The sequence below is a fragment of the Nelusetta ayraudi genome, unplaced genomic scaffold (genome assembly GCF_046127955.1).
Source record: "Nelusetta ayraudi isolate G7.1 ecotype Tasmania unplaced genomic scaffold, CSIRO-AGI_Nayr_v1 ptg000084l, whole genome shotgun sequence".
Lineage (NCBI taxonomy): Eukaryota > Metazoa > Chordata > Actinopteri > Tetraodontiformes > Monacanthidae > Nelusetta > Nelusetta ayraudi.
Window position 1 is genome coordinate 2,193,038 of NW_027466134.1, and position 72,089 is coordinate 2,265,126.

At 43.8% G+C, this 72,089-nt stretch overlaps 2 protein-coding genes across 2 annotated transcripts in view; one reads left to right on the top strand and one right to left on the bottom strand.

The window, feature by feature from the left end:
- mccc1 (methylcrotonyl-CoA carboxylase subunit) overlaps positions 1 to 8,361 on the top strand; it is a 10,593-nt gene extending 2,232 nt beyond the window's left edge. Inside the window, exons 6-19 of the mRNA XM_076045349.1 lie at positions 92 to 239; positions 335 to 456; positions 606 to 717; positions 1,156 to 1,237; positions 1,327 to 1,454; positions 1,731 to 1,914; positions 2,523 to 2,632; positions 2,898 to 3,114; positions 3,231 to 3,317; positions 4,247 to 4,296; positions 4,430 to 4,567; positions 4,672 to 4,779; positions 5,409 to 5,480; positions 6,231 to 8,361. Coding sequence (XP_075901464.1) covers positions 92 to 239; positions 335 to 456; positions 606 to 717; positions 1,156 to 1,237; positions 1,327 to 1,454; positions 1,731 to 1,914; positions 2,523 to 2,632; positions 2,898 to 3,114; positions 3,231 to 3,317; positions 4,247 to 4,296; positions 4,430 to 4,567; positions 4,672 to 4,779; positions 5,409 to 5,480; positions 6,231 to 6,377 — 1,705 coding nt within the window. The 3' untranslated portion in view covers positions 6,378 to 8,361. The remainder of the gene's footprint in view (positions 1 to 91; positions 240 to 334; positions 457 to 605; positions 718 to 1,155; positions 1,238 to 1,326; positions 1,455 to 1,730; positions 1,915 to 2,522; positions 2,633 to 2,897; positions 3,115 to 3,230; positions 3,318 to 4,246; positions 4,297 to 4,429; positions 4,568 to 4,671; positions 4,780 to 5,408; positions 5,481 to 6,230) is intronic.
- Positions 8,362 to 12,914: 4,553 nt separating this feature from the next.
- On the bottom strand, positions 12,915 to 48,836 carry atp11b (ATPase phospholipid transporting 11B). The gene is made up of 31 exons (XM_076045576.1): positions 48,457 to 48,836; positions 44,275 to 44,391; positions 42,831 to 42,920; positions 41,630 to 41,710; positions 41,019 to 41,126; positions 40,334 to 40,462; positions 39,721 to 39,824; positions 39,494 to 39,541; positions 39,060 to 39,124; positions 38,279 to 38,360; positions 38,055 to 38,205; positions 36,688 to 36,885; positions 35,782 to 35,940; positions 35,309 to 35,493; positions 33,782 to 33,850; positions 33,579 to 33,652; positions 33,379 to 33,482; positions 32,513 to 32,694; positions 31,507 to 31,710; positions 31,170 to 31,323; positions 30,529 to 30,631; positions 30,212 to 30,357; positions 29,934 to 29,993; positions 29,576 to 29,703; positions 29,150 to 29,288; positions 26,369 to 26,434; positions 25,952 to 26,055; positions 24,608 to 24,773; positions 17,348 to 17,523; positions 13,397 to 13,575; positions 12,915 to 13,313 (listed from the first exon to the last, which is right to left on the bottom strand). The coding sequence occupies exons 1-30, from the start codon at positions 48,481 to 48,483 to the stop codon at positions 13,494 to 13,496; spliced, it is 3,501 nt and encodes a 1,166-aa protein (XP_075901691.1). The 5' UTR covers positions 48,484 to 48,836; the 3' UTR covers positions 12,915 to 13,313; positions 13,397 to 13,493.
- Positions 48,837 to 72,089: the final 23,253 nt, after the last annotated feature.

A 72,089-nucleotide genomic window follows, 5' to 3' on the forward strand; every position in this document is an offset into this window, starting at 1 on the left:
CTGATCATCGTCCACTGAACGCAACGCAAAACCTGAAACGGAAGGAGACCCCTCGGGGAGCGCACTTGACTTTGCTTCGTGTCTCCGTCAGCACATCCAAACACATCATGTCGGCCGCCGGGGTGCCAATCATTGGGGGTTACCATGGCGAGGACCAATCAAATGAGAGGCTGCAGGCTGAGGCTGCTCAGATAGGATACCCCGTGATGATCAAGGCCGTCCGTGGCGGAGGAGGGAAGGTCAGACGACAAAGACTGAATGAAATGTCTGTCGTGTTTGAGTAACCAAAAGAAGCTCAGTTAAACTCTGTTTCTTATTTTGTTCCCTCCCTCAGGGAATGCGTATCGCGCTCACCGAGGCCGACTTCTTGGAGCAGCTGGAGTCGGCAAGAAGAGAAGCCAGAAAGTCCTTCAACGACGACGTCATGCTGGTGGAGAAGTTTGTAGAAGACCCCAGGTGACCCCCCCCAGCCCCCCGTCCCGTCCCCCCGTTCCCCCACCACCACCACCTCTCTGTCTTATCGTCCGTCTAGTCGGCTGACTCCGAGCCGCAGTGTGGGGTTTTCCTCCTCCGCCTCACTCCTCCGTCTGTCTCTCTGATTGCAGACACGTGGAGGTTCAAGTGTTCGGGGACATGCACGGCAACGCTGTCTACCTATTTGAGAGGGACTGCAGCGTCCAGAGGAGACATCAGAAGATCATAGAGGAGGCACCCGGGGTCAGTGAGGAGAGCTGGAGGCCGGGGGGGGAGGATTGTTGTTGTTGATGGCATGAAAAAAACAATTTCAGTGTGTCCAATTTTCAGAATTCTTTCCTTTCATCTCCAAGTCGCCCTTCCTCAGTTTATTTATTTTTCCGTCCCAGCACGCTGTGCTTTTTTTTTTTTTACACTCCGAATGCTGCAAAGAAAAAAAAAATCTAACTCGTCCATCCTGGTTTTATGTTTGCATTGCTGCTGAATTCAAAAGTAGAGTCGGATGTGTTTGTTTGTCAGCCATGTTTAGTGTATGTGTAAAAGAATTGATTCATCTCTAACATAGGCAAATATTGGTTCCATCATATCAAAAAATTGGACACACCCTATGAATTCAGTGTCTTTTTTTTCGTTCTCATGACTGTTGACATCAATGGTTTCACTCCTCCGTCTGCTTCCCAGCCTGACATCAGCCCGGAGGTTCGGAGGAAACTGGGAGAAGCAGCCGTCCGAGCCGCCAAGGCCGTCGACTATGTCGGCGCAGGTGAGGAAGACGGTCGGCCGCCTACGCCTCCGCCTCTCCGAGGAAGGAGATCAAATGCTGTGCTTTGACGCGTCGTCGGCTCTTTGCAGGCACTGTGGAGTTCATCATGGACGCGCAGCACAATTTCTACTTCATGGAGATGAACACGCGGCTGCAGGTGGAACATCCCGTCTCGGAGATGATCACTGGAACAGACCTGGTGGAGTGGCAGCTCAGGGTGAGGAAGAGGAGAAGGAGGAGCGTTACAGTGTTTAACATTATGTTATATTATTGACAAACTGTCAATGTAATGTGAATATCTTGATTTTTCCTTCTTAGTCTATAATTATTATTATTATTATATTATTTTATTTCTTTATTTCTTTTTAATTGATATAATTTCCCCTCATTTTGCACTGAATTGTTGCTGTAATTGTGCCAATTTACCCAATGTGAAATTAATTGAGACTTCTATTCTATGACCGACCACTGATTACTGGTCTTTGTCCACTAGGTGGCAGCAGGGGAGCGCTTGCCTCTCCTCCAGGATGACATCATTTTGAAGGGCCACTCGTTCGAGGCCCGGATCTACGCTGAGGACCCCAACAACGACTTCCTCCCAGGGGCGGGGCCTCTGCTGCACCTGTCCACGCCCCCTGCAGACCAGCACACGCGGATAGAGACCGGAGTGAGGGAGGGTAGGGAGCCGCTCCAGGTCACATGGCACAACACTCACTCAGTGCAACTCAAGCACTTCAATGGGGCACTTGGAAAACTTCTCTCTGAATGAGATTTAAAAAAACAAATGGCCAATAGTTGAAGCAGAGAAACATTTCCAAAATTTTGTACAATTACAAGTACAATCGCGATTTGCAGGTGTTTCCATTGAATAGTGTGAAGCGCATAAGCCGTCATTCTTCAAAAAATCTTGTACCTCACTTTGAGGAGGATGGAGGTACTAAACATTTGGCTTTTTGGAGCAGCCGTTTGAAGTGAACTGGTCACGTGACCACATACATCACGTCCAGTGACGTGAAAATACGAAAAAAGTGTTTCCAGGACACTTTTGCGATTATACCTTCATGTGGATACGTCTGGAAAAACCTCCTCATGAGAGCAAAACTATTATTAATTTCATTAAAATTTTGAAACGGCCACATGAACAAAGAGTCATGGCGGAGTCGGAGTCAGAACTGCCCCTGAAGTAAGTGTGTGTGTGTGTGTGTGTGTGTGTGTGTGTGTGTGTGTGTGTGTGTGTGTGTGTGTGTGTGTGTGTGTGTGTGTGTGTGTGTGTGTGCGCGCGCAGGAGATGAGGTGTCTGCACATTACGACCCAATGATCGCTAAGCTGGTGGTTTGGGGTGAAGACCGATCTGCTGCCCTGAAGAAGCTGCGCTACTGCTTGCAACAGTACAACGTAAGCCCCCCCCCTCCCCCGCCTCGCTCACCTCATTTTGCGAGAACAACTCCTGCACGTTGCCTACGATGCTCTGAAAAGAGACGTTGCTGTTTGACGTAGAAGCAGACTTGAATTTAAAAAAAGATACTGGTCATTTTTTTTCTGTTTTGTTGTTATTTTTCTTTGATGTATAAAGTCTCGGCCTGGTCTCGGTCTCGATTCTCTCTCTCGTCTTAATAATCTCAGCTGCTCTTTCCCCACCTCGTTCCCCCACCACCCTCAGATCGTGGGACTGAACACCAACATCGACTTCTTGCTGAGTCTCTCGGGCCACCCGCAGTTCGAGGCCGGGAACGTGAGCACCAGCTTCATCCCTCAGCACTACGCCGACCTCTTCCCCGCCGCCAGGGCTCCGTCCGGGGAGACGGTCTGTCAGGCGGCGCTGGCTCTGGTGCTGCAGGAGCGCAGGGACACGCAGCAGTTCACCCAGGTCTCCAGCGGTGAGCGAAAACATCCCCTCGCTGCGCTAATGGCAACGTCTGACCGCAGCAGACTTGCGGAGGACTGATGATGCTCTGTCGTCTTCTCTCCCCCGCCCCCCCCGCCTCCCCCACAGACCCGTTTTCTCCATTTGGCTCCAGTAGCGGCTGGAGGAGCAACATTCACTTTAACAGAAACATAAGTCTCCAGCTCGGAGATAAAAGTAAGTGAGCCGTCGGTGTCGTCAGCCTGCATTAAGCCTCCGATGAGGAGTTCAGAGGGGCAGAGGTAGACAACAAGCAAACACAAAAGCACAGGATTAGATCAGCCCGGCTGCAAAGATTGGCTTCTAACTGCATCAGTGAGTGGAGAGACTCTAAACCGCAGCCATGATTAGGTCAAATTGATTTGCATTGATTCCAAAGCAAAAGGAAAAAGTTCTCATCAAACATTAAAAAAAAGCACAAGTCGACATTTTTTTTTTCTAATTCTGCAACCGAGGAGTTTATTTAAAGCAAGAAAGGCAATTTCATAATTTCAGGCTCTTATTGTGTTTTTTTTTTTTTTTTTTACACGTTTCAGTTTAATTATTTACCTACATGCTGCATGAGCAGAGTACAAAAACTACAAGAATTGTACTTTTTTTTTTTTTTTTCTCTTTAACAATTTGTTTGTGTGCCTCTGACGCAGAAACACAAACAAATTCTCCAGCAAATGTTTAACAATAAACTTCTAGCTTTCACCTTTTGATGCGAGTGAGTAGATGCTGTTTCTCGGCGGCAACCTCGTGGGAAGATGTTGAAGAAGAGCTGATGGCATTTATTTGATTTTCTGCGTCCGGAAACCGCAGTGATGTCATAATATCATCCGTATCAGCTTGAAGGAATTGGGCAATGTTGTAATGAGTCGCGTCACCTCGGATCTGATAGGTTTTTGACGGCTGTTTGAATAATGAAGTCAGGAGCCGCTCTCTTAATGGAACCCCCTTTCATTATTCAACCGTCCTATTAAAAAAACCGTCGCTGCGAGGCCTGAAATGAATCCTGCTTGCCGGCGCCGCTCCCCAGCGTCTCCCCTCGTTCTCGCCAGAGCTCTCCTCTCTGCGCCCGGTGGCACAGCTCACCTCACGGCCGTGTGTGCTTTCATTGGCAGAAGCCGACGTGGTCGTCGTTTACAACAAGGATGGGAGCTACACGATGCGGGTGAGCGTCTGAAGCCCCTGCAAGCAAAACTACCAACATCGAACAATCGCTTAATGTTTTATTTGATTTGGGGGGAAAATTTGCACGTTTATCATTAACAATTTTTTTTTTTTTTTTGGTTGTTGTTTTCCAGATTGGTGAAGAGGCGTACCATGTGACTGGGCAGGTGGAGACGGAAGGCGGAGCCTCCTTCCTGCACTGCTCCGTCAACGGCGTGAAGTCTCGTCCCAAGCTGGTCATCCTGGACGACACGGTGCACCTCTTCTCCAAGGTCGGGCCTCTGCCTCAGCCAGGATGGCGGAGAGTATTCGGATCGGCGCCTCCTGACTGGCTCCCTGCTGGGTCTCCTCACCCCCGCCTCTGCTCTCTGTGCAGGAGGGCAGCGCACAGGTGTCTGTTCCGGTGCCCAAGTACCTGGCCGGCGTGAGCGGCTCCGGGGCCCAAGGAGGAGCCGTGGCCCCGATGACCGGAACCATCGAGAAGGTGGGTTGGACTTTTATAAAGAGATGGACTCTTCACAGAAGGTCAGGGGTCTCCATTTGACCTCCTCATAACTGTGAACGCTCTCGTTCAACATTGTTGTGCATTAAATCATCAAGTGCATCGTGATTAACCGCACAAATATCAAATGGAAGCGTCTTATACATGAGTTGACCACCTAATGCATGTTTTGCATTTGACGGTCCTCTTTGTCGTGCTGTTCAACATTTGGACCTCATGAGACCAAGACAGCACCGTGCAAAAAAGGTCACAGTTATTGACCATTTAGCTGAGTGGGTTTTTGGTTGCCCATCATTGTTTCAATATTGTGTTATAATATCAGCGTTTCAGTTAATGAACCTGTGCAGTGGCTTTCTTTAAAGTACTGCGGTCCAGTCCTGCTCACAGAGATTCATTATTGTTTACAACCATCGCAGTAATGAGGAGATTGGTGCTCATTGCCTGCCAGTGAGCCAATATAGCATCAGACTGGCTGAGGAGTTACTGTGGTCAAGGGAGGAAACCAGTCGCTGTCTCACTCTGAGAGCTTTTTTTTTGTGTGCGTTTATTCTGTGCGAGTATCAAGACGAGCGACGGTCCAAATGTCAGCCTGCCCTCATCATGTTTTTCAGGTGCTGGTGAAGGCCGGAGACAAAGTGGCGGTGGGAGACCCACTGGTGGTCATGATCGCCATGAAGATGGAGGTGAGACACTGCTTGATGTCCGACACGCACTTTTTTTTCCACCTCGTCTTGTCTCACTCGCGCACTCGCCTCCGACCGGCAAGAGATGGATGGAGATTCTGAAATATGGAGCCGAAACCTGCATTCTTTGGTTTGGCCAGCAGGGGCCGCCAAAGTTGGTTGCAAAAAGACTAAACATGACTGGCTGTTAATATGGAAAAGGAGCCCTGAACTCCTACCTTTACGAACTGCTTCTGACGTTGCTGTGGGTTTGAATTGTGAGTGAAAATATTTGCAAATAGGCTCTCATTGACATTTTTCAAATTTGACCTAAATTTGAGAAAAAATGGCTTAGTATTAGCTTAGTTTAGTATCCAACTGTAGTCGGCTTACCGGCAGGTGGGTGGGTGTTGGAGTGCACGTTGCACTCATGCTCCGATCACTCCTCACCTGTTGTACCACCCGTAAAAATGTGAAGCGTTCACAAAATAGGTTAGAATAATATGTTAGAATTTTCACAAAATTACAAAACAGTTTCACGTTATAACGTGAAAATGATCACGAAATGTCCCGAGTTTAACGTAACGTGAAAATGATCACGTAACAATGTGAAACTTAAAACGTAAAAAAAGTCGAACTTTCATGGAAAAACGTCATCGTTTTATGTTATACAGCGTGAAAACGATCACGTTATAATGTGATAATTTTCGTCTTAACGAGACATATCGCTTCTCTCTCTCTCTCTCTCTCTTGCTCTCTCAATGGCTGCAGCACACCATCCGAGCGCCAAAGGCGGGCGTGATCAAGAGGGTGTTCTTCAGCGAGGGCTCCCAGGCCAACCGCCACGCTCCCCTGGTGGAGCTGGAGGAGGAGGAGGGGGAGGGGCAGGAGCAGGAGGAGGGGAGCAGCAGCCAGTGAGCTACAGACTCACTGACACACAACCACAGACAGACAAACAGGTAGGAGAGAGAGAGAGCGAGAGAGTGAGGGCACTAGTTACTGTCACATCCAGAGGGGGGAGGGGCCAGGCCAGTCCAGTCCAGTCCAGTCCATCGGAACGAGGTCCCATTCCAACTATTTATCCTCCTCGCCTTGAAGTTTGCCACCTGATTTGTCGGTCGGGAGGAGCCCCAGCCTGCCATGAGTTAGAGCACCTCACCCCCCAGGACCCACAATGCACTGGGGCAGGTCTGGAACGGGCACAGGGAGCGGCGGTGGTGGTCATAGTAGCTAGAATTTCAATAATTCTCTTATTTGAGATCTGTAATACACAACAATCAATGAGGAAGCAGTTAAAATGTCATATTTATTTTGGGATTCAGTGAATAAAAAAAACTAATGTTGTTTGTATTGCCTGTGATAAAGAGCATTTTCAAGCCGCACAATACAACGCTGCCATTATTTATTGATATTTAGCAGCCTGATATAATTAATCATCCAAACCGATGAAGAGTTGATAGTTGTTGAGACTACTGAGCTGCACACCCTGGGTCACTCAGAGCTCCGTCGATTATTGAAGCAGCTCTGTCTGTATCACTGATCAGAGGTCAGTTATCTACATGAGTTTTCTGGCTGATCGCAGTCTTTTTTGCCCCCCCCCCCTCCCCCTCCCCCCCACCTAAATAAGAACACGCACAAAAAAAGACGGTTTAGTATGATTTTATTTTTTCTCCATTCTCAGACCTATTGGGATTTTGCGCTCTTTCCTATGAATAATCCACGTTGGGAATTCCGATGTGACGTCGCGGTGATGCTTTGGAATGAACAGGAATTGGTAGGAATGAACAGGAAGAGATCGGAATTATAATCTGTCGAAACGACCGTCACAAGCGTTAAAGCCAGTTTGCATTTGAACTGTCAGTCGGTTTTTGTTGTATATATATATATATAAAAAAAAAAAATCATTGTCATCATTCCTGTTAATTCCCGTCCACCCCTGTTGAATTCAATCCTGGCAACAAAGTCTTGGAATGGAATGACACTGCTGGAGCGTGACTTTGCTGAAAGTCATCGATAAAGTGAATTCTTTACAAAATTGTTCACTTCCAATCGGAGCAACTCAGTGCTTCAAACTGACCAGCGGCCAGCGTTCTGCTGGTACCCCTGAGCTGAGTGTTTCTGCTCCTGGCGGCTCTGCAGTCCCACTCCACACTCTTTTCTTTTCTTTTTTTTTTTCTTTCCCAGAAGTCTTTGTGTCAGTGCCTGTTCAGTGGGGAGGGTTTTTTTTTTTTTTTTTTTTTTTTCATCCAAGCTGCCAGGTTTTCCTCAGGCCCCACCGCCCCTCCTCCACCACCCTCCCCCACAGCCAACCCCCAACAGCCCTCATCAACCCTCTACCAGCTCTGAAGCTGCTCCATCGCTTCCCAAACCTGAGACAATAAGTGAAGAGAAGTGGATGAAATGTCATTTTGGTGGGAAGTAAGAAAGTGTCAGAAATGTGCCGGAGGTCGTGGTTGGCTCACTCTTCATCGCTCGTCATCACTCTTCATCACCCCCCCGCCCCCTTCCCCGCCATCTAAAAGCTGTTTGTAGAGATTAGCGTTGCACTAACAAGACTTGGCTTTATGACAGTGTGGCTATTAGAAATAAATAAATAAATAAATCAAACACTCCAGATTTATTGAACGATTACCAACTTTTGAGACGGGATTTGTGTCCGTGTCGGAAGTGACCGGGATGATGGGATGTCGGTCACGCCGGGCTTTTCCTTAGACAGATGTTTGTTCCTGTGTAAATCCATCCCCCCACCCCCTACCCCTACTGGCTGCTGTGTGACGAGGCCTTGTAGACTGAGAGACTCTTGTGTTGATTTTCTAGCTGTGTGACAGATTTTTATGTTTTGTCGTTTTTCTAAAATTCGATTTGTTTTGATCAAATACTGTAATAAAATAATTTGAAAGGATCTCACTTGACGTTTGCTCTCGTCTGTGGAGGTGGACCTCAAAAAAATCTTCTAATCTCATGCAGGAACATTTAATGGTCAAAGCAAAGAGTAGCCTCGGGTCATATTTCTGCTCTTTTAAGAGCGGTTTTGTGCTAAACTTTGCTTTTTGTGCAGCATTTGATTACAATGAATGAACGCACTTCTTTTCAGGTGATCGTCAGTCTCCTTATGTTCCATTGTAAACACACCCAGTGAGACCTTTTTTATGTTAAAAAAAAAAGAAAGAAAATTGACCATATTAAACAGAATAGATGCACTACATTAAGCCCACATTAGGAAACTATATATGTAAATATTTAATTTTCCTTCATTTCTGACTCTACACTATTTTATTTCTTTTTCCTTCTCTATTGCACTACACGTTGCTGTAATGATGTTCATAACCCCTACATGCTGGATCCAAAGCTTCTCTTCCCTTCAACTAAACCCATTTTAGAGATTTATGCCATTTTTATTTCTTTTTTTTTTTTTTTTTTAGAAATGGTATAAATCTCTAAATGAAGAAAAATCGAGAAACACTTTTCTTAAAAATGTATTTATTTCCGTAAATAGAACTGCATCTTCATAAACATCGGCTATGAGACAGACTTACAGACAGGAGGGGAGAGGACAGACAGACAGACAGACAGCAAGACAGGCGATCAGGCAACACAGGAGCCGCGACGGCGGCTCGTTAACCGGCTGATGCAGAATCACTGAGTGATGATGGCAGAATTAAAAACAACAAACAAACAAACAAAACAAAACAAAACAAAAACCCACAACAAAGCAAAAACAAAGATCTCGTGTCGCAACACACCCAGCCTCTCACCAGCTGACGGCTGACATTTCCACTTGGCTCCGCCCAGCAGCTGATGTGGTTAGTAGAACCGGAAGCTTTGATTGGATTCGGGTCCGCAAACCGCCTCCGGGCAGACAGCGCTGATGTCACCTGTCAGCTGGACCTTGCTTGCTTGCTTGCTTGCTTGCTTACTTACTTGTTTTCATCTGAGCTCAGTTTCATCTCCCTGTGCAGCAGTTCTCCTCAAGTTGAGAGTTTAGTGGTGAAGAATGCTGAACCGTGGTGAGTCTACATGGTGTTCAGAAGTTAATTCAAGTTTCAGTGTTTATTGTGGGAGTTGCTGCGGTCTTATAGCCAATCAATCAATCAATCAATCAATCTCGAATAGATTGTTCCTTAAGGCGATGAGCTGCTTCCTTGTGTCATCAGTGCTGTTGGCGGTTCGCACGCTGGTCTTGTGTTGCAAAAAAAAAAAAAAAAAAAAAAAAATCAACGTATGAACAGAACCACGATTGCAACAAACTTCATTTGATTCGTTGGACAGAAATCTCATTCTGCATAGTTTTTTTTCCCTCCCCTGTCCAAACAGTCGTTCATTCAACACGACACCAAACAGTCCACATCTTCACGCTGCTTTTGTACAACACCGAAGTTGCATCACAGGAAACAGTTTGACGTGTTTGTTTCACATTTTATTCGCAGTTTCTTCCAAGAATGCGGGCGTTTTTCCTCACCGGACCGATTTATTTATTTATTTTGATAACGACAGACCTTGCGTGCTCTAACGATTTCCCTTCAACGTCGATCCGACACTAAAGCCTAAAATTGTAATCCCGCGATTGAGCACAAGGGGGCGTCAGAAACGCACCGGTGGAAAACGCTAAACCGCATGATTGATTTGAATTTGAAGACGCCGAGTGCTCGAACAGCGAGCTCGGTTCTGATTCCAAAATGGATTTATTTCTTTATGAGTTGGGCACGTCTGCCCCCTGCCTTGTCACACCGCCAAGGCAGGGGGCGCTCACCTGCTAAACACACAACCGCTTCCAGGTGGTCGTTGGTTTCAACAACCACCTGGAAGCGGCTCTCACGAAGTGATTCGTTAGTACGTGAACGCTTTCCAGGAACAGCTGCTCGGTGGTTGGAGAGGCTGTCGACAGTTTTATCCGAGTGGCTCTGAAGACTTAGGAACCATCAGGGCGACTGTGGCTCAGGAGGTAGAGCGGGCTGTCCAATGACCCCAAAGATTGGTGGTTCAAATCCTGCTCCCACCCCAGTTTTAACAACGTGAATGATCGGTCAGATAAATAAGTATTTATTTCATGAAATTATGCAGACATTTGAAATTCTACCCATTTACCTCAGCACGTGAATATTTGTGAAATTTCCTTCAGGATCGATAAAGTTGCATCTGACTAATGATTCCATCGGTCGGTAAAAAACACGACGCATGAGATGGCTTTTACAGTTCAACACGATCCAAACCAAACTCCGGATGGAACCTCATTGAAATCGTGCACCGGGGGATGAAAGGTGCAACCCTCCAGTCCTCACGGTGTGAAATGTGGCAGCGCGATAAGAATCGAAAATGTGTTAAAAAAAAAAAAAAAAAAAAAAAAAAAACAAGTGAAATGAAGGCTCAGTGTACTGGTAGGAAACTCGTCTGGATGTCTCTTCATTCACTTTGCCTTTGACTTTGAATGCATGCAGCGGCACATTTCTGCAGAACTCAGGTCTCGGCCTGGCCTCGGTAATAATTATTGGGAGAGCAGAGACGCTCCGCTCCGTCCGGCTGCTCTCGGCTCCTGAACTTTTCGCGGCCCCTCGTTTCTAATGTTCCCGTCCGCTCCCTGCGGAGCCGCGCGGGACATTACGCAACCCTTTTCCACGCGCCGAACAGCGTTCCCTGAAGCCATCGCGCTGACATTTTACGGATTGAAACTGGCGACGTGCCCTTTGAGAAAACTGCATCGACGTGGAATTTCACTAATCCAGGTGCAGAGTAAGTGTTTTATTTTTTATTTTAAAATTTTTTGGTCTATCAGTAAAGTGACGTTAACCGTTGAGGACGAGGAAGTCAGCCGGCCTCTGATTGGCCAAAAAGAAAGATCATGAGAAAATGTTTTGATTTGAGAAGAATCGTGTGTTTTTTTTTTCCCTAGTCGTTTAGCTGGCGGGTTTGCAGGTTCTGCCGCCGACGCCAAACAGTACAGGAAGTTGATGCATCAGGGCCGTCACACACGCGCACACACACACACACACATTGATATGTCAGAAATGTTTAACACAAACAAAACACACAAGTACTGCAATAATAAATAGACAACTCTATTGGAAGCCGTACAAACAGAAAAGATTAAACAATAAGTCCAAGAATATATAAATATATATATATATATTTTAATATATATATATATATGTGTAAAAAAAAAAAAAGTACCGTAGAGAAAATAGAATATTTTAACCGAGGAAAAAATAATTGCCGCTCCGATTTTTTTGATACACAATGATGGAGTGACTTCTGTTTCTGAACCAGTCGTCAAGTTTAAAACGGTTGTCTCGACACGTTTCCACGCAGACAGGGCGGGACTGATACAGTGGTGTGTTGGGCTGGAAGAACGTGACCTCTGACCTCCGACGGCCAAAGAGGTCGGCAGCGATGCATGCACACAACACGCATGCACACGCACACACAGGTCACCAGCGACAGCGAGAAAAAAAACAACAAAAAACCGGGAGGATGACACAGGGATGAGTGGAGCGATGGCTGCCAGCAGGAAATCAGAAAGTGATTTTTTTTTGTTGTTGATGATTTCCAATCTGATGTGCGACTTGTGCAAACAATCTGCGCTCCTCTTCCTCCGGAGTGCAGTGGAGGTATCGCTCTTGATATCTTCACGGACATTCTGTGGTCCAGGTCGACGCTCAACCGAAAGCATCTCGCCGAAAAGAAAAAACAAAGAAAAAACGAACCCCCCCCCCCCACTTCCCCCCAAAAAGAAACAATTCTCTCGCCAACAAAAACAAAAGAAGAAGATGAAAATGCTACAGATGTTTGCAGGCTACTTAGCCGCAGATCGAGCATCCTCGAGTTTGTCATATTTTATTTTCCCTCCGACAAAAAAACGTTTTCTGAGCGCGTGCGGCCGGGGACGCTGCGATGCCTTCGCTGGCCAGGCTGTGGCGCAGGAGAAAAAGGCATTTAAAGGGGACCGTGTTTCCGCTCAACGAGCTTCTTCCTGTCGTCGTACCTCCGGGGGCAGGGGGGGGATAAAATATGGCTTATCGACGGACCCCTCCACCCTTACTGTGCCTCCATCAGGGCTACAGGTGCAGGGAGGAAGAGGAGGTCAAACAGTCGAGATTAGAGAGAGCAGCAAGAAAAAGAGAAAGAACCCCAGTATGAGCTTCTGTACAATCAGGCACATAAATAAACTCTTCATCTCTCCGAGTCCTTTGGTCTGAATCCTTCCAACCGCCTGGCGACGCTTCCCGAAAGAGCCGGAGGTCCGAGGGGGAGCAGGAGGGAGAGGGGCCAGCCTTTTGTGGGATCTGGTTTAGTCCCGCCCCCCCACTTCCTCCTCATCTGAGGAGGAAAAAAAAACTAAATGTGCAAGCCAGTGGCGGCTCAGAGATCCACCAGGTTCCCCTCAGTGTCCTCGGCCTGCTTCTCGCTCTGGTGCTACACGTGCAAGGGAGGCCGGTTGAGGTTTTTTTTTGGGGGGGGGAGACACCCAGGGGTGCAGCACGGCCTCTCCAGAAAGTGAGAAAACCAGACAAAAAAAAAAAACAACGACGTGGGTTCACGTTGACAGACGAGTCTGGAGGAGCCAGTTCAAAAAATAACTGCAGGGACAGAAATCAAAGTGATGATAACAAAAAAACTGGGTGAAACGTCGCAAGACAAAAAGTAGCGACAAAGTGAGAACGAGGAGGAGGAGAAGAAGGAAAAGGAGAAGAAGGAGAAGAAGAAGAAGAAGCAGGATTGGAGTGAAAAAAAATGATCAACATCATTATTGGCTGATTCTTCTGAGTGGATCCTTCGGCCAAAGCAGCTCCGCTTCTGCTCCAAACTTCATGTTTCAATTCCTTCCACGCTGAAGCTGTCAGCTGACACCCCCCCCCCCCACTCCCCCTCCCTCCTCTGCGGAAAATCAATTTGGACGTGTGAAGGACAACAAGTCCCAGAGAGCGCCGCCCTGCTGGTCTCACGGCTCCTCAGAGTTGCGTTGGTTTTGTGAAATAGCAGCGTTGGTGGGGTGGGACTGTGGTGAGCTGCTGCTGCTGCGTTCAGGGGCCGTGGGAAAGCTCAGCAGTGGGAGACCTCCATGGGCGACAGCGTCAGGATGCTGCGGTCGTTGGAGTAGAAGTTGTCATTGTCGCCCCAAGACCTGGAAACAGGCAGTGAGTGAGGGTTAGGAGGGAGGCACAGCGGGTGCGTGTGTGTGCGTGTGTGTGCGTGTGTGCGTGTGTGTGTGTGTGTGTGTGTGTGTGTGGGCTCTGCAGCTCGCACAAAACAAAAAGGTTGGGAAAGGCAAGTCAGCGATGGGTGAGATGGTTTTGGTGGCGAGCAGCAGAAGCAGCCGGGACTCGCTTGACTTTTCTATGAAAAGCGTTGAGGCCACAAGAAGAAGAAGAAATATTGCAGGAAGGAGAATTTTTTTTTTAAGTTTTCATTTCGAGCGTTATGTTGAAATTTGGTGAATAAAGTCCAAGAAGGTAAAACTCCACTCAGCCTTTCCACTTTAAGACAATTCCACTTTAAACTAGGAAGTTCAACTTTATTTATGTTGACTTAAATAATCTCAAAACTTTGACTCTATTCTCAAAATTTCAACTTTGATCTTGACTTTATCTTGAAATTTTGAATTTATTCTTTTCAGGCTTCATTCTTTGGAATTTCAAATTTCATTGACTTTAATCTCGAAAATTTGAATTTAATCACAAAGCTTATTTTATTATCTTTAAAACAAGTGAGAAAATACTTCTGCTGCTCTGCCATGGACAAATAAATAATAAGACGTGATGATAATAAGTCATGGTGAACAAACATTCATGCTCCACTCATTCCTTCTCAAGAAAAACACACCTGCGCTCTCCAGATGCACACTTTGGTACAAAAATAGGTACTGCAAGAATTCTGACTTGTATATTTGTATCTGTGACTGTAATATAAAATCTATGGTTTAATGTAGTATAGCATAATACGCATCCTTGAGACAGAAATTCCATTTCTGAACGGAAAAAGAAAATCTCAACTCTCTGAAGCCAAGACAACCGTTTTAAGACCCAGTGGTGCAGGACAAACAGGTTTTTCTCCCAAGGGGTCAGGAGTCAAGTTGCGACAAAGAAGCAGTTATCAGTGAGACACCACTGGACAACAGAGAGAGAGGGAGAGAGAGAGGGAGAGAGAGAGACGGGAAGGACAGAGACGAGTCGGAGCGATTTGACGAGACAGGAAGTGGAAGATCAGACCGAGCGTTGGAGACGCAGAGAGACAAGCAGAGACCCAGTGGTGGACAGGAGTTGGACGAGCGAGGGGGAGAGAGAGAGAGAGAGAGTGTCCACACACACTCAGGTGTACGTCGTATACAAAGTACCAAAGGCAACAGCAGTCCCCATGCAACAAGACAAAGTGCGGCCGTTCTTCTTCTTCTGTGGTCCGCAGAGCGGGAAAGGTGGAACTCCACCCGCCCAGGCGACTTCCGCGGACTACGAAAGAAACGCGCCCTTAAAAGTCCGGGGCCTCTTCTCAGAAGCGCGTGTAATATATAATATATAATATATATATATATATATATATGTAATAAGGCATCAGGATCCGGTAGAAAAAGAGAGACGAGATAGAAGAGTTGAGTGATACAAAAGAATGAGACTACATCTCCCAGCAGCCTCTCTGGTGTCAGGAGTGGTCCCCGTGTTCAAAGAGGAGGAAGGTGGAGGTTTGGGGGGGGGGGGTCAAACAGTGGCGACCATTCATATTCTCACACACACACACACACACACACACACACACACACACACACACACACACACACACACACACACACACACAGTGGTTGATTAATATACTGCGTGATGATTCAGCTTCTGTTCGCACTTTCAAAGCTCTTCACGCGATGCAAGAGCCCAAAACGAGCAATGGACTATAGTCGGGCTTCAAATATATAATGGATAAATACTTTGAGCAGTACATATGCGGGTATATATGCTTTGCTACAGTGTTTCAGTCCTGATAACAATAATAATAATAATAATAATAATAACACTGTTTGTTCCGTATGTAGGACTAAAAGCTTATAATTCTCTCTTGGGTGGCAGTTTCATAGCATTAAGGCCAAATCTGGGAGGGGTTCCAGTCTGTCACCTGCACTCTGCTGAGGCTTCCTGGGCCCAGAGAGTGCAGACAGAGCAGGAGGGTGGAGGAGGGTGGAGGGTGTTGCTGATTTTAGGAAGGAAGAGCAGCGAGAAGGAAGTGACGGCGCACAATTTAGGTTCCGTCTTGCTCACCTTCCTTGTTTTTCGTTCAAACCCTCCAGGATGGAGGGAGGGGAGGCGGGGTGGTGGTGGGGGTGGTGGTGGTGGGGGGGCGCAAACCGGCCGACGTCGGAAAGCGAATCAATCGTTCCCACGGGAGGAATTTTGTCTGCATTGAATCCTACATTCAGCTGTAATTTGACCCTGAAGCAAAGGGAATTGCTGATCCCCTCCTCCCGCTGCTTCAGAAGAGGCTCGAGCCAAATGGGAAAAACTGGCCTGGGAACGTCGACGTGTGAGAAATTCTGTTTTTATGCGCTTCTGAAGAGATCATTGAAGGATTCTTTGAATTTTTAAAAACCCTAAAGGTCCTTACATATGGGCCAATAGGGCGAAGCGCCGCAATAATAAAAAAAAAAAACACGATGCAAAAATGCGAATTGGCCAGCAGATTTTTCCTGCACACGCATTGCGCGAGGAAAATATGCGCATGAAATTCATTAAGCGAATAAAGTTTGGCAAGAGCGCCAAACTTTATTTGCTTAACGCCGAAGGAGAAACAAAGCTAGGATGCTCGAATTCACCCGAGAATGTTGTTGCGTCTCCTTCCAGAGGGGCTGATGGGAGGAGCCAAACGCTGCTGCTGCACCACCGTGCTGACCCGCATGCTGTCATTAACCCTGACAAAAACACACACACACACACACACACACACACACACACACACACACACACACACAGAAAAGAGTCGCAACCAAACACGCATGGCCGCAGCGCAGACGACTCGCACGGCGAACACAGATGCTACATCTTCACTTCTGAAACCCATCGATAGCGACGCTCCCGAGGCGTTCGGGGCTTAGATTTGCATGCTCAGCAAAAGAAAATGAGTTGATCAGGTCAATGAATCAATGACCCCGGCCCACTTACTCAAGATTCAAGTTAAAAGATACAGCGACACCGAAACTGCAAATGAAGCAGTTGGACGAACTGCGGCGTCAGCTGAACTTTCCTCCCGAGCTGCATTTGGCAATATTTATTCTCTTGTCTTTCCCCAGAACCACTGCGCTGATGCTTGGTCCTTCCTCCGAGCAAAGCAGGAGATAAACTTTATAACAACTGCTTTTTTTTTTTTTTTTTTTTGCAGGTAATTGACATCATTTTGAACCATTTGCTCATTTGTCCCCCAACCCCGACTTGCAGCTAGCGGTAGTTTCCGTCTTTTGTGAAGTTTCCCCGCTGGCGCTGAAGAGGTTTCCACTACGATGCTACGCCGCCACGCTCTCATCGGACGAGAAAAAGAACAAGACTCAACTCTTCAGAGGGAACCTCAGCCGAAGAGGAAAACCCGTAGCCCGGGATACAGGGCAACACAAACGAGCAGAACAGAAACAGACAGACGGACAGACAGACGGACATAAAGTGCATTGCGAGACGCTAAATCCGACTGCGACCCCACCAGGATTCCAAACCCGTCTTCTCAACAATCTGAGAATCCGCTCCTCCGCAACATCAGCGCTTTTCCAGCACCCATTTGCGAAAAAGGAAAAGGTAAAAAAAAAAACGAACACCAGAGGGCGTGGTTCCGTGCGTCACGTCAACGCGTCGGGGCCGAGGCCAAAGTTTTTAAAGCGGCGATGCGCCGCCGTCGCTCTGTCGGCGTTCGCTCCGCCCGCTCCGGCCCACCTGTTGCCGTGGCCCGACGTGTGGCGGCGGTGGTGGTGGTGGTCGGCGCTGGCCCGGCACTGCCCGGTCATGTGCTCCAGGAAGTGGGCCATGCGGGAACAGCCGCTCTGCCCATGTTGGTAGCAGCACAGGGACTCCACACAGCTGAGGGTCTGGTCCTGGGGGGCTGATACAGACTGTGGGGGGGGGAGAACCAGGAAGACATGATGAGAAAAACACCTCAACATGACCTGCAGTGTCTCAAGGTCACATACGGACACAAACAGCGGTGATGGATGATGGTGTATTTCATGCTTCACTCCAACGTAAAGATCCACAATACAGAAATTAAATGCAAATCACCAAACTGAGGGAAAATCATTTCAAAAGGAAACAAAACCAACTATGAAACTGGGGGTGCACCACAATGTTACAGAACCAGTGGAGTACGAGTACGTAGCATTTTTAGTACTCAATGATACCGAGCACATTAAAGAATGGTTTTCCACAGATTCAGTTCTGTTATTTGAACAACATTCCTTTGTGTATTTTAAACTGGACACTCAAGTTAAAATTTGCTCTCGCGAAAGGTCACAGGTCAAAGCATAAGGCAAGATAAATGGTTATTTTAATGTACGCTTTGTGATATACAACAATGTATCTGTTGACAAATGAATTCACTCCTGTACACCCCTAAAATCAGGCCGGAGCCGTGATTCATGGTTCTACTGTAAACTGTTTACATGACACGGCGGGACCCAAAGGTTTCCTCATAAAGTGTCCAAGGTCTCCGCGGCGGCGGCGGCGGCTACATTGCTGACGTCATCGCTCGGGTGATTTATGGCCGTGTGCACTCGAGGGAGAGTTCAGCGCAACATTCTGACTGCAACCGATTTCCGTTGTTCCTCGGCGAGACGTCAGCCACGCCCCAAAGTCAAATAATGTCGGCTTTCTCATTAAACAAGTACGATGCAACGCAAAAAAAACAACAACAACAAATACAAGTGTGAAAAAATAACAATATCCGTAATAAAAAAAACAAAAAAATAAGAGAAAATTTCAGAATTAAAATGACATGATACCCAATACTTACAAGACAACAGGGTTGTCCTGGAAAATGAAGGTTTGAAAACACTCCTTACTGTGTGTGGTGGTGGTGGTGGGTAGGGGGTGGGTGAATAAACATGCAGAGAAAACAAAACTAAACTAAACACAAAAAAAAATAATAATAATGCATGCCAACAGCATTCTCTCTCTCTCTCTTCCTCATCCTAAACCCAGATCAGGGGGAACAATGAAGGCCGAACCAGAGGAAGCATGTTGGGGTGGCAGGGGGGTTGGGGTGGGGGTGAGGGTGGGGGGAGGGGTTGTCATGGTGTGTGAGCCTCATTCATATCCCAGTGAGGAATCCACTGAACTGTTCCAGTGAGGCTGTGGGAAGGATGGACTGGGTCAGCAGGCAGTGGAGTGGTGATGGTGAGGGGTGGGGTGTGGGGGTGGGGTCTGCTTGCATGAAATGTGACATCAGCGAGAGGGGTGGTATGACAAGACAGGGGGGGGGCTTTAATGTACACTACCAGTCAAACGTTTGGACACACTCTATGAATTTAATGCCTTTTCTTTATATGTGACGTTTGCAGTTCGTCAATGGCTGCGTTTCCATGACCCCGAGAATCGTGCAAAACACGAATATCGCAATAAAAACCTGGTCATGGGAACATAAGCTTGGAAAAACCTCTCAAATATGGCGAAAAGGTTTTGACGCTCTCACGAGGTGGTTTGTCAGAGGTATATCGCAAAATTGTAATGGAATGATGGAATATTTTTTTTTACAAGTAATCAAAGAGAAAAATATCACAACCACTCTTGATAAAATACAAATGTAAACAAAAAAAGCAAACGTCCCGTCGCGAGAATTACGAGAATTTTTTGCGGGACAAAGATTTTACGGGAATTACGGCTTCCCACCGTTCAATGGAAACGCCTGCAAATCGCAAATTGTGCTTTGCTGAAATTCTAGAAATATCGCTTTTATTTTACGAAAAACTGCAATGGAATCGCAGCTACCGACGGCATCACAACTACGTATGAACACACATGGAATTATGTAGGAAACAATAAGAGTGTCAAACAACTGAAACACGTTTTATATTCAAAGTCTTCAAAATAGCCAAAGCATATTTACAGTTTCTGAACGAGTTTTCTTGGCTGCATTATTACACATATCTTGCTCATACATTTGATGTCTTCAGTATCTATCTGCAGTGTAGAAAGTTGTAAAGATAAAAAAAACAATATTGCATGAGAAGGCGTGTCCAAACTTTTGACTGGTGCTGCATGAAATGGAAGCTGAGTGCTGGGCAGCAGAGGGGAGTGAACAAAGCGCAAAGATGCAGTTGGCTTTACCCAAGAATACACGGATATACACGCTGCCCTCCGACAGAGACACGATGCTGTGGGGGTGGGGAGGCGGGGGGGCGATGGGAGTAAGAGTATGGTACTACCTAGGGGGGCGGGGGTCTGTGCCTGGGGGCGGCGGGGGGAGGATAAGCAGCTAGCAGGTGCCAATTGTCCTCCCCTGGGCTCCGCTGGACTTTAACAGGGTCATATTCTGGGCCGACTGAACCCTCACCCTCTTCCATCTGAGGGACACAAGATTGCTTACGGTGAGCCCGGCGACCCCGGGGCCTGAGCCTGGTGGGGTCTCGGCGGGTCGCACACAGACAGATGCGCACACACGGCGACAAGGCGAGCCGGAGAGATACAGAAATAATCCAAAAAGAAACATCAGTTTGGTTTTGTTTTGAGTCGTCAAATTCATCCCAGGAAACACAGCCACCCCCCCCCCCCCCCCCCCCCCCCCCCCGACAGTGCATTATGCTGTCAGATTGGTGAAATCTTTTTTAAAATAGTGCAACACCAAATTTGGGTTTTTCCTGTAAATTTCACGACTCAATTACAAAACAGCAAACGCAGCCGGCGCGGTTCTCGGATTTTTTTTTAAGGATGACTTGCTCAGAGTAACCCTTAGAACTGACTGAGGTCAAGCATGCAGTTGGTCAGCGCTGCTAGTTGTACAAAGCTGGAATCGATGAGGCGGCGAAATAACTGGCGCCCCCACGCAGCGTCCGATCGACGGTCACGTCAAAGGCGCCCGACGAACGCCGGCTCTGCTTTTAAAGCCCTCCAGAGGCGGCCTCACCTGCAAGCCTCGCCCTCGTAAACTAATGCAAAGTGACGTCAATGGGTTCGCTACCTGTTTTTCAAAAGATATGACACACACGCACAGGCATGCGAGGCATGCTCGCTGATAAACCAGGTCTCTCCGATAGCCTTTCTTGACCAGGAGGGGGCAGGTGAGGCCACCAGAGGAGGGATTTAATTTCTTTCAACAAGCACAGGAAATTAAAAGAGACTTTCCGAGAAGCCTCGGCCAATCTGAGCGGGCAAAGAAGCTGCAGGCACAAGAAAGATTCCTCGGAGGAGAAGACAGAGAGAGAGAGAGAGAGAGAGAGAGAGAGAAGGGGAGAGAGAGTCCTTCTTGCACAGATAAGCGCAAATCTATTAGCATCCAAGCCAATTAACCTGCTGCTGCATCCATTAAAGCTGGTGGGGACACAGAGCAGGATGAAGGCCTAACGATCCCCCAGGGGGATTTTTCACATTGCTTTCATCTAATCGAACAGCCACCAGCGTCAGTCAGTCAGTCCGAGCTCTGTTGGTGCTCTGTGGGGTGTGGGGGGGACCTGTACATCATGTTGGAATACTTTTTCCTGATTTTTGAATACAACCCAGATAAACCTGGCAGATCTGATTGTAATGTAATGAAATGATGTTTAAGACTGAGGGAAATGCGTGGGTATAAGTCTGTCCTTGGACCTTGACTATAGACTACAGACGACTGACATTACAGTTTTGTTTTTAGCAATAAAACAAAACTGTCAAGGGCAGCGAAAAACAAAAATGATTATATTATTTGATGAGATGTTTTTCTGGATTTATTTTTTTTTAAGTTGCTATAACATAAAAATATATTCACTACATACAAATATTTTTGTCTTGAAGCATTCATGACTCGAGCACTGCAGTGAACAGAGCCAAATCGCATGCATCCCTGTCATAAAAGCTGCTCAGAAGTTTGAAATTTACCGAGGAGCTGATTACTGTGGCTGCAGTGCCCTGCTGATCAATGACCAGTCGCTCAATACGCTCTCGCTCGATTCCAATTCTGATTGTTGGTCTAATGGCCATGTTAATTTCATAAGGACTTAAGTGTTGTATGTCAATAGCCCTCTAGGATGAATCTCATTTGGTCTGCAGTGAGATTGGCGCTCTAGTTCACTCTAACCTGGGTATTGGGTAACCCCCCCCACCCCCCTTTTTGCTCAAGTTTTTGGTTTGAGCTCACAGCCGCGAGGCAAAGCGCATACGTTCAGTTTGGCTAGAAAGGTAAAAAGACTTGCGTGCATTTCAAAGTAAAATAATTGAGCTCAAAATGTTTAAGATGTTGCGATAGCTTGCTGTTATGATTATAAATAATTCATGTAAGGTCCATAAGGACATTTAATTAATTAAAATACAATAATGTAGAACAGTGTCACCAGCGAGCAGTCTGGCTTCAGGTTGTTGAGATCAAGAGGACTGGGGTGGAGGGTGGGCAGGCATGAGAGAGGCGGCGGCTTCAGGGGTCGCTGCGCCATGCGTGCGCACGTGCGCGCGCGCGTGCGACGTGTCATTTCTGATTTGCGAGCATGCATGCCAGGCCGCCAGTGGACGACGACTTTCAAGGAGCGTTCGAGAAAAGTGACTCATAAGCTGTGACTTATAACCTTCAACAGACCCCCCTCCCCCACTCCACGTGGCAAGGCTTATCAAACGAGGCGCCGTCGCGGGAGAACATCCACGGGGACTTTGAGGGACGGAGGATGGTGGGGGGGAAGAAGCGACTCGCGCTGATTCGCTCGGGTGTCGTGCTCATGCAAGTGGAAGGAGGTGATGAACGGGAGCATGCTGCAAAAAGGCAGGAGGAAGGGGGCAGGCGGGCGGGTCCCCCCTGAACGCATCCTGCTAACGCTGAAGATGTTGAAAAAAATTAAAATGAAATGAAATAAAAACTGTCTCCTTCTCTTTTTCCAATCACAGAGAATGCAGATTGGCTGCTGCAGGGGTCATGCAGTCACAGACAGAACAGCAGAGAGGTGGCTCCAACATTAACGGTACACTGTCTGCACTGGGTGTACCGTCAGTGCTGGATGGGAGGACTGGGAGGCAAAGGCACGACGAGGTCCGGTTCTAGACCTGAGAACAACCACCGGTCTGAAGCAGAGGACTCATCAGGAGTGTCTGCTTCACAAAGCAATATTCTCTTCCCTCTTTTTACTCTTTAGTCGCCGTTCACATTCTGCTCTACGCGACGCTTACTTTTTCTCGAAGATGCGTAGCGTCTACAGTGGTGGGAAAAAGTTTTTGGGATGCTTTTGGTATTTGTGAGGTACTGTATTGTGCCAAGAGCCAGTCTTCGGTCTCCAAGTGCAGTTCATTTTAGTGCATTACAGAACTGGAAGTTTCAATAAGAAAACCAGAGTGCAGCAGGACAAGAACTGCAAAAATTCAGTTTTTTTTTTTTAATTTTGTGTTATTTACAATAAACAATTAAATTTTTTTGGTTTGCCACTGATGCTGATGAACACAATTCTCTGGCAAATGTTTCTTGACAATAACTGCGACTGAGTACGACTGTAAAGGTGTCCAAAAAAACTTGTTTCCACTACTATATTTTGAAATAGGGTCAATTGTTTGAAGACAATTTGAAGAGTGAAAAGTCATTATATGAGGCGACACACATCAATGTCTTACTGTGATGGACCTTTGAGAAAAGAAAATTGCAAAATGTAGAAATATTGCTTCTAGAAAACACACTCCTGAGATATTTCAGTCCTCTCCTAGGTGAACCACGAGCTTCATCTCCTCTACCTAATTTTTCCCAGCTGGCTCTTGGCTCTAGACAGAGGCTGCAGAGCGATGAAGTCGTCGCCTATCGCCACGCGGTTGGAATACATCTTCACCAGGAGGGCGCGCAAAGAGGAGGACGGGAGGAAAAACATACAGACACACACAGGTTAAATAACAGGTCCTCTCACGCTATCTCTCACACACACACACACACACACACACACACACACACACACACACACACACACACACACACACACACACACACACACACACACACACACACACACAAAACGGGACAAAGTTAAGAGCAGACACAAGAGATTCCAGTGCTGGATTGAAAGTGAGTTCTTTTCTTTCGAGGCAACGACACATTCAGGAAGCGACCGCGGTGGGAAACACAAACCAGCTCCGGCCGGACACAATCAATACAGTGACAGCAGGAGATCTGCTCCCAGGTGAGCGTGCACGCTGTGCTTGTGTGCGTGTGGAAGTATGTGTGATGTAAAGAAAGAGGCCATTGGCTGCATGCAACAGCCTGCTGCTCCCATGAATAAAAGGTTATGAGCAGACAGGCTGATACAAACACTGAACCCAGGACCTCCACCTGCAGCCACCCTGACATTTAGGGCTTTTTATTCACTGCTTTGGGCTCTGTGGTAGTTCTACGTCGTTTTAGGATCAAGGTAGAAATGTACTCCTCAGTTTGCTGTCAGCATTACTTTGAACAGGATATACTTAGCCACTACTTTGCACTACTGTACATACTATAATTGTACCAGACTTACTGCCCAGTACTTCTTGCACTACTGTCAATACCTCCCTGCACTCATGTACATACTGCAATCATGAAAATCAGTGTAATTCACTTCATACCCGAACTTTATAGCAACAGTTATCTTTGGGCTATGTGAATACATATACTGCATCTGTTTATACTTGTTTATACTGTATATGTTATTACTTATCAATTGTCCTCTAGCCATTGTGGCTTGTCTTCGGATGATTGCACTGTACTTTCTTTGTACTGTATCTGTCTATCTGTCCCTGTCCATGCTATCTTCTTGTCTATGTCTATCATGTATTTTACTGAAGTGTCTGTTATCACCTGGCAAAAAGGACGACGATGGAAATTAGCCTTCAGCTAACTCGGCTAAATTCACTTTCTTAACAAAATGTCGATCAATGTACTTTGTCCCTTTTAAAAAAAATAAAGAACTTTAATTTGAAATTTGAACAATTCAGAATGAAGCAACAATCAAGGCAAACTGCTAAACTCAGGCTACATTAGAAGAACAGCGCTGAGCTGTGTGACAGGAAGCCAGTTACCTGACTCTTCTGGGTGCTGGTTGGCTGCAGGTGTCTGTAGAAGACCTTCTTGATCACATCAGGAAACAGACACGTTATCACGATGATGATGATGGCGAACCAGGCCGAGCCGCTGGACAGCAGCTGCACGAACACAAAGTACATGTCCTGGGTGTGGAGGAAGGGCCTGTGGGGAGGAGGGGACACAAGGGTTACACGTTAGAGACGGTTAAATACAAATCAGACTTAATATTCTGACAACAGCAGTTAGGGTGAAGCTGTCAGACTGCAGGGCTTTAAAAATGCAACCAATTGCATTTGTGACTAAAAAATGCAACCTTGCCATTGGTAAAATGGAATTAGGTGCACCTGCGCGACTGAAAAACAAAAAAACAAACCAATCAATTCCATGTTAATATGCTTATTTTCTTGAGTGGCCGTGCTGTCGGAGAGAGTCCAGCTGGGCCAGTTTGTACTTGATGTGGAAAACAGCCGAGCCTGTGTTCCGCTTTCACGGCAATGGCGCGGCTGACATAAATCACGCGATTGATTACAAAAGGCACCGCTGGATACATGTGACCGCTACGTTATGCCGAACACAGGTTCGGCTCGACTGCTGAGTTAAGTGCCTCGGGTGCACAAGGAATCACTTTAAAAACCTGGCGAGTCTTTCCTATTGAACTGAAATGAATCACTTGCTTCCAAATGCCTCCTCATATTCCCTTTATGAAGGAAATAACACATTATTTGATGCATTTCCACGGTGGCCCTACAATTCTTTGTGCGCTCCTAAATCTTCCGTGTTCTCCTTGGGAAAACCGAGCCCCCGGAATGGTTCTATTATTCCGTGACGCAACAAGATTTACTAACTTGCGCAGCCACAAATAACATTAATGGTCTGATATTATATCAGCGTGGCTACCGGCAGCCTGTGAGCAGACAAAACAGGATAAAGTGGCTCTGACTGGCCAATTCATTACCCCCCCGCCCCCCGTCCCCGCCCGGTCCGCTGCTCTATTAAGTGCATAATTCATACATCTCATTTTGTGCTTTCGCTGCTTTAATACCTGCGGCACTCGGCTCTGATTATGATCTCTAGTCTAATTTCATTTTAGGGGGATTAGTATTTTCCTCAAAGTGTTTGGCCGAGGCAATATTCAAATGTCCGGCCACCTTCCACTTCAGGTCACTTCTTGTTAATCCTGCATCAGACGAGCGAGCCCCTCCGGGTGTCGCACGAGCGACAGAGTTCCTTTAATTAAGTTGAAACTGATGTCCCGAAAATGGCATCAACGTACTCGATATGAAACGATATTTCTCTCAATATAAAACATACTGGAGTGGGGGAGGGGAGGTGCCTCTTACCAGATGATGCCTCCGTAGAAGAGAGAGAAGACAAAGTAGAACGCGATTGAACCCCAGGTGACAAAATGGTTTATCCAGGTCCAGAAGTGAGTCTCTAAGGCAAGCTAGCATGACACACACACACACACACACACACACACACACACACACACACACACACACACACACACACACACACACACACACACACACACACACACACACACACACACACACGAAGTAGGGAGGAAGCTCAGTATATGCAGATGTCATCTGTAATAACCTGACAAAATAAAATCTCTTACACTGGCTGCATTTCCATGACAGTGTTTCACAAAATAAAAGGCATATTTCTAAAATGTTGACAATATACAATTTGCAGGTGCTTCATTGAATGGAGAGAAACGCATAAACTGTAATTCTCGTGGCGGAAATTACCTTTAACGTGACAGTGATGACCATGACGGTGAAGACCAGCGTTCCAAAGGTCCAGTTACCAAACATCTTCACAGACAGACACGCAAAGAACACATTATTATGATCACATATCATCCTATCATAATTGGCCATTGTTGCACTTTATGTGGGGAAATCTAATTGCATTCAACACGTTCCTTCTGACATGTTTGACAATTACAACTTCTACAACTGCATTTTGATTTGGACGAAAGAGGGTTAGGGCCACAAGAAGAGGAAAAATATTACAAGAAGGAGATTTTTATTTAAGTTTTCATTTTGAGTTTTTAGTGAATGAAGTCAAAATTTCGTGAAAAAAGTTGGCATAAAAAGACAAAATTTGGTGAATAAAGTAGAAATTTCATGAATGAAGTTGACGCAAATAAAGTGGAAACTGGCAAATATAGACTGGATGGATGGTGGATTAACTCAGTTACACATTTTTCACAATTAAAAGTAAACAGCTGAAAACAGGTGTGCCCCACATGGTTCAGCCACAGTGATCAGGAAACTGGCAAAAACGCAAGTACTCCACTAGAGTACTCCACAGAGCCCTTCCACTTTATTCTCGACATTTTGGCTAACTTCACGTTGACATTAATTGCAAAATTTCGATTATATTCACAAATTTGTCTATTTCTTTATGTCAACTTTAATCTCGAAATTTCAAATTCATTCTCGAATTGGTAACTTGAAAAAAAAAAAAAAAAAAAAAAATCTGTCTTCATTTTTCTCTCTTCTTGTGGCCCTAATCCTCTTCTGTAGATCTGACATGAAGACCAAACACACTGGTCACACTTCAAATATATTTAGATGCGTTTGTACGGTGAGGAAAACACCTCAGGTAACAACCTGAGCAGTTCCTAAAGTGAAGCCTCACTCTCTGACTGTGCGTCTGCCTTCAGCAATTCAGTAAACCTCGATACGAATCACACTGGGCCAAAGTTTGGAACTGCAGGGAGCATCATTTTTTGCCAGCCCATTGAAAACCCTGCTGGAGTCTAAACGTCGAAAACCACTTTGCAGCGTTGGAGACCAGCGTGTGTGTTCACAGAGGCGTTGAGGGAAATGTGTTCCCCCGAGAGAAACATGTGGCGCTCCAAGCTAATTCATGGCGCATGTCCGCGTTAATGGGTAAAACTTAATAAATGTTATGTAACAGTTCAGAAAATTCCATAAAGAAATGAATTTCTTGGAGCAAAGACCTATCTGCCAATGTTAAGTGTGGTACAATAGGAACATACCAGACATATTTATGACATATGTATGAAATGTGCTTTTAAAGGTACGTTAATACACTGTACATGGAATGCAGTCCAATAAAAACTTTTTGGGTAGAAGTGAAAAACTTAATTGAATGGATCATTTTAAAACAGATGATGTTGGATTCCAAATTTGATTTCAAATCAATTTCAACTTTGATCATATGTGTAATTCATGGGTTATTTTAATTTTTTTTTCTGTTATTGCTTTTCTTTCTATAAATGTTTTCTATATTTGTACAAAACGTGATACTGAACTGTTTTGTCAGTAGAAGTATAATTGAAAATTGCATCACTTTGGAAACAGAAAACATAATAAAATGTTTAAGGGAAAAAAAAAAACTTAATAAGTAAGAGATTCTAGTCTGATTACTGTTTTTGAATTGAGGCAACATGTTAATATGTGAAGCAGCACAGGGAAACAACCACTTGCAACATCCGCATTGTCAAGTCACGAAATTGTGTCTTGTTCATTTACCCCCCGTCCATGAGGCATGCGTCGCATTGCAGAGCAAACTCTTACCAGCTGTCTGTTAGCTCGCAAGATCTGCCGACATGCACAGCGTGAAGGCAGAAGGAAAGAAGAGAAATCAACAAATGACACGGAAACAAAGTGCGAGCGACAGGAGCGGGAGGTGTCTGGAACGCTGAGCTTCAGACGGAGACGGGTAAAGACGCCAGTGACGATAAAGACGTCAGGCAGGGAAGGGATCCAGTCAAAAACAAGATTTAGGAGGATGGCATGGCGAGAAGAAAAAAAAACTAAAACTCAATCACGAGAACGGCTCACTTTTGTCAGAACTCAATTATAGCCGTATCGGTAAGAGGGAATCAGATTGAGGGAAATGATGTTGGCTTAATTGACAGAATGTGGAAGAAAAAGAGAAGAAAAGATTAAAATGTATCATAAAATGACTGAACAAAGCCCAGAAGAAGGATGGAAGGACTGTCAGTTATAATCCCTCATTACAAGACTGATGGAACAAAGACTTACATACTCTATTTATACACTACCAGTCAAAAGTTTGGACAACCTCTGAATTGAATGTCTTTTCTTTCATTCTCATGACTGTTTCTCACTGAAGGCATCAAAACTACTTAGAAACACACAGGGAATTATGGAGGAAACAATAAAAGTGTCAAATAACTCAAACACGGTTATATTTCAATTCTTTAGAATAGCCGTCTTTCATAAGAAGCATATTTAGAGTGATTGAACGTGTTTTTCCACTGTCTATCTGCAGTGTAGAAAGTTGTAAAGATAAAAAAAATATATATATTGCTTGAGACGGAGTGCCCAAGCTTTTGACTGGCAGTGTATAAAACACACACTTTTTTTTGTTTACTACATAATCCCACACGTGTTCATTCATAGTTTTGATGCCTTCAGTGAGAAAAGGTAGCAAAAAAAAAAAAAACGAGTGGAAGAACATTCCCCAACACGAACTGCAAGATCTCTTCTGTCAGTCTCTTTTTATTCCAAGTGAAGCCAACAACACACCTGTCCATTGCCCATCAGTGTGGTGTCTTCTCCCATCAGTATGTAGGAGCCAAAGAAGAAGACGAAGGCGTGGCAGAAGCCCAACAGCGTCCAGTACAGGAACGTTCGGAAGGACAGCAGGGAGTTCTTGCTGATGTCCCTGAAGGACACAAGTGGTTTATTGTTATTTCTTAACACATATTGTGCACAATGCGCCTACATATATCTGCAGACACGTTATAGGTTATTCAAGTGCACACTCATGTTTAACAAAACTAACCAAACTCTAAAAAAAAGAAAGAAAGAAAGGAAGAAAGAAAGGTTCGGGGAAACAAAGTCGGAACTTAATATTGTGAACGTGTATGTAAAATGTCTAAAGAAATGCAGATTAATATCTCTAGACAGTTAATAAAATCCAACTACGCTACTAGGTGCTACGTGACTCACCTGTACAGGCCTGGTTTATTCTGCAGAACGTGCGGGTGGACCAGCTGTTCAAACAGACTGTACACCAGGATGGGCAGCGAGGTGAAGCAGATGTTGTACAGTGTCAGATAAACACTGTCGTACAGCGTCTGAGGAGGGCAGCCAGCAGGTTTCAATTAGCAGCAGACAAACCGCCAGCCAACGGAAACGATGCAATACAATCTATCATTTTTGTATTTGCGCTTCGTGCATTTCTTATAAGGCCATTTTAAGATGAGTTCAGTGAAATCAATGACAAACGTAGAAAACTAAAACCACAGACAAATCCATGAAAGTATTTGAATGTAAAGGGGGAAAAAAAGCTGTAATAGCGACTCACTTGTTGTGAAAACAGACAGAAGAACTGGTATAAAAACTGGGGCGTGATAAAACACACATTCTGGAAAAACAAAAAAGAGGGAGAAGGATTAGAGAAACCCAAAATGTAGTTCATCTTCAATTCCAAAAGAGATTTGTAATAAAAAAAAAAACATAACATTCTAGGAGTTTATGCATTTCTGACAAGAATTCTAGTGAATCGCTAAGGAATGAAACAAGAGTTAAGGAGCTTCAGATAATAAATAAAAATAAGATTTTACACATCCAGCCAAATCTCACCTTGTAGAAAAAGTACTGTACAAGCGTTGCTATGCGTATGTAGTAGAAGTGACCGTGGACCAGCAGGAGTTTAGCCAGGAACTTAAACCTGGCAATTGCATAGTCACTGTTTCTCACAGCCTGACGACCCTCCCTCCCCATGATGCCTGGGGTGGGACACACACACACACACACACACACACACACACACACACACACACACACACACACACACACACACACACACACACACACACGAAGACAGGTTCAAAAACACAATGCAGAAAACAAAGTTGGCGACTTCAAGGTGGTCCTTCATGGGATGTGGCTTTGCCTACCTATGCCTACGTGAGCTTCCTGTATCATACTGACATCATTGGCGCCGTCCCCTACGGCTAACGTGATAGGTTTCTCCGGGGAGGTTTTTAGAAGTCGAACCACCTGAAAATTAAAAAAAAAAGCATATTCCCTAAAGAGTCACGTCGTCAACAGCATTGGAACCAAAGCAGTATTGTGAACAGTTTCGCAATACTTTGAAATGAGACTTCATTAACATTTAAAATGTCATAATATACTTGTGACAGTGATGCATCCAACACAAGTAGTTGTTCTTAAGGGTGGCGTACAGTGGTGGGGAAAAAAAGTTTTTGGACATCTCATGTAATTGTGATTTGCTGTACTGCACTAGGAATCAGCCGTAAGTCTGCAAGTGCAGTTTATATTAGAGCAGTAACCCGCATTTACCCACATGCTGCACGTGCACTGTTCCATGCACTCTTCCAAAATGACGTCTCTTGCAAGAGTACAAGAATTTAGTTTTCTTATTTTGTCTCATTAAGAAATTTCCATTTGTTATTGTTAAAAATCAGATTTTTTTGATAACAATAACTGGGATTAAGTAAAATTTTAAGCATGTCTGAAAACATTTCCCCACTCCTGTATATACAGTATGCACTTCCAGCATCGGCAACAGCAGCACCTTGGCTTTCTGCAGCGGAGCCATGCGGCAGCACAAGACGGCCGAACAGTTTTTGCACACTTCCATGAAGAGCTTCTCGTGCTCCCTCAGCGCTAGAGACAGACTGGCTCCGTCAACAACCAGCCCGTGCTGGATGACGTGGTCCTCTTTAATTCTGAAAGGACAAACAGAGAGGACACAGCACATAAAGGCAGGTCACGAGAGAACGATGGCAACCAAACAAACTGCACTTTTATTATTAGTACACCAATCGATTCTTTTCACTTTATAACATTACAGAGGCTCTGTTTGGTCCATCAATCACAACTGCTAAGATGGGCAGCAGATATGCACGAACCTCCTCGCCAATATGCGAAGCTGCTCAGCACACTCGTTGTCCGAGCGCTGCTGCAGGAGCTCCAGGATGTTCATTGTTCTGTGGAAGTGGCCACAAGACAGGCTGACGCTGACTGCCGTCTCGTGTTTGTCCCCCGTGAGCACCCATACTTTGATTCCGGCAAGCCGCAAGGCCTCGATGGTCTCCTGGACTTTGTCTTGAAGTCTACGAGATGGAAGGGACGATAGAAGCAAAGTGCATCATGTACAACTACTATTTACAATTTTGAATAACATCAATAAAAGGCAAAAGTTCTCTTAGTTGATTAGTTTTAAACATTTATGTGATCGTGGTATGAGAGAAGTGTAAAACCTCAATCAAATTCTACTCATTTATTTATTTATTTTCTATTTTCGGCCACAGTCAGAAAATAGCTTGAAAGACAATGCACTGTATTGTCTTGTACAATTAAGATGCTCTGATTGTGACCATGCGTGCCTGAGGATAAACTCATGCCAAATACAGAAACAGAACATGAGAGAGAGCCAAGCTGGAGAAGAGAGCAGATGGTGGGTGAATGGAAACAAATACATTTCCAGTCCAAAGAAGCTCTGTGAGGTCTGTGGGGTATTTTTTCCCCAACTCATTTACAGCTTTATCCTGCATATACTGTGAACACTTACCCAAACAGTGCATATTGCTTGAGTAGAGGTATTTTAGGAGGTTAGGCAGCTAAGTAGCTGACTCTGACACAACTTTAACATATCCAATCAGACAATCAGATTCCATTATCAAACATATTCACTTTTTGGAATTTAAAACCAGCAAAAATGTCTTTATTGTTAATTTCTTCATGTGTAGCTATGATCTTGACATGCAAATTAGAGTTTGGGTGCTTCTTCTTTTTAAAACGCACTACTAGACTGACTACAATTAATTTTTGTACAAAGTAAGACCTAAATGAATATGATAAAGGAGGACATATAGGAGACAGAAACTGGTTTTCAGGAATATGGTCACCACGTACTTGTCCTCAACTCCCGTCGCTCCGAGCAGCTGCAGGTCTCTTTCCACGTAGCTGAAGGCCTCCTGCAATCTCTCCTCCCTCTGCTGCAGTGCAGTGCGGGCCGCATTTAGGCATCTGTCGACATCAGTGTACTCCTCTGGGCTGAAGTGGCGACATGCCACCACCAAGGTTCGCAAACCTTTCTGAAATTTGAGAAACAGGGTGGAGAGAGAAGAAAAAAAAACCCTCAAAGAACTGAAAATAATTTGAAAAACTGCCAAGAAACCACAGAAATCAAACAAATTATAACAGGTTTGTGCAGAGAGCAATGGTAAACGGCTAATAATTGGGGGCTGAAAGACAGCAGAGGGAAAGAAGAAGAACGTCGTTATAAAATTACAGTGCAGCAGGATGAATTTGTCACAGTGTGGCTTTAAAAAAGCCTGAGGGGCAGACAACAACAAATCAAGCCAGGCCAGAGCAGCAACGAGGGGACGCTGACATCCCGTGACATGTTGTAGGGGCTGAATAAGTGTGTGCTTTTGCTAGTGTGCATGTATGTGGTTGCTTTTGGTGAAATTCTTTGGAAGTCAACCGGCAACAGCAAGCAACAGAGGCCTAAAGTCAACTCGATAACGCCAGTGGTAGAGGCACCTCACACAGGAGAACAACCCTCTGAACCGAGAGGTCAAGAGGTTATTGAGAGCGAATCATGAGTTTTAGTTTTAAACAATCATTCCGGTGCTAAATACATGTATTTATTTTTCCTATTTATATTGTCAGGGAAGTTGAGTTGAACTTCCCTGACAACACAGGCAAATTATTAAATAAAAAGCTGCAGGGGAAGAGAATTTAATCAAGTTGCTGGTGACCTGAAAACGTCTTACCAAGGCAAACTCATCTACATGCAATCTTGTTTTGTCGATCTCCCCACCGGTGGCGAAAGGTAAGATGGCTGACTCGGCGCCCTTGGTGAAGAGTATTTTATCTCCTTTTGGATTCAGACCAAAAAGAAGTTTAAAAATGAATGACGTACAATGAATAAATGTACAATCTCCACAGTTTTTCCCAGCGATGCTGTAGTTACCTGAAGGGGTTTGCAGAATAACACTCATTCGTCTACGGTTGGCGTCAAACTCTAAAACGTGAAGCAGTTTGTACCTGACAGAAGCAAAGAGACGCTGGTTAAAGTGATGTCAACACTTTTGCTGTGTGTCCCCTAAACAAAAAAAAATGTTGCTTTGCAGGTAGGTATTTGTAATTAACGGGAGTCAATGTGGTTTGACAAACCTTTCTGACTTGCCAAGTGTTTGGATCTCCATGGTGTCTCCACTGATGCCAGAAAAAGCCACTCCGATCCTGAGGGAGCACAGACCAACACTCACAACTCAAGATTCTCCACTTTGATGAGATTTGCAAAACTAAATGACGTCTTCAGTTGAAGTTTTCAAGAGCCCAAAGGCAACTGGGTCACTTGAATATGAGAAATGTGCCTTTACGCAATAACAGTATGCCAATGAAGGTGAGTGAGGGTTCAATGAGGACAACATTCTCCCCAAATTGTGATCGATTATAATAATCAAGCGCAAGCTCTACAGAAGCCCTTTATTATTGTCTTCTGTGTTGAACCGATCAACAGTTAAAACTGCTGTGGACATTAAAAAAAAAAAAAAAAAGGCTCTGCCGCCCTGGAAACAGCTGGCTTGCCTAATATTTCGGGGGGTGTTGGATTTGCTACACCATAAATTACACACGCGCCAGAGAGGTGAAACACAGATTTGTGGAGTGAGAGCACTTTAGAGCACTCACATCGACGACCCCGAGTGCTCTGAAAACAGCTGCATCAATCACAGTCAAGCACAGCCTTTCCCGCTCTAAAAATGGAACTTGCTGGTCCAGAATTTTGGAAAACGAGGTCCTGCGTCCAACATTCTGAACCACCCACTTTTAAGCGCTGCAGTCTGGACGGTGGAGAAGATCACAGGATCAAATGAACGCCGGCGTTCTTAACTGTCTCGTGTCACGAATGCATGACAACCCATGTTACAATCTGACCTACAAGGCTATTTTCCCACCATGACGTACAGCAACATAATGTAAGGGGTCGTGTCATTTTCACCCAGAAGAGCATACTGTGAGAGAGGATTGCTGAAATGCGATTCCACTGTCCTTTTTGTCTCTCCAAGTACCAATGTCATGGCAGCACATAACAGCTCACTCGACAGCGCAGAACTGAACACAACTTGCCGCAGGGCGGCTGATACCAAGTCGAGACTTTTAGGTAGAGGCACGCACGCGAGGCTGTGCAGGCAGGAGGTGAACTGGGTTTACAACACAGGGACTAGAATGCAGGAGTGTGACTGCTCCACTGTCATCTTAGTGTGGTTACTGATTTTCCAGAACAGAGTGAAATCGCTGATTAGACTTTTACACAAAAAGGAAAACCAAATTACTTTTATTGCACTGCCATTATGCACTCTTATGAATGCATTTATGGGCAGTATATTATGCTTTTACCAATCTAAAAATCATAAATCAAGGCAAATATTACACGCCGGACCTTTGAAGTGACAAGCTCAGCCTGAAAAATAGTGACTTTAGCCAGACACTGCACCAGTGAAAGTGATGTGATCCAGAGACAGTGCTTTAGTTATGAACAACAGCCAAGTGCTTCCTCTTAAACCGACAAAACTGAGGATCAGGCAATGGCCACAGCGCGCAGACTGTGGTTTCCACACTTCCCGTTGGGTTGCAATCACACCCACGCTCTCGACATTAATAAAGGACTTTCTAATACGAGGTCTTGTGTCACCTCACCTCTTTGCTGCCTCCACCAGGGCCTTCTCGTCTGGCGAGGAGGCATAGTATTCCATGTTATTACAAGACAAACCATTGGTGTGGGAGAAGGGATCTCCGCCGACCAGGCAGTCGGGCTGGTCGTAGCTGATCTGAACAGTGTGACACAGGGACACCGCCTTGAGAAATAACAATTCCTCAGCGACCTGGACAGAAGACATAACAGGGAAGGACGCCGTCAATTCTATCATCTACATTCACAGTGAACGACTCAAAAGTGAAACTGTAGCGACTGCAATTGGCGATCACTTAAAAAAAAAAAAAAGACTATGATTTTTGTGTCATCCCAACAGTCGGTTAATTAACCAATGGCCTGAAGCAAAGAACAACACTCGATATTTAAGGGGAGTTTATTTTGCAGCGGTTGAGCAGGATAAATAGAGTTTACATCAGCCAACAGAGCGTGAGCGCAACGCCATTCCTGAGTGTATTACCAGATGAGGTGTAGAACCATCTGGTGAATCGCCAGTCATTCCCTCCGGAACCAGTTTGCCGTTGATTTCCCGATACTTGGTCCCATTAATTGAACACTCGCGGAAATGCATCTCGTTTTCTGTTAGCGTCCCAGTTTTGTCTGTGAACACGTACTCCACCTGAAACACAAACACACACGTTCAGACTCACTATTGTGATGCAAAAGAGAACTGGAGGGCTGCTTTAGTTCCTTTTCACTTGACAAATGTGGATGTTCATATGTCCAACAGACAAGTGTTGGACATATAATCATGTAAAAAGACAAAACTACAATTTGGATGACTGATGGCTTCTTTGCCGCAAAACTCCCGGCAAAATATTGTGCCGGATGATAAAATTCCCATCATGAATTGCAGTGAACTGATATAGTTTGAGGAGTTAGAAATATACAACAGCCAGCTTTCTGGCTAAACGAGCCATTCCTGATTAAACATACAATAAAATGTGTGTAAACGAAACGGGTATTAATGCACGACACAAAAAAAATGTAGGTAAAACCCATAGCATGCTGCAAAAACCCACGCGTGCAACAATTTCAAACAACCTGAAAGTGAATGTATTATTTTCCTCTAGCTAATCTGTGCTGCACATGCACTCTTGAGTGCACTGTACCAAAATGATGTCCCTTGCAAGCCAACAAGAATTTAGTTTACTTATTTTGTCTCATTAAGAAACAAAAATAATTTCCATTTGTTTTTGTGCCTATAATGCAGCCACACATTTTGAAACACATAAAATACCTCTCCAACAAAATTAAATGACAATAAATGGGATCGAGTACAATTTTAAGGGTGTCTGAAAACCTTTTTCCACTGCTGTATAAATGATGAACGGATGGGACGCGCTCCAGCACTTCTAACCCATACCTGCCCCAGCTCCTCATTGAGGTCGGAGGTGTTGACCTGGGCCTTCTGGTCGCTCTCCTCGTGGTAAAGGTCCAAGTCCCAGCCGATGAAAAAGGAGCCGAGAAACTTCTGCATCTCCACAGTAACGTAGAGCGAGATGGGGATGATGAAGTTATAAAGGACCAGAAATGCCAAGAAGTCTGAGATGAACTGCAGGATCTAGAAAAAAACAAACATATAAAACACAACACGTGAAAATGCTGCAACCTAATCAACCTCACCCCAGGGTTGGCTGAGCACGACCTGCTGAAAATGTTCTTGGAAGCAAGAAGACAGCTTGAGAAATTGTTTTTCTATATCTTGTCATAAATTCATTCTGTAATGTTATGGAAGCCTTATATATTTTAGTTTTTATTCTGTCTGTAGGCCTGGCAGGCCTTTTTTAAAAGAAAAAAGAAAAAAAGAAACTCAAATTTTGCACATCCGCGCCACATACAGACTGAACGTATCTCAGGATGATCCTTTAAAATGGAAGCGGACAGTGTAATCCATTCACATTAGAAAGTTAATCACTTTAAGTGGCAGGAAAGGACAGTGGAAGAAGACACAGGACCAGCGTGCAAACCTAGCGAAGGAATCCAGCAAAAAAAAAGGTTTCTAGGCGTGAGCAGTGAGACACGCACACAGAATCCAATCTAATCTTTTATGAATCTAAAAAAAACAAACAAAAAAAACAAACAAACAGAAAGGAAATTCATTTGTTGCTGGCATTCTTTACTGTGTCTGCAGGGATGGAATCCCTGTCATAACCCAGGGAGGAGGAGGATGAAGAGGAGGAGAAGGAGCAGGGACATAGAGGGGGTGGGGGAGGAAGAGGAGGAGGAGGAGGAGGAAGAGGAGGTTCCCTGAGACAGATTAGATTTGGCAGAAAGGCTGACAGGCGAGCAGACAGGTCTTGTGGGCGGCGCCGCCACTCCAGAGATGTCAACGCCGCCCAGCAGCTCCCGTTCTGAGGGTCCACGTGTGAACCAAAAGAGGATCAATTTAAACCTAATCTGACTCCTGTTTTTTTTTTTTAATGCAATGTGAAATCACAGCCATATTAAATACTCAAATCAAAAGGGGTGGCGGGCTGCTATCGTTCCAAATGTTCTGATACGATGCCAATTTCGATACTGGTACCAGAGTGACACTTTATTTGGTCCCAGATGTTTTAAAACAACAACAAAAACACATTGCAATGACTGTAGAAGGGTTTAGTTGAGGCGACTGGACTGGTTTCAGCTATCTTCAAACAATGATTCATTTCTATATTATTAAATTGTATCAAAGTTCGGTACCCAACCATGAGGGGGAGCGTTATTGCGATAATTGTTAGTGCAACTGACCGGGCTGCTGTTTCTCTCTTGTTCAGTCTTTTGGTTGTAGAAAGGTTCGTCCCATTTGTCCTCAGCTTGCCAGGCGTACTTCAGAATGGTGCTGAGGATGGCCTCAAAAAGCAAGATGGCCAGGTAGATGATGAGAAAGGTGTTCATGGACCTGGTGAAAGGAATGAAAAACTCAGCATCTCTTTGACATTAGACACACTCGGACACAGCGGAAAGAGTCTCACTTCTCCACCGCAGACCGCTTCTGGGACTTGCACTTGTAGTTGAGGGCCATCTTGGACTCCATCCCAGTATAAACTGCCACGCCTACAAGAGCAGAGATGGTGATACATTACACCTGGCTCGCAGTGGATTAGGGCAGGGGGGTGCACTGAGCAAATGGCAAAGTTTGTGAAAATAAAGAATGCATTCTGCGGTATGTGTTATCCCTGATTTCCATGAAAAATAAACAGAACAAGTGGTATTAGGCAATGCTGTAAAAATTTAACTCTTTCCGTTACAAATTAGCTAGAACCATCTTCTAACCACAGAGTGTTGCGCTGGAAATCGTCTCTCACAGTTTACACAACAGCTGACGTTTTTCACTTGTCTCTTCTCGCCTCATAGCCTGGCACAGACAGACCCATCATTCATTTCTCAAATGAATTCTCTTCATATATGGGCTCTCTGGCTGAATATGTTTATGATGCAGTGTCCAGCATAAAATCCATTCTAGTCAGCAGAGCATCTTGTGTGCTGCCAGTTTGAGGTAATGACTCTAGATTTGCGTAGATACTGCAAACTGATTTATTGTTGCTGTCAGCAAACATGCAATCATCACGATGTGATTCGTTGCATGTCTTGTCCAATTGAGTCCACTGGCATTGTCCCACATAACAAATCCCAAACATGGGCACCAGACTAATAGCTCAGTTTTTGACTTGCGGATTATTCAGGCTTGTGCCAGTTCATAATAGAAGGAATATTCACCCCCAACATTTTTTTTTTCAAAGCACACCAACTCACCGAAGATTTCTCTTGTATTTTTTAACCTGGCTCCCCGCAGCAGCAAATTCTCTGGACCCAAAGGCCTGTGAAACAAAGAGGTGAATTTAAAAACGTGGATATGGCTGTAGAATGTAGATACAGACAAATAAAAAGAATTACTTTCTATTAACATGAACACCCAACAGCAGACTGTAAAGGTCAGATCTTTAATTTTAACTCTGTGACCTTTCAGATGGCAGCCGTTAAAGTTTTAGAACCTTCACTTGCACAAGGAAAAGCAGAAAACTTTGCCTCTCATTAGACGTTTGTAGATTTTTTTCCTTTTGAAATGTTTGATTTGACAGTGCAATGTGAATGCCACTGCAACATCTCTCAAGACGCATCCAATTTGAAACACAGAAAAACTGAGATTGTAACATTTAGTTCAAGCAGATGGACAATTGTGGTCTTACCGGACAATCTCCTCTCCATGATGAGTAACCGTGATCCGACCGACAAACCTGAAAAAGCACCAACGGCACTTAAGAGTTTTGCAGTAAAGTACGTATTCTATTTTTGTCACAATCCAAACACATTTGACATCAAGATGTTCTCAGTACAGCACGTCATTACAGAGCCGCACTCTGTGATTTTTGGTCAATGCCTCTTAAGTCTGCGTGTGCGCACACGTGTGAATTACCTGTACAAGTCAGCATCTGGCTGCTGACACTCCACCACAGCCTGCAGAGCCTCCAGCCGGGACACGGACTGACACACCGCTGTCTCCGCCACAGAGTAGTGAGTCTGGGAGCACACAGGAGCAAATGCACTGTCATTAACCGCTGCTCTGTTTAAAAGGAGATTAATGCACCTCCATCGCCGTCTCCTTTCCTTCCACCCGAGCCAGTCAAAGCAGGCCGAGACTCTTCAGAGTCTTGGACTCTTCAGAGTCTTGGTCTGATCGAGGTTTCTTCCCTCTGGGAAGTTCGTGCTTGCTCCGCAGGGACCCGTCTGTTTTCTCTTTTGATGGTGCAAAGCACTTTGAGACGCCGCTGAATGTGATTTAGTGCTTCATAAATGAGTATTGATTGATTGATGTTGTTAAACAGGACATAAAGGTCAACTTCACAGAGGACGGTGAAGGTAAGACAATAAATTTAAACCATGTAAGAGTTCAGTTCTTGCTTCTGTGGTCGGAAATATTTTGCTTCTGGTTTTAATCAGTATATGTGATGAACATCTTACACTGTGGTGTATACACACCACAGATATTCTTGCATATTCTACATAAACCGTTCACTATACCCACGCACCTTAAGGTTGGTCTCGCCATCAAGGCTGGCTGTGGTGATGTGACAGGTGCCATCTGCACGATCTGACGATAGCAACGCTAGGTCAGCAGGAAACGTTTCATCTTTGGCCACGCGGACTATGTCTCCCACCTGTATGGACAAACCGTGGGGAAAAAAACACACACAAAACAAAACCAAATGTGAGAACAAAATTCTACTGCTGTTCTGTCTTTTTATTTATTTATTTATTTTTTAACCGTACGGCGAAACATTATCGTCAGTGTGAATCCTCTAAAGGCCCAGTTCTAATGAACAGCTGGGATATTTGCCTTTAAAACTATAGCTGGAGCAAATACGACCAATATTTTTTGCTTTCTATTCGGAAAACTAGCACGTGTTTTCAGCCACTTGCAACACAGTGGATGGGCTAACACATTGGAACCATAGCAAACAGTAAATGAGGTGCCTACGTATGTTTGTCTGCAAATACCGTGACATCCTGGCACAAAGGACCTCAATGAGATAAAAATTCTTTGATAATTAAGGTGGGCCTACTTGTTTCACCGCTGGACTTTATAACATCACTCAACAGTTATATTTCAATGGCAGCACAGTCAAAAGCAATGCACCATTCACAAGAATTCCAGCTTTGATGAGCCTTAAAAATCCAAGCATGTTTTTCAGTTAGCAAGAGAAATGGGCTTACCCTGATGTTTTTTGATCGTGTCTGAACCAGACTTCCACTGCGAACAACAAAAACTGGAGCACCATTGACTTCATTGTCTGCCTTGTGTCTCAGCCAATCCTCATAGCCCTTTGAACCAAAAATACAGCAGAAAGACAACTGTCACTTTGAACACGTGACCGCTGCTTAATTTTAAGCAGGTTCAGTAGTGATGCAGTAGCAATCAAAAAAATTAGCAATGTTGATTGATCAACTTGCAGTTATTCTAAAACATTTTTTTTAACACACAACCGGGTGTTTAAATTGAAGGATTGAACGGGTTTCGAATTTATTATTAGGTACCACAAGCAGTTGTCATTTCAAAAGAACACTTGAGCGAGTTACCTTTTTCATGGGTGTTTGTTTATATATTATGTATTTACATGGATATCTGTGTAGTAATATTTGGCAATATTTTGATGCAAACTAATGGTTATGAAATTAAAAACTTTTTTTAAAACTTTTTTCTTCTGCCTCCTTTTTCAAACTGTGCGTTGTTTTATGTTTTTGCTTTTTTTTTTTTTTTTTATTTATTAATCAATCGTATCATGGCTTCTTTCTTTCTTACAAATGAGAAGGTTTCATGTTCTCACCTGTTTTATGGCAGTGACTGTGATCACAAAGAAAAGAGGCAGGCCACTGGTGACTGGTGATGTTGGAGTGTCTATCATTAACTGGACAGGAAGAGAGGCGGTTTTTAAAAGCAAACCAGGTTAAAACAAACTGTATGCACAGCAAAAAAAAAAAAAAAAAAAGTATCAAAGGCTCATATGACAATATATGAGCTGTTAGTGCAGAAACGAGCAAGTGCAATCGTCACCAGAGCGAGAAGTGGTGACTGATGTATCAAACAGGAAACCCGTACAACTTCCCGCAAAGGTTAACTGACAGTTTACCACACAATCTGAAACTTCCCGAAAAACATTTAAAATGCACATTGAATACCACAGCTTTTAAGTCATTTGTCCGAGTTGTATCTGTCTTGAGGGCGTTTTGTCAAGAGGTGTAATGGTAAATAGAGGAGAAAAACAGGAAGAGGATGCCCGTCATACCGTTAGAAAAAAAAACAAAACTGCATGAAGCAAATCAAAAGAAGCTCTTGCGACTACTTTGGATTTGTCAACTTTTTTGGCTAAGTGTTCTGGTGAATTGGGCCCTTGGCCAATAGCAGCTAATGCACAGGATGGAGAGGGTCGGGGGGGCGCGGAAGAAAACAAATGACCTTAAATAAATACATTTTGAGGAAAATACACCACAGACAAAAGTGGTCAAAGTGGCCGACGGACAAAATGTCATGCTCACAATGTCAAGATGACAAAAAATCCTAGTGTCAGTGGTTAGAAGCTTAAGTCGCTTCAGCATCAGCGGCGCGGGGAGAGTGGGTGAAAGAGAGACTTTCTCGAGAGTCGACTCGATTACTTTGGCTCCACTGCACAGCCCCAGATAAATCACAGGGAGCCGAAAATTTTTCAAAGCCCAAATCCGTCCTTAGCAAAGTCTGACTGATGCGCAATGAAGGCCTCGCACCTCAGGCTCAGTGTGAAGACATTAATATTATTTAATGTGTGGGTGTAACGCTTTAACACAACAAGCAACCCGGCCTCTCCACGAGTAAATGAGTCACTGGGCGCACGCACACACACACACATACACACACACACACGCGCTAGTATTTTTGGGCGGGGGGGGATCTGAGGTCACGCTCGACTCGTCGCCGTCTAACTGAAGACGATGAGTCGGCGCAAGCAAGAATCGAGCGCGTTTGAGTGTCTGCACGTGCGGGGCTTTCGTTACCTGTACAAGGAAAATAATGAGGAAATAGAAGTTGGCTATCCTTCTGAACTGCTCGAAGAGATTCTTTGGGACGAAATTCCATATCGTGTACTGTGAGAGACAGGGAAAAAAAGAAATCAGTATTAAGATACAGACGGAGGCAAATGCAGGTCAATTGCTGTGCACTTTGACCTGTTGTTATAAAGTGCACAAATCCATAATTTAAGGCCGATAAAACAGGCAGGAGCTCGCTGAGACCTGCAGAAGGACTCGGTAAAGGAGGCTGCCTGCACAACGCTCCCCATCAACTGCTGACTGTTTTGTTCTCTGTATATTACCTGCTGTGCAGCGGCGTCTCCAGGGAGCAGCAGACCCAAGAAAAGGGGCGTTGCAGCGCTTGTTGTTTACTTTTGAAAACAAGCTTTCAGGGAGCTTTGTTGACTCTTTAAAAGCAGGTGGAATAATCCATCGCTCATTCATTAAGTAGCCTGCTCTTCTGATAATACGCTTGTTGTTATTCAGCCATTTCTGCTTCTTAAAAAAAACAAGACTTTAAGCAATTCAATTGTGAACCAGACACATCCGACCTTAATGTCAATCAGCGGCATAAATCAATGACAGAAATCCTGGCTGGCGCCAGGAAAACAAGACGCCTGTTGGATTATTGCTTCAGTGGCTCATCGATCATTTATCTGACTTATTAATGCTGTCACAGGACAAAGGTTGTCGTCTTTTTGTCATTACTAAATACAGACAGTTTGACACTTGACTAAAAATAGTGCCAATATATATATATATATATATATATATATATATGTATATATATATATATATATTTATTTTTTTTTTTTTATTAAAAGCCTTGTTGTGAGCAGCTTTTGGGTGGGGCTGGGTAGCGAACTTTGATCGATCCGCTCCAATCTAATCAAATACCAAAAAATTAATTGGTAATCTTGCAACGTCAAATTCTAAAATCCAAGACAGTAAATCTGCGAACCAATTATTATTTGACATACGTGTGTCAAGATCTAAAGTCGCTACCAATTTGGCCGTCACAGTACAGAGGCGTGAACTGAAGACACCCGCAAACTTTTGTTTGGATTAAGAGTGAAAATTAGCATCATGCCAGAGAAGTCAAAGGTGCGGATGCACTTCATTAAGGTGGATCAAGATAAAGCAAAATGAAATCCTGACTGGAATCACCAGTGAAATGGAAATTAAAACGTTTGTGCAGTAACTCTGTTGATGTTCAAACTGGTACAAAAACATCTGGCATAAAAAATAAAATATTCCTCTAGAACCCATATTGAAAACCAAGGCATCGAAATTTGCATCATATGAAAAGATTTTGAATGACACCCAGACCGAGCTGCAGGTGAGCTTGATATAGTCTGAATGCTCATTAAAATTGTCCTTTCATATTTTATCATGACAGAGAGATAATATCGCGGCACACATTCAATACCTTGGAGGAGATGATTCTGTTGTCGGCAAAGCGTTGCGGTATGTAGTGGCCATGCTGGGGGAAACGGTTTGCTACGTAAACCGTCCTCGTTTCACTCTGGTGAGGGGGGTCCAGTCCCTGAGAGAGGACGGAAACGAGGGGGTGGAAGAGGTGGACAAGCAACAGAAAGAAACAAACGTGTGCGTGAGAACAATTGCGACATCCTTTCACTGTAGAAGCGTCTCGCCTCAACAACTCCAGCCTCTGCCGCGCCTCTGCTGAAAACCTCGGCGGTTAAAAACACCGGCCGAGTGGTGGAGTGGCCGCCTTGAGACTTGAGGTCTAAGGTTCGATCCCCAGACACTTCAATGTCCATAACGCAAGCCTCAAGGGGGCGCTACTTGAGTGCCCTACTTTTGCCTGGTGCCCACGCCAAGATAAATGTTCTGTTAGGAAGGTTGTCCAACGTAAAAACCACTAACTAAACATGCAGATCAGTTTGCATAACCCATTATACTGTATGCAAATACCAAAAAAATATATTTTCAATAACAATATATATATATTATGTTTTTGTCCATCTTTTTCAATTACACTACAACGAAACCAGACGTTTCTAATGAAGAATTTTAGCTTTCTTTTTGTAACATGAATGAAATTTTCTATTGTTTTGGCAACAAACTAAGGGAACTGGGCAGTGAATGTAATGGAGAGATAACTAAGCATTAATACAATACAATGAAAATAGAGAATAATCTTGACTTCTTTAATCAGATTAAACCTCCAAACAGTGAAGGAAGTGGAATAATAAAACGTTTTGGTTTGACTCTTTTAGGAATATATAGTTAATGTTTTTGTTTTCTTTCACTGAACCTTTTCAAAGCCGACCATATTCACAACATATTCATAAAATCAAATCATTGTCACTCACTCCCACACACAATCACCTCTGTTTAGAAATAAATCTATACCACAGCTAGATCCAGGTCTGCATTGACTGCAACTTTCTAATGACTTTATCTCAATGTTGCGCATAATGCATACTCAGTTCATATATATTTCTCTAAATGCTCCCCCTTTTACTAACGGTAAAAAAAAAAAAGTTGTGAAAAAGTTTACAAATATTAACTCACTGAGCATGTAAGCTGAAGCAGACCATAAACCGGAACACCAGTCAGTATTTCAGAGAAGTCACACCATCTAAAACCACATTCATCAACCATCACTGGAGCTGCTTAATGATTAATATACTCGCAGACAGCAGCAGAGCATGACTCAAGTTATCCAAAGTCTTCACTTACTGCTAAAAACTGTACAAAGATGAAAGTTTAATGTAGACGCAAAACATTTGAACCAAACTGTTCTTGCAGAATGGCTTCATTTGGTTTTTTATGATTGCACAATATCAGCTTCAAAACCAAACTTTTTTTTATTTTTGTTCCAATGTTTTGTTTTTTTTTGCCTCCATCAATCTGCACACTGACAGGTAATTACTCTCTACGTGGAGGCCGTGTTAACCCTGCAGGCCATGGGAAATCACTGCTCCGAACAGCGGCCGGATGACAAAAGTCATGCGCCAAAACCAAGGCAAAACACTGAGTTACTGCACGGACCACCAGGCATGCAACACATGAGAAGAGCCAATGAGAGACGGATGGGGAAGAGGAGGAGATGGTAGAATGCAACACAACATGAGAGGACGAGTCGGTGGTTCCTCTGAGGGCGTTACTGATGCCTTCACTACATGCAGTCACATCAAACGTGGCGAGAAGTGAGTGGCCCGGGGCAGAGCAGCAGACGAGGAGGAACTACTGCATATGGATGGAGGCACGGCATTGGGGCAGTTAATGAGGAAATGTGTTCTATTGATGTGGATTATTAAGGCGGCTGGTGCGCTGAGACCGATCCTAAATAGGCCTGGGAATGAGCGACAAGGCATAATGCCAGCTGAGTCGGCTGAAATTCTGTCTGCGCAATGCTATAAATATCAAACTACAAATAATTCACGACGCTGTTTCCATTTCACACTTTAATTAAATCTAACGGGTTTTAGGCATAATTATAAGCGTGCAGAGAGTAAACAGTATTCACCAAAAGCATCAAAGTGACTGTTTATTCATAACATAACATCAACAATTCATACTTTGTGACGGATTCTTGAGGGAGCATCTCATAAAGTCTAGCTAACCGATGCTAACAGAGTTCAAGTTTGCGTTCATCAACAACACAAACACTGGAGAAAATAACCTCAACAGTCTCGAGCATTAAGATTTTTGCTGTTGAACAGCTTTATCTCTGATGTGTCCAGCCAGGAGTTGATGTTGGGTGCTGTGTAGACATTGAGAAAGTGCTGTGCAGAAAGTAAGAGACAATATCAAAACCTAAAGAATATTAAATCTAGTTGCAGACTAGAGTCTAAAAGCTTGACAATGTTCATCTTGCCAACCACGCTAATCATTAGAGGTGTTAAAAGCCAGACACTGATTAACTTTACAACTTTTTTTAGTTGATGGGAAATTCTGCCTTCCAAATTGGCATTGAATGCTATGCAGCCAAATCACATTTTTAAAAATTAACCACACAAGTTAGGTAGTAAAAGACTCTAACGTTGCAGATTAGGGCCAATTGCAACTGGTTAAACCTTCAATAATGCAATGAAAGAATAATAACAAGCACTGAGCTGAAACAATCAAGGTCTTATTGCCTCGGGTTACATCAACTTTTTCTTTCTCTCTTTCTTACCAATGCGGCGCTGATCTCATGACATGCAGCAATTTACATGGGTATGCAATCCTCACATGTCTACCCTCGCCCTAGACCAGTCATTGATTGGTCTCATTTAAACTGGACCTCCATACATTTTCTTGTTCTCTCGAATTTGATGGGGGTAGAGCAGTGAATCACCAACCCAGAAATGTAACTTTGTGTGTCGCTGCATCGGCATTCAAGTGCAAATCTTCCATTCATTCATCCAGCACAATTCAGAGGAAGTTAACCTAAGAAGCCAATGTGTGGCACGCTCATCCCGTAAAATTGTAAACTCATTCCATTCAAGCAGGCGGACCACCGATGGGGTTTTGGTTGTTGTTGTTTGTATGTAACAAAATGTTATCAGTGTCCCAAATGTAACCCATGTTGACTACCAGTCAGAAGTATGGACACACTTTCTCATGCATTTTTTTTTTATTTATTTATCTGAAGACATCAAATATATGAGCAAGATATGTGTAATTAGGCATCAAAGAAAAACACATTAAATAACTCTAAATATGCTTCTGATGAAAGGTGGCTGATTTTGAAGACTTTAAAAAATAAAACGCGTTTGAGTTATTTCACACTTTAATTGTTTCCTCCACGATTCCATGCGTGTTCATACGTAGTGTTTGATGCCTTCAGTGAGAAACTGCAATGTCAACAGTCATGAGAATGAAAGAAAAGACATTCAATTAATTGGGTACGTGTCCAAACTTTTGACTGGTTGTGTACATGTTTAACAACAGGTGACTGCAACAAAAAACAGAATGAGGCGTTTACGTGCCAGACAAAGACCGTATCCGTGACCTCTTTCTACAGAATTAAGACGGGCGGATAACTAGAAGTCGCTCCTACGAAACCTGCGGGGAGTGGTGATGGGTTAGTTGCTCTTAAAAAGGTTCGAATAATGTAGACAGCTGTTAAAGTTCCGAGTCGAGAGCCCGCTAAATAGTTATTTGTGTTTGCTTGTGCAAAGCAAATATGGTAGCCAGCTGGCAACCACTCAAAGTATTGCTTTCTAGAGTTCCGGCTGATATTATTACGACGGTGGCAAACTTCAAAGTACCGCTGACTTCAACAAAAGTTAACGTCAAAGTCATTCAATACATATTCGTGTTCAGACGCAATTAATGCATTCAGGAAATGTTTTTTTTTTCTCTCTCTCTCTCTCCGCTCAACAGCGGTACCAGGCTAACAGGAGAGGCGGCTAACACGACCAAAAGGAAGGACACACCTGACTGTAATTACCGCGAGGCGGTCGACAATGTTTTGGACACATCGGCAACAGCTAGTTAGTTAGCCACGCTAGCTTCATAAACGTCACCAACACAACAAAGTTGTGTGTAATTTCTGTCAGCAATGCCTTGCGCAAAATACACGAACGCGTAAAGGGGGCGGCGGAAAGATGGTCAGAATAATACAGGAGATATGAGTAGCTCAGTTATTTACCAGCTGCTGACGTATCCACCGTAGCATCCTTGCAAAAAAAATAAAAATAAATAAAAATAAAATAAATAAAAAAATACGTTCGAAGTAGCCTGCACAGTCGCTAGCACGACGCTAGCAACTAGCTACTCCCAACCAAACCGTCCCGAAGCATAAATATTTCCCCCCCGGAGGCAGTTCTTCTTGGTCGCATTACGCGACGCGTTCAAGCGGTGCGGCCGTTCTCCAACGAATAAGTCCACCCATTCCCGTTCCGTAATAATGTCGGACAAATGTTACCCAGGTAAAAGTGACAGACGGCTGGCCACTGAGAGTCCCGGCGAGCTACACTACATCTCTGCTATGCCACGATCACTTTCCCCCTGCCAGCGCAACTCCGGACTCGCAGTGACTGTTCTCCAGCAGCGGCCTTTCAGCGCCCCCTGTCGGCCTCCTGTTCGAACATGGATAGATAGATAGATAGATAGATAGATAGATGGAATTTGTCGCCCTCCTCTTGGAAATAAGTCCCAAACATCAGCTATAAAGAAATACATAAATAAATGACTAAATAAACAAATAAAGTCAAAACCCCTTTTAATCATGTAAAGCACATTGAGTTGTCTTGTGTATGAAATGCGCTACATAAATAAAGGTGCCTTGCCTTGCCTTGCCTTAACAGCTGGGCATGTTCTCACTTATCCATCTTAACCCAAGTTGGAATTTGTCACCCACCTCTTGGAAATAAGTCCGAAACCTCAGCTACAATAAATCAATCAATAAATAAATACATAAACAAATAAATAAATTCAAGCTCCCTTAACAGCTGTCTGTGAACAACAAATGTGTAATCGTGCCTCTTGTGAGGCATCTCACATAAAGTGAGGTCAGCCCAGCATAAGTCGCTCCCTGTCTGGTCATTAATCTATTCCTGTTCCCCTCCCTCCTCCCCTCCCTCCCTCTGGGGACTACTGCTGTACTACATCCCACTCAGTCAATATTGTATGGAACATACAATCTACAGAGAAAGATGAGAAACGTGGGCTTTAGAAAGCTAAGGATGTGAAAGGTTCTGGCTGAACAGTGCACTTTCTAAAATTGAATCAATATCATACACATGACTGAGGACACTGGAGTGATGTTCCGGTCCGTGGCAAGATGGACCAATGGCGTTTGATAATGATCCTGTTTAATCGATGTGCATACAGCAGCTATCAGCTCAGCAGATTTTTTATTTTTTTTGTAACTCTAAATGTATGTGTGGGCATTTGCATAATTTTCATTATGCAATGCCTCCATGTTTTTGCCTTGAAGTGATACGGGAGCTGTCAGATGATTTTTATGCAAAAAAAATATTCTCTTCGGTACCTCTGGTGGTCATTTAGAATGATTTGTGTTGACTGAAATTTTAATTCTGCACACTTTTTTTGCACAATGTATAAAAATGCATTTTTAACCCATTAAAACCAAACCACAGAAACTCCAATAGAAACCAAAACATTATGCAGCTTGGGGCAAAGTCCCATCTGAATGTAATACATTCCAAGAGAAGTCAGACTCTGCCACTGTGATGGATTCTTACTCACAGGGAATTCGTTATTTGACTCATAGCCACGCCAAATCCCGTTCCCACTGGCCTCAATATCATAACAAAAAAACAAAACAAAACAAAACAGGAAATACAGTATAGCTAAACCAAACGCCACAAAACATGCATATATCCCTGGGATTAAGTCCGTTTTAAGGCCTGAGAGTCAGCAAGGACAATCTCTGAGTGCGCCACAATGTTTCATCACCGCTAAATATCTTAACTTATCTATCACCTGCAAGAGCCAGTACATCTAGAAAACAGTAGAAATTTCATACAGTCATTTAAAAAAAAAAAATACTCTTACAAATCCTGCGGCTAATCCGCTATCTGTCTGTGTTTGTATGTGAGCCTTGAGCCCAGCACTCCTCACCATGTGACCATCAGGGTAATCTGTAGGCTGTGCCCATTTACATAATGCCATCGCAGCAGCAGCGGTAACATCTGGGAAAACCCTGCCTCACAGCTGGATTGGACTCTGTATGTTTTGCTGGTGCTGTACTGTCAGGGGGAAAAAAAACAAAAAACAAAAAAAAAACAACCCACAACATCCACTTAATCCCCCTGTTTCGGGTGTGATGTAAAATACTCTGATATCTTGCCGGATACTTTTGTTTGAACTCCATGACCTGCATGACACGCATGACACGCGCTCTGTGAGCTCAAGTAACGTCACGCGCGCCTTGCAAAACACATGTTGGCTCTGATCGTCCACACTCGCTCCTGGATAAAATGATGCACAGCTTTACTGTGGCTGGCGGTCAGTGATCCTCAGTGCCCTTGATGTCTGTCATGTAAATTAATGGCAGGGTAGCAGAAAATATCTGGCTGCCTTCCCAGCCCTCTATTGAATTTTGCTTCTGTTGTTCATCTATCACAAGTGGCTGTCACGGTAAGTGCCTCAGACCAACAGGGTGAAACCGTTTAGCACACCGCCTGGTTAAGATGCGATTGCACGAGATAAATACGTAAAATGTGATTCTAATAAGTATCGGTACACGGCCTCGAAGCAGCAACAAGTAAGCAACAGTGATATGTGCCATTAATTCTCCATCGAATGCACTGACTTCAGTCACCCGTCGCTTTGCGCCACAGTCGGTGCCGTGGCGGCAAATCAACACATTTTGGAACGTAGACGTGGCTAAGAAGCCTGTCTGCAGTTCAGAGTGAGCATCAGGATAGTGAAGAAAGGGGATTTCGGGTGGCTTTGAACGTGACTTGGTCGTTTGCACCAGACAGCCTGGTTTGAGTCCATTAAAAATATTCACACCCAACCATTTCTAGGGTCAACTAAGAGTGGGGAGGAAAGGGAGGAAAACATTATAAATCCAGCAAGTGACAGTTGTGTGGAGTGAAAGGCCATGGAGATGTCGCGTCAGGGGTCAGAGGAGATTGGACAGACTGGTTTGCTCAACCAAGGTTACAAGCAAAGTATGTAGAATAGCATCTCTGTTCGCACAACACGTTCAACCTTGAAACATTATGTGTGTGAGTGTGTGTGCGCGCCATACTGCTTGCAAGACATGTGTACCTAAGAAAGGGTACCTTAGAGTGCTCTGACAAAAAATACACCAATATCTGTTTTTTTCTTTGGCTTCATTGAGTTTAAAAACCTCAAAAGTCGAACAATCTTCCTTAAAAATACTAAAATATAATAACAACCCTGCCCTTACAATTGCCCTAAAACATCTTGTTAGACCTCAAATAACATTTTGGGTGTGCTGCCCTTCTAAATAACCGCACTACCCATGTGTTTTTAAGAACGATCAATGTCTCTGGGATTTAAGGTGAGGTGACGTGAGGTGAAGTGAATTGTCTTTGTCAATGTTGGCTTTGTCAATGTCAAGTCATAAATCTGTCTCGGGCAAGTGTTACAGATCATTCCTTTCCTTCCCTTCCCTCTTCTGTCCGTTCCAGTGTGTATGTGTTACTCAGGTTTAATCCATCGGGCCTGTTTAACCACGCTGTGGCTGATCCTCTTGTTGAGTACACCAGTGCTAAGTGGCTTTCAATCATTACCACAAAGTATCATTAATAGTTCTAATAGGCTTAGGAAAACTTCTCCTCCCCACATTGCCAAGACCTGCTGAGGCTCTCCACGCCACGGCAGTGCGGTCAGGTCTTAGTCCATGCCTTTTGCATGTGCATCACAGTCGCTCTTAATGCATACAAATGAATAGGCTATCAGTCTCTTTGTAAAGAGTCTGAGTGCGCCTGGTGAAAGAGCTCCATCCTGCCTCTTAGGCAAATAGGAAATAAATGGATTGGCTTTCAAATTTGTGGGTCTGAATCAATAGCGACTGACCATTAGTCTGGAATAACCAAATAACAACGGCTTGACTTTTAAATCGGGTGATTTAAAAGGATCAAAGTAAGCTCTACGATGTTAAACAAGGAATATTAAGAGAGGGCACAATGAATTATAGGCAACGTGTTAAACATAATTATTTTTAATTTGCCTTATTAATCCTCAAGGAGTTTCTGTGGGCAGAGCTGGGAGTCTGATTTGTGGTCAAGGTTTCCCTCTTGTGGTAAAACGGAGGTATTGCATGTGGATAAAGTTACATGCCCGAGTCCAGGTATTAATATCGTCTGGACGCAGTCTTACAGAAAGTAAGTCACATTTTTGGTGAATCCCGAGTGCTCTGCTGTTTTCCGTGTGTCCCTTTAAGTCCATCTTGTGTGCGTGCATGGGAGTGTGATGGTTCTGTGTGTCCAGGGAGTGTGATGGTTCTGTGTGTCCAGGGAGTGTGATGGTTCTGTGTGTCCAGGTGGGTGGTATTGGGTTTCCCAGGAAGCTACTAATTCCTCACCTTCAACCCTGACCTCCTTAGGCTGTGACCCGCAGTGACATGAGGAAGGCAGCTCTTCATCCACTTCACTGGACATGGTCATGGATGATCAAGTGTGTGTGTGTGTGTGTGTGTGTGTGTGTGTGTGTGTGTGTGTGTGTGTGTGGGTCGAGGGGGTTGTTGTTATGGGTTAGTGTTGAATGAACTTGAATCTACATAAATAATGCACATAAAAGGCAGTTTACCATTTCTCCTACGAGGAACAGCAGCACAGTAGCGCAGAGACAGATATCCTCAATATTGCTTCTACATCTTAAACAAAGGCAGAAATGATTATGGTCTCATTTATCCATCCAAGCTGTTACGTCATAGAATTCATATAATTTTGGACTGGAGGGATTCACTGCACCTTTTGTCTTTTTTGGTTCTGTGTAAAGATCACTTAACGCTCCTCCTGTGTGTGTAATGGCAAGAGTGACAACGTTTGCAGGGATAACAGAAAATTGGCATTACACATGTAACTGTTTGCATCAGGGTGAAGGTGAAGGTGAAACTTCAGAATCCCAAAGACAGATTCCCACATTCTACCTGCTGGTTCAAATCTGATAAGACTGCAGTGGTTCTCCAGCAGCAGCTCGCCAAAGAGGAACTGAATGTCAAAGATGACTCATGCTTCTTCTTTTTTTTTTTTTTTTTTCCCTGATACAGTCTCCAGATACCATGTGGCAGCTGCTGCAGGCAGCCACCCACACAGCAAACCTGTCAGTATCTCGTGTCACAAGGATCCTGCTTGAGTAAGATGGCACTGTGTATGTGTGTGTGTGTGTGCGTGCGTGCACGCGTGCGTGTGATTGTGAAGGCTGAGCTGGAGCTTTTCGGCTTTCCGATCTGCTTCGTTTCGACTAGACAAGCAGCTGCTTGAGAAAACAATCCCTCATCCTTCCACCACTCTGGCAAAAACAAATGCACATTTTCTCAAATGCTCTCAGCCAGTTTAGATGAAGTCAGGGCCAGTTAATGAGCAATGTGCGGAAATGAATACAGGCATTCGACAGGCATTCATTCAGAGACGCAACACTGAGATGTGTGTGTGTTTCAGTGATTACCTGTATGTGTGCGTGTGTGTGTGTGTGACAGCGCCATGGTTGCAGTGGCCCCAGCTGACCCCGGCTTTTCCGGGCCCCTATCCTCTCTCCTTGTCCCTCCATTGGCTCCCAGCTGGTGGTGGACTGAATGGCAGCTGGCTCTGACTGAGTTCAGACACGCTCGGTGGCACCTGCTTTGCTTTATCCGGCTGCTAACTTAGCCGGTAGTATTCTCAGGTGCTGGAAGTGACTTTGAACCAGACAAGAGGAGATAAAATATTACATTGCTAAGTCTGGAATTTTTGGAATGTGATTTACGGTCGAATGCAAAGGTCTCAGTGGGACGTGGCTGCAGATTGTGGCAATTCAGAGAGAACAGAAAAGAACATTTTTTTTGCCGTAGCCGATAATAGTAGCCGTATTACACATGGCTGTGAAACAGTACCGTGGAAGAAAGTTCTCGATCAATTGAATGCAATTTGATTTGAAGAGAAATACTGAAGAGAACAAGAATTCTTATTTTAAAAAGGGGATTCCAAATCTTACTGTTCACACTTGTTGCCTTGAGTCTCTGAGAAGTATAGTAAAAATAATCATCCAAAATATTATAAAAGTGTAAAAATATATATATTTAATGACGTGTTGTTTATAGAATAACTCATATGTATACTATATAAACAAGTTTAGAGTTACATACAAGAATTCACACCTACCGACAATTTAGGGTTGCCAGTTCATCCGTTGTTGCATATTTGGGCTGTGTGATAAGGGCAGAATGCCCGCAGAGAACCTGGGCTGGTACAGAGAGAGCATCGACACAAAAAGGTCTGAGTTGGAATGGAAGTGTGCACCAGGCTTTCTGTTGTCACATGACATTGATGGCCTCTGCACTTCAGCTGTGCCCTAATAAAAGGGAGGAAGGTGGAAAATAAGTTTCCAGGTATTGCAAATAATATTGAGATGCAATTTTATTTGCAAATTGCATCTTAAGGAGAGGAATACAAATTGCATATTGCAAAATAACAACAATGAATACCGTGATCATCAACACAACCTTTATCTCCCCACTTGTAGCACATTTTCTAGAAAAAAAATTACGATCAAAATTTATACCAGGTGAAGACAGTTTTTGCATGTGCAAGAAAACAATACATGCAAATCAAACCAGTATTAAGAACAGTGATTAACTGAAGGGAATCTAATGCAGTAATTACATACATTTTTCAGCCCGACGTGACATTACAACGAAACAAAAGACCTAAAAAAAAACAAAAAACAAACCAGTGCACAGTCGGTGTAATTAATGCCCTGCACTGTGGAAGTGTGATGATCCTCGAGTGTTTACCGAAGCGAGGAGAGCCGTGGACAATCTCTCTGAACATCGTGCGTACGTGCCGGCGCAAAGCAATGACCAGACTGGTTTCACATATAGGCGCACACCCAGGTGTACATGCGCAACCGTCTCATTATCAGAAAAACCTTTACTTGAACTCTTGATGGATTGCACCGATACAGGTGTACCAGTGCGTGCGTGTGTGTGCGTGTGCGTGTGCGTGTGCGTGTGCGTGAAGGCATCGGTCAACATCGAAACCTAAATGTTTGCTGATTTCCCCCTCCTGTTTGCTCCTGGTTGTCAAACCACGACTTTCTCAGTGCGATGATCAACATAAGCAAAGATGTTTATCGTCATTGCAAAGACATGTCAGCTTACTACAGAACCGATAGCCAAGTCATCCGTTTGGCCTGCAGGCCCGTGCAACTTCCCCGCCAGAAGCTTGGAGCCTGTCCGTCCGTCAGCGATTATGAGCCTTCCTATTAGTTCACTCTGTTTAAATGACAGGCCTTTCATCTGCGCGTCTGCCCTCTCCAGCGACACGACTTTAATGGCCCTGACATCATGTAAGCTGCGGCAGCTGGCCGTCTGAGAGCGCGAGCGTGCATGCGTGGGCGTGTGAGCGTGCTAGACCCAACGCGGGGAGCTGTCCGTACCTGCATGGTGGTTGGAGCTATAATCCATGTTTGTTCTGCTCCAGCACCAGGAGAGAATGTCCCACACGCACGCACACGGCACACCTGCAGCCACACACACACACACACACACTCGCGCATGGCCAACTCGAAAAAGCGTTGTTCCGCTGCGTCTGTTCGAAGAAAGAAGGTAGACCAAGTTTATAGAACTCTTGGATAATGTAGTATCTTATCATTAGCAGATGTTTGTTAGCTCTTAAGAAACACTTGCAAATTGCAGTTAACTAAGTGTGAAATGGAACACTGTGCCCTTTTCCTTTTCAGTCCACGTTTTATTGAAGTTTCAGACACATGTGCCGTCTTGCACAAATGTATTTATCTGCTAACTTCCATTGATTTAAGATGATTATATCATTAAAAAAATGCCATAAACAATACAATACGAAATGCTCCTCAAATATTATTCAAAGTAAAGGAAACTTTGAACTTTCTGAATGACTGGAATGTCTAGTTTACTGATGTTGACTTTTTCCAATAATTTGTTACACTAATTATTGGAAGTTCCTTTCTGCCAAAAAGTTCCTTTTTTCGGTTGGGAATGGTGTTTATGTTTTGTAAATTATACACAGCAATGAGTACATAAAAGAAATGGGCAAACTAAACTTAAATTGTCACCTTTTTTGTTGAAACATGTACGCAAAAGCTTCTTTAATTTATCAATTCATTTTGAGAAATTCTTATATTACATTTTGCCAAAGCAAGTTATTGTGTGTATACTTGATTTTTTTTTTTTTTTTTGTCCTTTTGGCCTCACCTGCTACTGCCAAAGTCTGACCCCACGATGTCTGGGAATTGAGACACACATACCAGTCAGTCAGTAGACTAATCTGAGGTAGAGAGGCAGACAAGTGGGGGACAGACCACCAACATAGTTACCATGTCTATCTAAAACCATGTGTGTGTGTGTGTGTGTGTGTGTGTGTGTGTGAGAGAGAGAGAGCCAGAGAGAGGGAGACAGACGTTATCGCTCTGCAGCTTTGATATGAGAGTGAGTTTGAGTTGAAGTGGAAAGATTTGCACAGTTTGTTTCACAACTTCTCTTATCTGCACGGACTCAAGTAAGGCCTGATATTGTCATAGGCTACTGATCACGCTGTGTATGCATAGGTATATATCTGTGTGTGTGTGTGTGTGTGTGTGTGTGTGTGTGAATTTATCCTGAAGATATAACAATCCTATCACAAAAAGAGATGTAAAAGGATTTTGGAAATGGTTGCCTTATTATTGACGTCAACTACTGGAAGGTAATTCTGTGTCTGGCCAACAGAAGCATTCTCTTTTGAATGGGCAGACCCGTTGTTAATATCTCTGGGACGGATCAGCATGCGGAACGCAACCCGACCATCATCAGACAACAGGGTCAAACTGCATAACAAACCAGGTCAACCTGGTCCGCAGATATTGCCTGTAAGATGATCATTCGCACTCGCCGATTAGTCTGAACACACTGGTGCTATTTGATAACCGCCTTTAGTCAGTTCACTCCCAGTATTTCATTACTAACTCTAGAGCAGTGGTCCCCAAACCCTGGGCCGTGGGTCATGTGGTACTGCGGGACTTTAGCGCCTCCCACCCCCTCCCCGCCCTCCCTCCGGTCGCGATCTCCAACCCCTAGGTTTGTCTCATTTGACACACACACACACACACACACACACACACACACACACACGCACACACACACACACACACCCACCCACCCAAGTGTCGTACCTCTGGTCCAAGCTGGGTTTCCATCCTGCGATCTCCGTGCTGGGAGTCAGTTGTTTGCTTGTTGCTCCCCACAAAACCATCTTCAGTGCTGATGACCAAAGGACTGTAAAGGCCTCAGGGCTTCACCTGACACAGACACACACACACACTGACAAACATTGAGTAGCTGCGACACAGATAGGGTTGCCACCTCCCAGAGTTACAAATCCGGGACATCTCGGGGGGGGGGGGTCTCTAGTCTGGCGACGGGGGGGTCTCAAGTCTGTCAACGGGGGGAAAACGTCCCCGAAATATACGGGACAAAGTGAAGTGCGTCCCGTCTCAGTTCATTACGGGACAGGTTTTTTAGTTGCCAAATACGGGACAATCGTGTATTTTACGGGACGGAAATCAAATGAGGTTTTGTCATTTTCCCTATAAAACGGGACAAATTGTGTCCCGGGAGAGATTTTATTTTTCCCGGGACAGGTGGTGAAAAAAAGAGAACAATTCTGGGAAAAACGGGACGGGTGGCAACACTAGACACAGACACACAACAAAGGACAGTAAGTAACCAAAACAAAAGATTCTTCATCAACTCACTTTAGTGTGATGGGGTTTTTTTCCTTCTGATTTTTGGACATGTTGAGGTTTTGCTTGGAGGAAGTCAGTCTCAAGCTAAGCAAGTCAGTCTCATGCTAAGCAAGTCAGTCTCAAGCTAAGCAAGTCAGTCTCATGCTAAGCAAGTCAGTCTCAAGCTAAGCAAGTCAGTCTCATGCTAAGCTACGCTAGGACATTGTTTTTGTTGTGTTTTGGATTGATTCAAGTATTTCTTCCATTAAAAAAACCCCAACATACTATAGTATGTTAGACTAGAATCAAAAGTAAATAGAAGAGTGGATACTTTGAACTAACCCTGGACTTAAACAACACAAATGATGTTTTTTTTTTTCTTTTCTTGAAAATTCAGTTAATTTATGTAACAAAGTTCTATTTACTTCAGAAGGAAACAAGCAGGTAACAGCAACGGTGCTGCAGCGTATCTGCTCCTTTCTCTCTGGCTACATGTGGAGTCAGGTGTGTCTGGGGCGGCAGGTAAACCACCATGTTTATCTCCAGCCTGTATTAGGCACAGACCAAACATTTGCCTTCCCTGCTTCCCCCTGTGTCGCTCCTTTCTCTCTGTCCTTCTCTCTACCCCCATATGCCGGCCTGCCGGAGAGGCAGCACGCCGTCAAACAGCACGCGAGACAAAGCAAGTTCGCAAAGGAAAAGGGGCAGGTTGAAAGATTCCATTGAAGTCTCTGTGTGTGGCTCAGTTACTTCATGTCTGAGTCCAGAATAGATTCTTAAACAGGTCTTTGACCTGCAGCAGTTGATCCTCTGTCTGTGCATTTCTGGGTGATGTCTCGCTCTGGAACACCGAATCTATTAGTTACTTTATATTTGTTCAACTTTATGCACATGGTTTTACTTTTTCATCCATAATGTCAACAATCCCAGCTAGAGTAAAATACTTTGTTTTGTTTGTGACAATATTGTGTATTTTATTGTATTAGTATGCAACATAGTCAACGTGACCAAATTGCCATTTTCAGTGTTGAAAAACGTACTGGTTAAAACATGTGGAGTCTGTTATTCTCGTTAAAAACACTAGATGGCAGTCTGTGCTCAGCAATGACGCTGTGCAGGGCCGCGCGGTCGAGAACTATCTTGGCGTTTTACCCCCTTAGTTTGGTGGAGTTGTAATTTTTCCTTTCTTGACCTTCTGACCCTCTGGCATTTGTATGATTTGAATGCGTATTACACGGCCAGTTTACATTACGAGCAATTAACAGACGTACTTAAAGTTTTAAAATGTGGTTAGTATTTTATTACACATTTAAAACTCTGCCTTCACGCAATATCACTGGACCCAGTCTGATGACAACCTCATAAACCTGATAGAAAAAGGGGCAGGTCAGTGGAAAAACATCTCTGCACTCTATTAACCTGAAGACAAAAAAGCATTTGGTGCTAAACTTGGGTCTGGGATCTTGCATCTTGACAACAGATATAAGAGACATGGGAGGTGAATGGACACATATAAGGTGTGAAACTGAAAATAACTTGCTCATTCTGTTCTCTTGCTGACTCACTGCCCACTTGATTAGTTACACCTTACTGATACTACAAGTAAACTATTTTGTCCTTTTAGGACCATTTTCTATAAACCACAGGGATGGTTGTGTGTAAAAATCCCAGTTCATCAACAGCCAACAGTAATGCCACATTAAAAGTCAATTAATTCCCAATTCTTCCCCCATTCTAAGTATCAGTTTGAACTTCAGCAAATTGTCTTCACCACATCCACCTGCCAAAGTGCACTGGAAATAAGTTTCTACCATGTCGACTGATCGACTGATTATCTCTATGTGTTGCTGAGCAATTGAACATTGTACCTAATGTAGTTTTGGCTTTAGGATATATGTATGATAAGGCTGTTTCATAGACATCAAATCCTAAACTTGATGTGGTTAAGCAACACAGACAAAATGTCTGATATCAGGGTTTTGCTTTTCTTGACCAGTGAGTGGAGGGAACCTGTCCTTGGTGTATTTTGGCTAATGAGTGGGCGTCCGCTGTTTACAGCTCAACCGATGTTGCTTGCTTTAATTTGTGATCATGTTTTTTGGTTTCTTATAACCTCATGAAGGATAGGTTGCAGGGCATGAGATTAAACATTTACTCATTCCCAACCCAAAATGCACACACGTGCAACACAACACCTACAAACGCGAACAAATATTTGCCTTATGCTTCAAAGGGGTTGGCTTCACCTTTCTTTCATGTATTGTGATTTGAGTTGACTCGCAAAGAGGAAGGTGGAGAAAGAATAGGTTGAGAGGGAGGAGGTATTAGACACATCATCGGCCTGTTCAGTTGCTGATTAATACACGCGTTCCTTCAATCAAGCACATGCAGCTTTGAGATGTCAAGATTATCACGATGGCGACATTTCCAGTCAAATCTGTCTTTAAAGATTCCCATAAAATTAGCATAATAAACAGCAGGTTGGAACTATGGGACATGTTACCAACAGGAATGACTCAGCAGTATCCTCCTCTGTAATCCTGTTCTTTTCTTCCATGTCAGCGCCATGTAAAGCTGATATTGCCACCGCACACACACTTGTATGCACCCATCTTCCCACCGTGAGCTCCTCAGAGATTTCACTCTGGCATCTCGGTGCGGCCCAACGCTCAGAGGCCATCGATCACTGGCTGCATTAAGGCGGGTGGTGCTTGGTTCGCGAGCTTGGTGCGACCAGTTGGCTAAAAAAACTGGTCTGCAGTGACCGAAAAGATGCTGGATTTGTCGAGACTTAACACTCTCGCTAAAAAGCTGAAAACAGCCTAAATCACTATTGGCTGACAAAACAAATAAAACCAATATCAGTAAAAAAAAAAAAAAAAATGCCTCCACGTTATCAGGAATCGCGATGTGATTCCGATCCTTCCGGCAGCGAGTGCTAGAAGGTCCCTCCAACCCCCGGCCTTTTTTTTTTTTTATCGGCGTCTGCTGAACAGTTTACACCCAAAATTTAATTTCGCTTTTTCTAAAAAATGCTAATAGCGCGGACAAGGGGAGGTGGAACTGGAGCCCGATGACAGCGAGCGGGAGAAGAAATTAGAAGTGGTGATTAAAGATGATGGTTGTTAAGGCGAGAGAAACGTCTCCCTCCCCTCTCATCCCGCCTCATTTTGCCTGTCTCACCCCGGCTCGGCTATCAATGGGAGCTTTCACTTTGCTTTGCATGATAAATATGATGGCTGTGTGTGTGTGTGTGTGTGTGCGTGCGAGGGTGTCCAACAGTCCACTCCAGTGCATGAGTGGCTTGGAGCGTTGCCAGCATGTAAAAACCTAGCAACAAGATTTGACTTGGCCCGCTGAGGAGGAGAGATAGAGAGAGGGCGAGAGAGATTTGGTGAGAGAGAGAGAGAGAGAGAGAGAGAGAGAGAGAGAGAGAGAGAGAGAGAGAGAGAGAGAGAGAGAGCTGGCATATGCACAGTATGGGCATATGGATCTTTGTTTGTTCGTTTTGGACCATTTAGTCATCCTGTCACTCCAACTGGACTACTTAGCGAATTGGTGCTACTTCTGGTTCAGAATTACACACACACACACACACACACACACACACACACACACACACACACACACACACAAGCGTTCACGCGCACGCTGAGACTTGACTCGGCTGCCACACAGTCTGCCACTGTTCACATGGGCCTGAATGAAACGAGGAACCTTTTCCAATCAATCCTTTTAACCAACATGTGTGATCCCTGGCTCGCACCACCCCGCCGCCTCCAAGCCTCCAAGCGAACGGGGCCACCGTTTGCCAAGTCGAGTCAGTTTACAGCCTCCGGGGGCTTTTCCCTCAGCGTCAACACAACGGCATCGTTGGATGGAGGCTCCTGCGGTGATTTTCATCCACCCTCTGGATAAACCGTTGGGTCTGGACCCACGGAGCAGACCAACTGCGTTCTTATCTTGGAAGAAAAACATCACTGTCCCACGCAGGCTTGTGAAATGTGACTAAGAAGAAACACACTTTATGCTTCACGCTGAAAGTGTAGCCCAACTTACAAAAAACTGAAAAAAATGACATTGACTTCATGTAATAAGCGCAAGTCTTGATGAAGCATTCGCCCTTGTTTTGCTCTCGTCCTGCCATGTATGCGACATTATTCTGACAACAAAGCTGATGTCACATTGTGATTAAACACAAGTCGGTTTCTTGGTCCTGCATAAACTTTATGTGTTAACATGTTAACATTCTACACTGTCACTGCTGTATCGTGTCCGATCGCGTTGTATCGTATTGTACCGTATCATAATGTATGGTATGGTATGGTATGGTATGGTATGGTATGGTATCATAACGTATCGTAACGTATCGTGTCCTATCGCAGTGTATCGTATCGTATCATAACGTATTGCATCCTATGGTATCGTATCACATTGTATCATATCATAACATATCATATTGTATCGTGTCCTATCGCGGTGTATCGTATTGTATCGTATCATAACGTATTGCATCCTCTGGTATTGTGTCATAACATATTGCATCCTATGGTATCGTATCACATTGTATCGTATCATAACGTATTGCATCCTATGGTATCGTATCATAGCATATCGTATTGCATCGTATCGTATTGTATCATCGCATTGCATCATATCGCATCGTAACGTATCGTATCCTATGGTATCGTATCACATTGTATCGTATCGTATGATATTGTATGGTATGGTATTGTATTGGATCCTATTGTATTTTTCTGCTGACATTCAACTTTCTGGAAATTGCACACCCTTTTCAGTTGCAAAAAAGCAAAACCCAACTATGGCAGCAAGCCCACCTGTAAAATAAAGAAATACTGGAGGAAATGAAGCAACTTCAGAACTAGAACTCTGCAACTGCAAACCTTGAGCTGTTGCTACCTGGCTCAAGTGACAACAACGACAACAAAAAAACAAAACAAAACAGATTTGTTCGCTTTGAATCCATTGGTTTGCTTTTAGACAGAAGGATCTCAGTCTAGGATAGCATTAGTGCACTTGAAACAATCACGTTCCTTGTGTCCTTTGCTTTGAGTAGTTGTTCTCAATCTTATCAGCAATTATCCCCTCCTGCCCCCGGCAGATTCACTACAAGGAGGGATGTTGAGTAGTTTATTTTTCGAAAGATTTGTCATGCACCAACGTTAGCAGAACCAATTCCCCGTATGTGTAAAATCATACTTTGCAATAAAGCTTTTTTCTGATTCTGATTCTGGTTGAACCAAAACTCAGCCACTGGAAATTAGACACGTCTTTAAAAGGCCATCATGCTACGACTTCTGCTGGACCAGCCCAGATTTAAAATGAGCGGAGAGAACTTGGTGTGTCATTTAGTCAACATGGCAGAGTGTCAAACAATCCTCCGGGGTTCATAGACTCGCTTCAAACCTCGGCAAGAATTAAAACCATTTTTAAATTAGCTCTGTTCAGAAATACGCTAAATCTGTCATGCTCTAACGTGGTGTCACATTCCCTCAGATTACCATCATTACAGTAATTAATGCTTTAATTTCTGGGTATGTTTTGAAATGAGACCCAAAGTGCTGTGATTTTAATGTAATATGGGACTAATGTAGTGTGGAACATTTGGTAATCTGGCTCCCACATGCCTTGGATGTGCCGAATGGGTTTTATCTGCTGTAATATGATTCGACGCTCTCGTCGACGTTCAGTGTCGAACGAGAGGACGGCCTGAGGAAAACGGGCTGCATTTAAATTCTTGTAGAATTTGTCTACGAGAATTTAAAGTTTTGTTTTGTTTTTTTTTTACAATGGAAAAGTTTTTTTATTTTTTTATTTTTCTTCAGGTGTGCAGTGTGGAAGGAAAGAGAAAGTAGAAAGTGAGATGGTAAAATGGCCTGAAAAAGCAAAGCACAATGTTGTGATAAATGTCACCTTTACATCAAATGGAAAGCAGCAGAGCTTCAACTCCCATTCTGTCCAGTTTGTGTGTGTGTGCAACTAATTGAACATTACAGAAACGAAAATGGTGCAGTAATAATGGGATAAAAGAAGATTTTATAACCTGTTATTCCTCCCTCTTTTTTCTCTCCCAAAAAACGAGCCAGCCAACCTTTGATTGAATAAAATGAATAAGCTTTCTTCTTGTCACCCACCGACGAGTCGCTAACCAGGTTACAGTTTTTCATAAATGATTTAATGGGCTGCACATCTTGCTGGCTCCACCTGGCCTTCCGTTGGCCTCACACAAAGTGTGCAATATTCCCAGTTCATTTTGAAAGAGTTAGTCATAATGAATATTGAATATTGAGTTGCGAGGCTGCTTTTGAAATATTCTGTTAACAACCCAGAGCAGATGATTGAACCTCTGCCTTGTTCCCAACATGTTTTCATCCGAACAGGGTTTGTAACATGTTGCAAGCCTTTGTTTGGCTCTGATCTGCATCTCTCCCATTAGCCGTCTCTTTCCAATCCCCGCTATGGTCTTAATTCTCCGCTAATGGGTTAATGATGTCACTGCTCCACACCTAATGACACCTTGAATATTAATGATATCATATAGACCTGAATATGAAGGCCGTCTGCTGGGAATTGATTTATCTTTGATTTCCCTTCCATTTAAGTCGGACCAAACGCTTTATATGCAAAACAGAAAAGTTTTACTTGAATACGGATACTTAAGAATATCTCCCATTCAGTTCTAACCTTATTTGAATTACAAGATGAAATAAAAGTTGATAGATTACGTAAAACGGTTCATCAGGTTCAAATATTTACTTGCCTGATTGTTTTTTTTTGCCACTCTTATTTTCTGCCGTTTTGAAGCATAAGCTTACATCCATGCTGAATGTGTTAAAGCTGAATGATTCACAGTGTCACACCAGCCAACACACCAACTACTTGGACTCGTCCCAGTGTGTGCGCGTGGATGTTTGGGTTCACATTAGCCTCACTTTGCAAGAGGTGCGATGTAACGACTGAAGCTGTTAACAACGTGACTGTGCACACACTCAGACACACACACTCACACACACATGGAGGGAGCAGCGGGGTGTCAGTGAAGCATCCTTTGTGGGATGCTTGTGTATACGAGTGTGAGCGCGCACATGCTGAGAGTTAATGCATAGGCGGCTTTGTGTGAATTAGCGCGGAGCCTTATAAACAACTGTTTACAGCCATCAGGAATTTCCTGTACTTGACAAAGGAGGGCTGGTCAGGGTTATCAAGCACAACAGGCAGCCCTGTGTGTGTGTGTGTGTGTGTGTGTGTGTGTGTTGTGTGTTTGCGAGTCCACGCGTAAACTTACAGTGGCAGAGTTCAACTTTTCTTCATAGTAACTAAAAAAAAAAAAAAAGACGAGCGGCTGTTTTATTTGATATCCATGTTTGAGTTTATGTGGAAGCCACTGTATCTCCTGACATCATTTGGTGCAACCTGCTGCGTATTCATGTCAACTATATCTACGTGTGTCTGCACTCTCTCTGCACTGCTCTGATTTCCTGCGCTTGAATTTGATTCTTGCCCTTGCACCCGGGTTGCTCCTGTTTGCTAGTGAAGCTCCTGCTCTCAGATCTTTTCTCCGCCAGGGTATTTTTCATAGTATGTTTCATATTTTTCCACAACCCTGTCAGAAAAAGGTGAAGTCTTGGCCCGTGAAATTGTCCCTGACGTGTAGTGTGCATGTAAAGTAGTGGGGGAAAAAAAAAGTTTTTTGGACACCCTAAAAATTTTACTCAATCAAGAGTCCTTGCCATAGACATTTTTGTATGTTTCAACAGGTTTAGCTGCATCATATGTACACAAACAAATAGATTTTACTATGTTGTTAATTTTAATTGCTAGTCTTTGTCAGTCTAGATGTTTTGCCAGGGATGTCATCTTGCTGAAACGCCCAATTGTGAGCTGGAACAGTGCGTGTGCAGTACATATGCGGCATGTGGGTTAAATGTTGGTGACTGCAATAAAAATAAACTGCACTTGGAGACTTACGACTGATTTTTAGTGCAACGCAGTACATAAAAAAATAATAATAATAAAGAAACCATGCATGAGGTGTCCAAAAACTTTTTTCCACCACTCTACATCTGACCATCAAACTTTTCAATTTTCCAATTTCAATTCACTATAACAGCCACAAACATCCTCTATATTGCAAAGTGGGCCTGAATACTGTGATCAGTTGTTGTTTCCCTGACTGCTGTTTTTTGTCCTTTGATATTGTTTCTGGTTAAGGGAGTGAGACGAGCGCTGCCTCAGTCAGGACTGGAGGAATGCGCAGGGCACACTGCGAGGGTGCGTGCATGAGTGCGTGTGCTGATTTTAAACCTCCCCCCCACCCTCCCTCGGTACCCTTGGATGACACAGCTCACTGATGCATCACCCTCATTATCATCACACACAGCTACTGTGTGTTAATCTGTCTGTCATGAGAAATGTGCAGGAGAGCGGCACCGTGTGCAGCTATGTGACCTCTTTAACCAGCAGCCACCAGCTGGTGATTCAACCATCAGAAATTCACATTAATGCAACTAAAATGACCTCAATTAATACTTGGGCTCTTGGGAAAAAAAGGACAATAAAACAATAAAGCAAAGAAAAAAATATAAATTAAAATAAGATAAAACAATAACACAACTCATTTTTCATCGCATTATTAAAAAGCTCTGAACAAGATTATGATTATAGCAACGAAATGAAACGTTTTAAATGGAAAATGCACCTCTTCGTTCAAATCCATGACAATGCATCCTAGTTTTATGACCATCACCTGACCAATTAAACAGTCTTACTTTGACACATTGACAAATCATGCGCTTTTGAACGCAAGCGTGATTGATATCCTAAAACTTTAGTCACAATGGTACAACAGCAGGAAAGCAGATTTTTCTAAAACTTTTTTTTTTTTTTACTTCTCCATAAGATAATTAGCAAAATAATAATTAAAGTGAGCTGCTGCCATTTATTTTCTTCTAAAAACGCTTTTACACATAAAAAAAAAACCCAGCACTTGTCCTCTGCTTTGTCTCGGCCTCACACTTGCTCAGACGCTTTAAAAAAACACTCACACACATATTTGCTTGAGCGTGCACGTACACACATACATGGAGACCTGGTTAATGGTTCCTAATTAGCAATGGTAATGACCAGGTGTCTGAGAACCAGCCAGTTTCTTCCAGCATGAGGGGGGAAGATTGCCTGTGTGTGTGTGGGTGTGTGTGTGCGTGTTGGGGGCTCCTACTTCCCAGAAAATCTATTCCCACAAACTGTCACTCCCTCTCTCCTTGTCACAGACACCCCTAACCCACACACACAGGCCAAAATCAATTAAGGTTTTGGCCAAAGAGGATGGGAACATTGTTGGATGGTACTGATGGTTGTGGTGGGGGATGCCCTGAAGCTGTTATTGTTTTTGTCCCAGCCTGTGTGTGTGTGTGTGTGTGTGTGTGTGTGTGTGTGTGTGTGTGTGTGTGTGAGTGCTTTCACATTGGAAACACTTGGTTCAAATAGGTAGGAGCCAAACCGCTGAGACAAAGTCACACTTCGCCGTGTCCCGACTTGAAGGAGATGGCAAAGTGGGAGAGACGCAGTGCCAACTAATGAAGAAATACGTTGAAGTAAACACACCAATCAAAGGAAATGCAAGTACATGGTGTGTGAGTATGAGTATCAGTTGTGTGTGAGGTCAGTAGCTCGGGAAAAGACAATTATGTCAGCATAAAACGTATGGCAGCCCAGGCAGGGCCGTGGGTGGAGAGCCACTTTAAACACAGGAGGAATTCCGAACTAAAATGAAGCACGAGAACAAAATAATCTCTCAAGTGGGAATTAACCAGAAGCACCAGGAGATCACTACATTATCAAAGAATAACTCAGATTACTGGATCTCTTAAAAATGAGAAGCTGCAGAAGTTACCAAAATATTAGACCCCACGTGTAAAATACATAACCTCCATCTGGTACCAGTCCTGCTCCTTCCCCTACTTACTACAGCTTTTTGGTGGAAGTATTAAGGATTAGGAGCTCTGAGGTATGAATGTATTAGGAGCACTGAACAGGTAGGGAAATAAAGCGCGAAGAAGAAAATCCGGCTCATTGATTGGTCAGGACCGCAGGTGATTTTTAACTGGTTACTCGATACAAAGAGCTACAGCTAAAACTGCTTGAGATGTTATGTCGGCAAGATGGACGAGCAACAGCTTAAATGTAAAATCTCAGCAACCTCCACTGTATTCCACGGCCGTGTTTAATTTGTCCCTGCTGTCTTTGGGACGGATGGATTTGGACAGCGTACAGCTTGGACGAGCCTCCACTTCATCAAAAAACAGCTGAGTAAAGCATACGAGCAGCGACACCCATCTACTCCTCTGGGCATTTTCCAGGAAACAATTGACCCAGCCAGTAAACGTTTGCATTGTTGGAGGAAGCAGTTTCTGCAGGACACACACACACACACACACACACACACACACACACACACACACACACACACACACACACACACACACACACACCCGACTTTACCAAGCCAGAAACTCAACCCTGACAAAAGCAAAGTACTGCAGGATTGTGTCATGATGTTTGTTGCACCATGGTTTCTCCTTCCTGGTTGCAAAACTCTCCTTCGTCACAACTCCGGGTTACTCACACACAAAAGATAGACTTTGCACACATATGCAGAAGGGTGCACCGTTAGTGCACACGTTTGTAGACAGATAGACACTTCCACGCACACGATCACACAGCCAGACATCCATGCAGAGACCTCCTGCTGTGATGGATTTGGTGATAACCAGTGTTGGGCAGGCAGGCAGGTGATCGGGTCACATGGCAGCAGTGGGAAAAAGCTGTTATCAGCCTTCCTTGTTCCCACACACACACACACACACACACACACACACACACACACACACACACACACACACACACACACACACAGGTTTATCGTCCTCGCCGCCCGTTCCCACACACTCACCTTACATCATTACCTGGTTGCAAGAGCCAATCAGCCAATCACACCCCGGGGCTGTGGTCAGGTGACTTGATCAGGAAACTTTAGCGGGGAGATGGGGTTACACACACCCCTGCTCTGATAACAGCTCTGTGTCTATCCCTCTCGCCCTCTCTCTCTCTCTCTCTCTCTCTCTTTGCTTTCCCCTGCTCTGCAATTTACAGATTCAGTTTCACCTTTGCTTTCATGCTAAGCTGTTGAATCCCAAGGAATCGTGAATCTCTGTGTGTTTGTGTGTGTGTTTGTGTGTGTGTGTTCTTGTGTGTATGTGTGTGTGCTCTCAGCTTAAAGACTTTGACAAGTTGGAGCAAACCACAAGTTATTACCCTCTATAAAAATAGTGAAAACTGGGTTTTTTTTTGCGACCAAATTGTCATTTGTGTTTTTTATGTTGGTTCATTTTTCATTGGGTGACTCATGTTGATTTTCTGGTGTTTAGAATTTTTTTTAAATCAATTATAAAATATGAAAAAGGTACACTAGAATGAATGTTTGAATAAAAAAACAAAAAACAAAACTGAACCAAGTATCAGTCAGATCCATTTTAGCACTAGGGGGAGACAGAGAATTTGAATCTTTTATCACTGTCAAACTGGATGATTTATATGATATTAAAATATACCATTGACTTGAGACATTGACCTCTTGCGAAATATAATGTTGACACACTTTTACGTATTTCTGTGAAAGATAAAAGTTTAGATTTAAATTCAATTGATGTTGCCTCGATTAACCTTCTTTAAGACACCTTCGCCTTTCTTAGCCGCAAAAACCTTTCTAAAACCTTCATTAGATTTAATAGCACATTCGATTTTGAGTCTCTGTCATCCAAAGGTCAGAAACTTAATATTCATCTATAATCAGCTTCCAGGTCTTTCTCTGGTCCTCGGAGGGGCAGGCTGCAGCACTGAAAGATTTGTCCGAGAGGTGAAGGTTATGGTTCAGTGCTGTGATCTAGTGACAGTGAGTGACAAGACCCTTCTCCTGTCTCCTTATGTGAAACAAGACTCCTGTACCTGAGCCTAGTCCTGACCTTGTGACCCCTGACCCTCTCCTCTCCTGCCAGGTCATTCTCATGCCATCCTGACCTGCTATGAAACCCGAGAGCACCTTGGGAGACAGGAAGCATGCCAGCATCAAACGGTTAAAACCAATCTGTAATTGAACACGATTTTATTTGTAAGGTTTTCGTAGCAGAAGACCAAACTAGACCATTCTCAAAGTGAAATGTTTATCATCACAAATAGGATGCAGTGCTTTAGCTGTTCAAAACTGCACTGTACTGAAATGACACATTTACTGGAAATTACATTTCCCACCAACAACAGATTTAAAGAGAGTTCAGAAACATGAAGTATTGTGATAATTTTGTAAAAATCGGTCAGGCTGAAGAGTTGCCAGCCAGGTAAACTGGCCACAGAAGACTTCATTTTACTGTCTGTCTCAGATACTGTTGGACCAATAAAGCCAGAAGGGCTGTAACTGACTCAGTATTTCTGAAGAGTAAAGACAAAAAAGGGCTGAAACATCATCGCAAGGTCAACACTTTTCTCTTGGACAGCTAAACTAAATGGTTGCTTTGTTCTGGCACATTCGACATTGTGACTGTTAACGTGTAACAATATCATGAAATTAAATTGTGGGACAAATCCCTTGTGAATTTCTCAAGGACCCCTTAGCAAAACAGTTGTGGCTGTTCCAACTCTGATGATACTTGAATAGTTAGTGTCAAACTGACAACCAGTGGAGTGGAGTAGTGAAGCAAGAATGTCAGTGACACCTATTGACTGGGAGGTACAAATGTTGTCCATAATGAAAACAAAACTGATGATTTTTTAAATATATATATGAATAAAGATTTCTTTTTTTAAATTTTTTTTTTAGAATAAAAATTCTCTGCTGAGGTGTTTTTGCAAAAAAAAAAAAAAAAAAAAAAAGAAAATTGAGGAAGAAAACAATGCTGAAATTATTTTCCATGAAGAAAATTGCATTTTTATGGTCACGTACACACATTTCACAAATTGCGGCAAGAGTGGGCTGACTGACCCGGTCAAATTTATTTCCCATAGACTCAACAACACTCACGTCAAAAGTTATTAACAAACCAAAAAATATTAAATTATTAATGACTTCCAAGTTAGGTTGGATGTCTCAATAGACAAGTGGACAATTCGTTATCCGTTTCTACATGCATAATTCCACCAATGGAGGCTTGTCTGACATCACTCAATGCGCCACTATAATTTGTATGCCAGAAACTTGTGCACTGAGAAACGCTGTTGTCTACAAAGTTAAAAAAAAAAAAAAAAAAGTATATGCTTTGCATATAAGACTGGAGATGACAGGTGTGCAAGTGCAAACCCTCTTTGTTTTGCTGTACAACACTCTGCAGCTGTGAAAAAATGCACATTTTCTACACTTTAATTATACACTTTAATCAAGACAAAGCATTTGCTACTGTTTCAATGGCGGTGTTTTCTGTAGGATTGTGTCAAATGTGTCTGCACTCTGTTTTGTCAAATACTCCCTGTGACTCTGGTGTTTACAGAACTAAATAATCTCTTTAATCTAATCAGTGTCCAATGCATCCATTTCTGCAACAACAAAACAAAGAATAGTTTATCAAAGGTCTTTAATTACTGTATCTTAAAATGGTGATTAATCGTGATTAATCAGAATTGAATCTGTGATTAACTCGGGTAAAAATTCCAAATCGATTGATTGACAGCACTAATGCCAAGCAGTCCACAATGCTTGCACCTTGAAATGAGCCAATCCAGCTCTAGCCAGAGGGCCAGATGTGCACTACTTTACAATAACCTCCATCATCTGTATGCTGATGAGGACGTTATGTTGTTGAGCCGGGATGAGGTGAGGACAAACAGATGGACAAT

Bases quoted from the DNA above. Each gene is read 5' to 3' on its own strand.
- atp11b (XM_076045576.1), bottom strand. From the start codon at position 48,483: ATGCTACGGTGGATACGTCAGCAGCTG. The intron at 31,324-31,506 runs GTTCGTGCATAT...TTGTCCTTTCAG, and splicing joins CTTCGCATATTGGCGAGGAG to AATTAAAGAGGACCACGTCA. The intron at 13,576-17,347 runs GTGGGCCGGAGC...GCCTGTTTCCAG, and splicing joins ACGTCGGGCCACGGCAACAG to GTCTTGGGGCGACAATGACA.